Raw genomic sequence first — 71,415 nt, forward strand, 5'->3', positions numbered from 1 at the left:
ATTAATTTCTGCGTTGCCGTCCATGAGAAAGCGAATCTTTTTTTCACTTTCCATTTTCTTAGAAAGAGGGAATTGAGGAGATGAGAACAAGAATAAGAAAAAAAACTATATTATGTCATTTCAAGTACGGTTGTTGTTTTTGGGTTAGTATAGAGAGAGAGAGAGTGCAAATGGAGAAATATTAAAAGAGAGGGTGTGAAAGCAAATACGCTTGGGGGTTTTGATTGAAAAAGAAAAGCAAGCTTCGCACGCACAACCATGCACTGATAACGAAAACTGCTTGATTTGGAGGAGGGTGTGATCCACCTCGGGATCAGTACTGACCCAGTTTTTGGGAACACATATCGAATTAAGGTGAATGAGGGAAACAGACTGACCCCAGAGTGTCTGGAAATTTGCGACTATTTGAAATGAAACGTGAATCTTCTTATCAGCCCAACCTTATCAATTTTCGTATCAATGACGCATTTACTATAGTGGATTGAAATGATGGGCATTTCGAAACAATAAATATATCCGTAGAATGAAATTTTCGAGAAATAAGAAAAAGAAGAAGAAGAAGAAGAAGTTGAACAACGGAATCAGTAAGCGAAATGAAACGAATCGGGTTAATGATCTCGCGTGGCGTGAATGAAAATGGATGAGAAAATGGAAAATGGTGTTAGAAAATTAATGCAGGGAATCTCAAAATATGTAGAATTGTATTTTTTTGGAAATGATAAAAAAGAATGAGAAAAATCATTTCTGTATTATTTTAGAAAAGACAGTCATAAAATGCCATTTACCGCGAATTGGCGTAGATGTTTGGCGCAAAAGCAGTAAATTCAGGTTTTTTTTCGCGGAACTGACCACCACCAACAATCTAACTCCTTCTCACAGCAACAATAACGGATTGGATTTAGCTGACGGGATTAGAAAACTGGTAAACTTGCGAATGAGGGGGATTCGTGTGAAATCTGATGGAGAGAGAGAAACTTTACATAAACATTTATATGTAGTTTCTAGGACTATTGAGATGCGCCATATAAGGAAGCATAAATAAATAGAATGAGCAGGGGGGTAGGAGCGCTAACCGTTTTATTAATCTCTACTTAAATGGAAGAGTCTTCGCTATCGCGGTGGGACTGTTATAGGGTGCTATTAGATAGAAGTTGCAAAGAAAAATGAAAAAAAGTAAAAATTGGAGAAGTTATTGGTTGGCTGGAAAGTTGTGAAAATTATATAATCTGATTAATTTTTTTCACTTCAGCTTGTATATTTTCCCATAGAAAACATTTAGGGAAAATTTTCCTATGACACATAAAAGTTTTTGGTTGACTCACTGATTACATTGCAAGGTAAGAATTGGGAGAAAACTTTTAATAAAATTTTTCAAGGTATATAACATGAGAAAATTGATTTTCTCGAGAGTTCGCTGAAATGCGCCCCTTGAAGAGTTGAACTAGTGGGCCCACCGTTGGAGATTCAAGAAAAATCTAAGAATTACAATATTCTCCAGTTTCAGAGGCTCATTTCTATCACTGATAAGAAACTTTGAGTTTTTATAATTCAATTTAAACATTGAGAGTTAACTGGCCCCCGGAAAAGAAACTAAACGCTTTCTGACTTTCAATTGGTCTGAATTCTAGTCTGCAAACGAAATTAGTAAAAATTGAAGGCTGAAAATGTGAAGGAAGACACAAAAAACTAAAATCTGTTAAACGGAATCTGTTGAAATTGAAGGCTGAAAAATGTGAAGGGGGACACGAAAATAGTTTTTTTTTTTAAATTTTGTTCGAATACGCCGTTAGAATGCATACCGTAACTCTGAAAAAAATCCGAAAAATGTCTTCCCAAAAGAAATTCAAAACTCTAAGAATGCAAAGGAATGAAATTAACTACTGAAGAATTTTAAGTAATTAAAAATTTCAAAAATGAGATTCTGAAAATAGCGGGAAAACCTCCTGAAAATTAATTGATATATACGGTAATGCTTCGATAGAAGCCCACCTCATACGTGCACGTTAAGCTCAATTATCTTAGTCTCTATAAGAGATATCAAAACATTCTTAACTGATAATTTTTATCATAAAATCAACAATATTTTATCAAGATTTTTGATAGGTTTTAAAGGAACCGATATAATTGAGCTCAAAGCGCACGTATTCTTCTGTTGAAGCATTTAACCAGTTAAGCCTTTAAGAAATTGTGGAAAAAATTCTGTGAAAATTTAAAAAATCTGAAGATATCAAATTTTATAATCCAAATTTATAATCCCTTTTCCGGCACGTAATAACAACAGATCTCTCAAAATCCATAGATCCAAAGAAATAAAACAAAAAACCTCCGAAAAAAAAACAGTTGTCCAGTCTCTTTTTCTTGCGGAGAAGAAGCAATTTGCATTCTAAATTGCAACACACACATCGAAAAAGTGTGAAGAACATAATACAATTGCCGTTGGAGAAGGGAGGAGGGTGCGATGACCAACTTACATATCATACATGTTGATCTCATCTCCTCCATATTCTCCTCATATGTGTCAGTTATACATATATAGATATCTTTATCGTCGTCCTGGTGAACGAATGAATGAATTTTCTTTTTCCTCTGACTGTTTTATTTTTGCCTCCAACGACGAGGTGAATGATCTATGGATGGTGGTAGGGTGATAAATTACAACCAAAAACCGTTAATGGGTGCGTGGAGAAGAAGAAGAAGACTGGATGTGATGACGTTCTAATGGGTGCTAAATGGGAAGTAGAGGCTTTTGATTGAAACAAAAAGGATATATGTAGAAAAATCTTACAGGGAAATGTTTTTGATACACATCATATTCAAAAATCTTGTGTACACTGAACACGGGGCAGGAATCCGGTTTCCGGCAAAATGTCAAAAAGAATAATAGACGCTTTGGAACCACTCAAAAATATGAAAATCTGCGGGCAAACCCCAAAAATGAATGTGAGAACAAGACTCTCCAAAAAGTGAATCCCAAAAAAAGTGAAGCATCCGTAACATCCAAATAGACACACAGAGTTAAACATGGACAGTGTCGTGCACAAGTGTTATTGTTTTCGAAATTTGCGAACCACACACACAAACTGCTCCCGGTGAGGAACACCAGAATAGGAGGGGAGGGGGAATCTCGGAATCTCGCACTTTATTTGAAAGTAGCATTCACGCGTGAACACCTCTTCGCCCCAGAAACTAAAAGTAGACAAATATGGAGTACGCACAAGTTGAGTATGGCGGGGATTTTCAAGAGGGTTCACACACTGTTTGAATCTCGGTTGAGTCTGAGTGGGCAGGGCAAACCTTGATTTTTGCAAAACAGTTACATTAAATCTCTCAAAAAGGTCAATTGGTTTTATGGAATAAATAGACAACGGCAATTGGCTAGACGAGTGGAACTTAATGGGAACAACTTCCGATTTTTAAAAAAATTGACAACCAAATCTTGAGACGAAACTTTAGAAAATTGCCGTGAAGTGAATTTTACAAAATCTTGAAGGCATTAGGACAATGAAAAAAAGATTTTAAAAAATCAATTTCGTTCAGATAAGTCTGTCAAACAGTACAAAATTTGTGAGTCTATTAAAGGTGTACCAACTGAACTATTGTAACGCAAGCTGGGGGTGGTAAAACGATGATATACAGTACCAAGACATATAAAAGCGTGTTTTTCAGTTAATTGGGACTATTTTCTGGAGTCCAGTGCTCGGCTGTCAATCGTCAGATCAGTTTGAATTTCTGTTTCAAACTTTGAAAACTTTGGAAAGTGTGAAGCAGCTCTCGATTATAAATTTTACAAAACATTCCAAAAGTGAGTGTCTTGTAGAAATCGGTAAAAATCTGGAAAACTAGGGATTTTTTATAAATTCTGTGAATGCAAAGTTTTTAATCCTGGTCATTTTACACTCTCCAAAGTTTTCAAAGTAATCCGACACTTGATAACCAAGCTCCATACTTTTGGAAATGGTGGGATCGACTGAAAATCAATAGCAAAATACGTTGTATTTTTCCTATTGAGCGTTACTATATAAGAAGCCACGCGCTTCAAACGAGAACGTCAAAATGTAGTCCGTGACTCTAAAAACTTGAAAAATGAGTCGAAATTTGTCAAAATTGCCATTAGGGGAATTTTACGGAATACAGAGTGTTTCGAATCCAAAAAATAGAGAAAACAGCCTATAAAACCTTCAAAACCAACAGAGAAACATTTCCAAGAAAAAAATCCAGCCATACGACAGAACAAAAGAAATTCAGGACTATTACACCTACAGCTGACAGGAAGGGTTCTCTGTCTGACCCCAGCGAAGCAGAAACAGGAAGGAACAGAAATATAGAAGGGCTTCAATAGGATAATTAGTGAAGGTGGCAGGTGTTGGGTGCAATATTCATCTGCAACAGATGGACCACCCTACTCTTTATGCATTCTGAGGAACATCAAAACATTGTAAACTTGCTCCCCTCTCCAGAGTTGTTCGTAACCTAACACGTGGAATATTTGGGGAAATATAGAAGACATAAATTTCACAAAGAATACCGATCCAAAAACGGAAAACATCTGCGCGAGGTGACACGCGGACCACCTGCCGTCGATTCATGAAAGGGGACACTCGCTTTTTTCGGAAATTACCGGCGCTAATGGTCACGGAGCAGATGACTAATTTCCTTCGAGATGAGTCGTAAACGGTGATCTTTGCATGGGGATCAGAAAATGTGGACACAATTAAACTTTTTTGTATGAGATTATGTATTGTGTTTGTGGCTAAAATACCAAAAAAAAAAATAGTCAGAAAAACCAATTAATTACTTCTGGAAACGCAATTTTTACAGTTTCCAAGATGTTTTTGTGAAACTTCTAGCCAGATGACCCCTTTGGATTTTCCAGATTTGAAATTTAACTAGCTTCTTCGTTCCATCTTTTAGTTCACTTGTGTTTTGAACTCTTCACTCACGCTTCCTAAATTTTGCTGACAGTTTTATGCTCTTCGTGTTAGTTCAGTCTTTTTTTGTGTCTTGTCCTTCATCGCCATAGCACCTGTTGCTGGGGAAATTTTATACATTCGTAGAAAGCGAAATTTGAGTTTTCTCCTTCCTCTCATTTTTTCTTCTTGTTTAGTGCAAAATCGAAAATTTTCTCCATTTTTTCTTCGTTTTATTCTTTGCTGAAAAACAAAAATATCATTACAAGCAACAAAAAAAAACTATATTGCATCCCCGGTGGTTTCAAACCACCGTGTTCCGCTTTATTGCTTTTGAATCTGTTTGAATCGACAATTTTTCTTTGATACAAGTTTCGTTTCAAGGAAACACACATTGCGGCTTCTGCAAAATTCTGCTGGAACTGTATGATCCAAAAACAGTGTTTTTCAAAAAATCCACCGTATTTGCAATATAACATAATATCTCCTTTAGACCGAATTCTTTCTACGTGCACTTTGAGTTCATATATCTCGGCTCCTTCGAAAGTTAACAAGAAGTTTTCAACTGATAAATTATTTATCATAAAGTTCTCAATATTTCATCAGTTGATATAATTTTCATATCTCTCATAGGAATCGAGATTTTTCAGCTTAAATTGCACGTATAGGGTGAGTTCCATTTGAGCAAATACTGTATTCTGATCAGATTTAGGAGGAATTACAGTAACCTTGTTGAAGTTACAAATTTTCGGTAACTTTTTTATCATAGTTTCCGAAAAATTCAAAGCCCAAAATTTTTTAATGAATTTAGGTTATGGAAAATGATTATGCCCAACTTCGAGCAAATTCCAGAAAATCGAAACACATCTTTTTTCGAATTCTTGTTCGTTTTTCTCTATTAATACACTTACAGTATACTTTTTCCCCAGTACCCAATAACCCACAGTACCCAATAACCCTAAAACGACCAAAAACGATCTTGTTTTGTCCGGGTAACACTAAACTTCAAAAAAGGCCAGAAAACTCATTCACTTAGAGATCAAAACCTGTTCAGAACCAAAGGTGATCAGTTTGAACTTTTGCAAAACTAGAAATCACCTATCCCATCTTTTATTCTTATCATCAGATTCTTAAAAACAACATTTTCGGTTTTTTTGTTCGGGGGTACACAGTACAAATTTTGTTTTGTCTACTATGAATCTATCAAGCGGCTTTTTAAGTGACGAATTCCTATCATTTGGAAACCGTTTTGTTTGTTTCTTGAGGGCGAATAATCGAATTCCCAGACCCACCCCCACTGATCTTGTGCCAGCTTGTACGATCCTCTGTACTAAGCTTTTTCGATTTTTGTGTGGGTGGGCTTTGATATAAAAGCCAAACGCTGCCCATTGATAAGAGCATTTCACGAATTGTTTCATTGTCATTTTCATGATTTTTTTCTCGTTCTTGGATTTTTGCTAGAACTATTTTCTAGAATAAATTAGTGCAAAAAGTGATCCGGCGCTTTTTCTGCTATTTTTCTAATTAGGCACGCACTCTCATTTTCAAAGATATTCATGAACCCCTGAGAATATCCCGATTAGCTCTTTAATCGGAAGTGTTATTGTGTTGATCTTAATGAATCTGACAACCACTTTTGTTTTAAAATACATCATGTCTTGTGACTCAATTCGGTGTATACAAGATTACTTTGTTTTTTCTCACTCTATTGTTTTTCTTTTTTTAATTTTCTCAGATGTTTTTGTAGACAGATTTTCGTACGATTTTGTACTATCTCTCAGTGATCTTTATTTTAGAAAATTGGGTTAAGTATATCAGATTATTCTATTTTTGGTGATTTGAGCTGGAAGCCAAAATTGTAGTTCCTGAGACAAAAAAACCATTTTTAAACTGATAAAAATCGGATTTCGTCTGAAAACAAAACAAATGATTGCTGTTTGATCATCACTGAAAAACAATTTTCTGCTGGTGGTCAGAAAATAACAGAAAAAAACAACAGGAACACTAGAAAGGACAATGAGAAGGCTATCACACCCCCGTTGTGCTTGTTTTTGTGGCGCAGAACCAAAATCATATCAAATTTCCATCTCATTAATAGCAACATGAATGATGACTCTGACTGCTCTGAGGCTCCAGTTTCCTCTATTTTTTTGAGAGTGATAGTAGTCGTTTGTCTTCAGAGTGTGTTATGATTTGATTTGTTTTTTCTTGTTTAGAAGATAATAACAACTTCTTCTTGAGAATCAGAAACATATAGCAAAATGTTCCATGTATGGAGTCTTATTGTAGTGTTCCTATAATAAACCGATTTCGAAGATCAAACATTGTAATGAACAACCACCAATTTTTAAGGAAGGAAAGTTTTTAACACCTTTGTGGGTAGACAATCAAACAATGTCCTTTTTTATGGACACCATTGCATTTTTCTTCCTTAGAATGTTTACATTCTTTTTTGGTTTCCTTGAGCCATGCCCTCCCACTTTTTCTTCCTCTCACAGACAATCATGATCATTTTGACAGAAAATGTTTGATTTGAACTTTTTGAAGCACTTCCAGCGTTTCAGAAGTTGAGGGAATTGTCTTTGAGCATTGATGTACTACAATAAAATAGCGTTTTTGATACTGAAACTAATATACCGTGAACACACTCTTTTAGATCGCCATCCAAACCGTCAACTTTGAGCCAATGTATCTCATTTCCAATCAAAGATATCAAAAAGTTGTCAACTGACAAATATATTATCATAATATCAGCAACATTTTATCAGTTGGTGACTTTTTGATATTTTCTACAGAAAAAGAGATATGTGAGCTTAAACTTAACGGTTCGCGTGGCGTTTTATTAGAGTGTTTACGGTAACTTGGCTAAAACTGGAGAGCGGATTCTAAAATTTTCAAAAGTTTCTTGATAATCTATTTTTAACCTATCCTAAAATTTTCATCAACAATCTGAGTTTAAAAGTTATTCAGACTCTTTTGTTAATCGCTATCTCTATAGATTATGGCTTTTGTAAAAAAAAGAAGGAAGAAAAAAGATGAAACTTGGATGTGGTGTTGGTACAACTTGTTTTTTGTGGTTATGTGATCATTTCAGTTGAAAAAAGCAACAAAAAACCGAAACCCAAACAAAGCACAAGTGCGAAAATGACTCTTCGGGTCCCCCCTCTTCCCCGACAAGAAAGAACAACAATGTCTCATTTTTCTCCATTCTCCATTCTAAATCGGGTAGAAACCTCTCTCATAACTTTTGTATTCTTCTGATCTTCTCAATTTTTTTTGCATTTCATGGACATCTCACATGGGCCCACGATGTCTGATATTAACTCCCCTTTCACTCCTGTTTTTCCTCACTTAATACGACTTGACATCAACGCTCGTGATAATTTTTTCCCATATCATCTTGTTATTTTTTCAGGAAGCCAATGCTCAAGTTTTTCCAGAAGAACCGCCGCCGGAACAGCGAGCCGGCGGCACATGTACCACCGAGATTTACAGTAAGTTTAAGGTTTATTTTTAAAATAGTAATTTTTTGGAAATTAAGAAATTTATGGCAAAAAATCTATTTTCACTTGTTTTTCTAAAAAAAATATTTCTGATAAAAAGAAATTCTAGTTATTACTTTGCATAACTATGTATAAACAAAGGTTATTTTTGTAATAATCTAATTTTGTCTTTAAAAAACCTAATCAAAAGTTCAACAAACTGTTTGCCACCCATACAGACAAAAAAAGAAAAAAACCTGACAGATGGGTGTTGTCAGTTATGTTTTCGTGAGTCAGAAGTCAACAGAAGGACAACTGAGGTGTTGAAAAACAAGATGTTCTAGAAATTGACTATTTCGGTTGGTCGGTATTCCCCATACTATTATTTCTGCAGAATAGGTGACTGGTTTTGGGAGAGAGGTGGTCTTTGAGATCCATAATTTTTGGAAATTTGCTACAAAAAAGGGATTCGGGCACGGTTGACTAATTTCTGGGTTATTCGTTGTCTGCAAATTTTTTGGAGTTTTTGAGGTATTTTAATTTATTGAGCAAAAATAATTTTATTTTTTGAATATTTTCATTTTCAAGGTATATTGCGTTTTTGAGGTATTTCAATCGAAGTTGATTTATTTTATTTCCGATAATAGAAGCCCACTTGAACTTTCATTTTTGAGCTTAATTATCTCGATTTTTGCGAGAGCTATCAAAAATTTTCTCACTGATAAATTATTTATCATGATATCACCAATAATTTATTAATTGACAATTTTTTGATATCTTTCACAGGAATTGAGATAATTGTGCTCAAAATTTTCATTGCTCAAATTGTAATCCACTCAAACTGTCAATTTTAGACTCAATTATCTTGATTCCTGTGAATGCCATCAAAAATTTGTCAACTTATGAATTATTTATCATAATATCAGCTATTTTTTATCCGTTTACAAAGTTTTGATATATTTCACAAAAATTGACATAATTTAGCACTAAGCTTCTAATAAACAAATTACGCTATACCTCCTTTTCTTCACAAGCAAACATTATGAAGCCAAAACTCAAAAATATGTTTTCAACTTTTATTTGAAACTTTATCTACTCACGAGAATATTTATGTATAATTCATCATATTTTTTGAAACTCGTGTGCAATTCAGCTGATATTGATTTCCGGGGATAAATATGTATTATGTCCATCGAAAAGTTATTTTAAGATTTTCAAATCAAAATTCCCCAATCCGGAAAATCCGTTAAAAACTTTCCCCAATCGGATTACTCTAATCCTTTTTTATTTTCATCTAATAGTTTTTTTTTCTATTTTTGCTTCTTGTTTTTTATGAGAGCCCTCTGAAAAGTCAAGCTCGATTTTTGATCCGCCTACCGTAGCCCATCTGTCCCATAAAACCTTCCAGGCAATTTTCGAAAAACACCTTTCTCATCTCACTGCCATCAATTCTCATTTGCCACATGTCTGGTGTAACAATTCGTGAAAGTTTTGGAGGCGGAGTCCGAAGAGCAAGAAGAGCAGATACTCTCGGCAAAAAAAAGACCACGTGTTGTTGAAAGAAAAACACACATACACACATAGGAACTGAAACGAACGCAACACATAGCAGCAGTAACAGCAGTCCCCCCATACAAATAGTTGTTTGTGTGGCGGTCGGTCGGTCGGTTGGCCGTGGAGGGCAGTTGATGGGTTCCGTCTTTTTTCTTGCAGTACTCTTCTTGCAATCTCTTCCATTCTGTTATTGTATTTTTCGCCAGGAGGTCTGCTGACTACTTTTCCTTGAATCATTTTTTTTTGATTTTTTTTCCAAACCTGTTCTTTTTGAAAAGAGAAAGAAAACTAATTTTCAAAGTTAGGGGTTTGAAAACAGTTTGAGAATCATCCCTTAGGATTCGAAAAATTCCCTTCCACTTTTTACTACTTTGTTGATTCCATGGAAGCTGTCGTCATAGGAAGAAGCACGATGTCATGGTTCTCCCGCCAGTTCTCCCGGCAGACTCCTCTTTTTTTGGAATAGACAATTGGATTCAAAAGTGCCAGTGCCAGTATATATTTATCTTTTCTCCCAAGGCACGCGCTCATTTTCTCTTTTCTCAATTTTTGGGGCTCACATCCAGTCTGAAAAAAATTATAGACGCTTGTATTCTGGGAACAATGAAGGTTAACTAAATTGCGTGTTTTTTTTCTCAAAAGCGAACATTATGACTTTCGACAGCTGGTCACCACCACCAACGGCAAACAAACGATGTTTCATTTTTGATCAGTAGATGCTTATCATTTGTTCCTCAAAATACGAAGTGTCATCCTATTTTTGGCGTATGGACAAATTTACTTTTTTTCCTGGAAAAGGCCGATAGCGTAGGTGTTCTGTAGAAAATTTCTAAATTTCTAGAATACGTTTTTAGACCAATTACTGGCAGTATTGTTAATGGCAGTAGAGATTACGGTAGATCAAAAAACGAATTGTTTTTAGGTATTACACCAAATAGAATAAATCCGTCTGAGAAGAGTAATCCATTCGGGGAGAAATATGAAAATTCACGTTTTGAAAATTTTCACGTAATGTTGGAAATTTGACATCTGCTCTGTTCCTCAGCAATTTAGACATGCACTTAGTGCCGGTCAACAAGATATTCGAATACATAATTTTCAGTTGATTTTCGGTTATTCTGACCATTTTTAGAGATTTGGAGCTCGGCTGTCAAGTTGAAACAGACCTAAAGCTCAAACTTTGCATTCACAGAATTATTCAAAAATCCCTAGTTTTTAAGCTATCTGCCGGTTTCTGAAAGACACCTGTGTTCTAATGTTTTCAGTACCAAAACGGGCCAAAGCGAGGCTGTTTTCAGAAATCGGCAATTAATTAAAAAGCTAGGAATTTTCAAAAAGTTTGTGAGTTCTAAAGTTTCGATCTAAATCTGTTTCAGACCCTCGAAAATTTTCAAAGTGATTGGAAACTTGACAGCCAAGTTTCGGAACCCTGAAAATAGTAAAAATAGCCGGAAGCCAACAAAAAAATATGTTTTGAATATCTTATTAACCGGGACTGTGTTTCGTGGACCTTCCAGAATAAAAAAATAGTTAGAACGCCGATCTACAGTAATCTCAGCTTCCCGATTTCATTTTGATTAATTGTTCTACCGTAATCCTAAAAGAAATGCGTACTTTTATTATTCTTCCTTGTCCCAACTAATAACCACTTCTTGAGAAACCAGCTGAATTCGATTCCTCCCACTGATTATATTTCCCCAATCAGACCCTGGAGCTCTCTATTCTCTCGTGTTTTGATCTAAAATTCTCCCCCCCCCCTTTCTCTTGTCTCCGCCCCAAACGATCTTTGCCACTACAACCCAGCCAACATACCTCTTCCATCCATCTATCTATTTTTTGTTCGTTCTTCTGTTGTTATCATTTTCAGTCTTTCCAACCCCATCAGGATTCTTTTTTTCGCTCTCAACTTCCATTTCTCCGCCCTCAACGTGTATTAATTGCAATCAGGACGAGAGAAAGATAGTGGTTGATAACAAAAAAAAACGCGTACAATAACAAAAACGACATCTGATCGGTTATTATTCGGTTGCCCTCTTTTGGAGGACACCCCCACCTTTTTCTACTCCTCCCCAATGTTTCGGTCGGTCTTATTTTTAACAGTCTTCATTAACATTTTTCCATCTTATTCAGGCTGCGATGGGTTGGGAAAGTATTAGAGAGAAACTGTATTATTTAATTTTTTGACGTTTCAAACTTTGTCCTTTTCACATTTTGATCTAGAGACAAACGGCGCTAGAAACAATGACGCCATTCCAAAAACAAAAATAGTGGTTTGTCAAAAAACCGGACAAACACAATTGCTAAATGATTATATAAAAACGTTCCAGACGGGATTTGTAACACTTTGTGTTTTCTGCGATACTTTGGAAAAATCCGAAATAGAAGATCTTATCCTTTGGTCCTTTAGGAAGCATTATATTTCAATTGAATTAATCAGTAAGTACCCATCGTGTGTGTACTTTGAACCCTTAACGGAACCAATCCACGATGTTTTTCACATTTGTCGCACTTCTGAAAGCTTGTTTCCGGGGGTCCAAATTTGAGTCACGCGCTGGGATTTTCCTTCTTTTTTTCGTTTTTTTTTATTTGCTAGGCGTTCACAGATTACTTATTCTGATTGACTCGTCATACGGTCTTCTCTTTCCGAATCTTTGAATTTCTTCTATTTTAGAATTTTCCCTTCTATCAAATACATCGCGTTGGTCATAATAAGAGCTTTTTTTTTCATTTTTTCTCACATATCTAAAAAAGGAAAACAGGAGAGACGGGAAAGCACACGGACCAAATATCTGCTCTCTCGTTCTTCTATTTTTAGAATATTCCCCAATGCTTGTAAACAACGTGCTGCTTCTTTTTTTTTCTTTGCGTGTTATTGTGACCAGGAAAGTGCAAATTTTTTCTTTTTTTTTCTAGCGTCGTCTGGGCAGAGCTTGTTTTCTTTGACTATATTTTCTCTTTGAAAAAAAAACTGAGTGATTCAAAAATGTGACTTTTTTCATATAAAGGTCTTAAAATAGAGATTTTATTGGCTTCTTTCTATTTTCATACTTCCAGCTTCCATATACAAAAAAGTTTCAGTTCGACTCCAGTAATCGGCAACGAACCATGTTGGAAACGACACCAGTCACCGTGTACGGCAACTCGATGGATCATGGGTAGGTGCTAATCTAGATGTAGAACACGTTGTCGAATTTTTTCCTTTGCCCTCCGGCGGATTTTCACCTCTCGCGCCGGGATTAGTGAATGCTGTTGGTGCCCCGCACTTTCCGTTTTTCTGAAAAAATCAATTTTCTTTTTTTAACACTCTCTAGAAGGGTTTCCATTCCAGCACTTCCGGGCAGTTTCAGGGCTCACTTTGTTTATAGTCCATCAGAAAAAGAGGAAAAATTTTTTGACGCTGCTCTCACAACTAGATATTATGATCTTCCTTCTCTCTCCCTCCTCTTTCAGCATAATTGCTCTTTCTAGATACGAGTCGGGGCCCAGCATCGACCACTCGCGTCGGAGTTCATTCGGCATTCGCGAGATTTCACTTCCGTCGCGTCGTCGCTACACCATGCAGTCACGACTTCAAGTTCAGCGTGGGGCGAATGGCGACACTGGAAACCGGAAGACGTCGTATCAGTATGGAATGAACGCGCCGGGAGGAGCCGGAGGACAGAACGCGATGGAAACTGATGACGATGGTTTGAAACCAATGCCAATGACTCGTAGACGTATGAGTGTCCCGGAGAATGTATTCAGAAGAGCGGTAAGAATTTTGAAATCCGTTTATATGTACGATACCGGTCAATGACATATTGAGAAAATGATTTTTTCAGTGGATTTTCGGCCATTTTGACTATTTTTATCGAGTTTTTTCCAGCTATTTGCCGATTTCTGAATGACACCACTTTTTGCCTGTTTTTGTACTGAAGACGTGAAAAAAACAGGTGTCTTTCAGAAATAACCGAATAGCTGAAAACTAGGGATTTGCGAAAAGTTCTGTGAAGGCGAATTTACTAATCTAGGTTTCTTTTACTCCATCTGAAAGTTTCGAGGTGATTACTAGACAGCCGAGCTTTAACTTGGCAGACGAGCTCAAGGCTCTGGATGGTTAACATGGCCAAAAATCCACAGAAAAACATATTTTTGTATATCTGATTGATCTCTACCTCAAATGAAATTTCCAGGATTTCGCTATTATGCGTCCATGCAGAATTTTCAACACAGAAGGCGGCTATGAAGTGCTCTCGGCATTTGGTAAGATTGCCAGTTGGCTTTTGTTTATAAAATAAATTATTCTTATTGAGATCGGCATGCGGATCCATACCACAAATTCATGAAGTCAATCACATGCTACGACTTGCAGCCAACTCACAGCTCGCTGGTTGTTTTCGACGGGAAAACAAAGGTATTCATTTGCAGGGAAAACACATTCTTTTCCTTTTTTCTGGAATTTTTCTGGAATGAAATTCTAGAATTTTGTCTTCCAGGTCAAAGCCGCAGTTCACGCTCTCTCTCAACACGGACATATTGCTGCCGTGGTGACCAATAGCGACAAGTATCAAGCGGAGTGTGTCTTCAATATGGGAGATTGTCTCACAGCGATACTTATGGTAGCCGCAGGAAATCGCGAGGTTGCATCCATGACGCTGGTTGATTTCTTGAAGGATATCGGGTCTGGAAATATTATCTGCAGCGGAGTTCAAAATAGGTGAACTTTTTCTCTTTTTTCGCTTCTCTGAGCCGATTTTCGGGAGGTTTCCGGTACCCAGTTTGACCTCTTCACTGTTTTCGGGTGCATGTTTATCTAAAAAAAAAAGAATAATTGAGTGGTGTTTACGTTTATATGTTTCTGCTGGCTGCTGGCTGTCAAATGATGTAAGGAAAAAAAATGAGGGTATCGATAAAAACACATTACACTCAAAAAAAATGTGGTAAACAAGTGAAGAATCATAGGAGAATACGGTTCTTTGTTTGTAGGACGACGCAACAACGCATTTTTATTGAGTTTATTATGAAACAAAGTGAGAGAAAAAAACGAAGAGGAAACCAGAGATCAGATAAACAACCAGAACCCGGGGGGGGGGGGCGTTTTGTGTTTTTTCATGCTACTGGAGACCCATCAGTTGTAATTGAACCGGAAAAAAAGAAAAAAAAAGAATGAAAATAGGGGCTCTAATAAAAACAATTTGTTCTGCAGCGTCTGGGAGGCTGCCAATATCATCTCACACAACAAAATTAGCTTCATCCCAATTTTCGATACGGTAGGAGAGTCCGAATAATAAGACAAGTGGACCTCAATTTTCAGATTGTTCCAAAACCAGGTACTCCATTGTTCTTCTTGACCACTCGAATGATTTTGCAGGAGACTGTTCTCAAATTGGTAACAATAATAACACAAATTACAGTACCCTAAAAAACAATTTTTAGAGCGACTTTGGGGATGCCATCCTTCTTCACGTGCGTCAGGCCACATTGGACCAGAAGAAAATTGGCACGTGGAATAGCGACGTCTTGAAGGTTTGTCGAAAAAAAAATAGTGTTGAGAGAGAAAAAAAAAATCCGGATTGTGGCCGACCAAGAACCACCCTAACCCTTCTGGTTCAAACAATATCAAAAATTGACCGACGATCTTTTTTTTTCGTGCCTCAATAACAAGTCGGGCAGACTGCCTCTCGACCTTCAATAGTATTTCTAGCATGCCGAGTTTTGCAAAGGTCACATGAATCCTTCAGAGTCGAGTTGCCCTGTTTGTTATTATTTGTTTCTACTGGAGAGAGGAGTTATCATATTGGAGTGAGAGAGCGGAAGGTCTGGGAGGTGGTCTTGAGTTTTTTTTTAGTAGTTTTGCAAATGTTCTACTGGCTTGGTCTTGGGAGGTTCTGCAAACGCGGACAAAAATATATATATGAACAAGGGTCAATAACAAGTTAAAGGGGTTGTTGAGACTAAAAAACAGTTTTTCGAAAGATAACACGTATAAAAACTAGAAGGGCTGCAAAGAATGATTTTAGGGATGTTTATGAGAAGCCCAAAATTTATTGATGTGGATAGTTGGGCTAACCTTTGGCCGGGTGCTTGAAATTGAGTTTTCCCGATCTCAAAATTTTTGTAGACGCCAGCTATACAGTACCAGGCAATAAAAACACAGAAACAAGTTTTTCATTTAATTTTGACCATAGTCAGGAGTATGGAGCACGGCTTTCAAGTTGTCAAACATTCAGAAAATTTTGGAAAACTTCGCATTCCCGGACTTTCTCGAAAATTCCTAGTTTTTCAGCTATTTGCCGATTTCTGAAAAGAACCCCTTTTTGGCTCTTATTTGTGCTGAAAACGTGAAAAAAGGAAGTGTCTTTCAGAAATCGGCAAACAGCTTAAAAACGGGAATTAAAAAAAAATTATGTGAATACAAAGTTTTCATTCTAGGTCTGTTTTGCATTTTCCAAACTTTTCAAAGTGATCGGATAATCGACAGCCGAGCTCCAGACTCTTGAAACTGGCCAAAATCCACTGGGAAACAGCTTTTTGTACATCATATTGACCGGTATTGTACATCCCATCGTTCGGCCGCCTCAGCTTACGCCGTCGTAGTTTAGCTGGTATTGGCGCGTCACCTCTAGCATTGGGTCCAGAAGTTCAACCTTACTTGCGGACGGGCCCAAAGCGGGCGGTGGNCCTGNCATANNTNNTTTTANGATTGATNTTTTTTGNCCCACTAAATTAGATATGCTACAACTCGACGAGCGCTACAAAATGAAACTATTTGGAACACTATATCATGTTTGTGAACAAAGTTACAAACCAAACGGGCCGAAAAAAACCGGCCCGGCACGGCCCGCATTTGCAATTTTTTGGCTTGTAACTTTGTTCACAAATATGATACAATGTCTCAAATACTATCATTTTGTAGCGTATCTAATTTAGTTGGTCAAAAATATCAATCCTAAAAGAAACTATGACAGGGCCCGCCACGGCCTGCTTTGGACCGGCCGCAAGTATGAGTTCAACTGCTTAAAAAATGTATTTGAACGGAATTTCAAGACAAAAACCAAATTTCTAAACGAATTAGATTTTCAAAAACCAAAGAATAATTTCAGATCGGCTTGAACACAACCATCGAAGATTGCATCAAGCTGATGGCCGAGAAGAAGATGTCCACCGTTCCAGTCGTCAACGACTTCAATCAAATCGTCAATATGCTCGCCAGAAAGGACATCATTCTCGAGATCATGAGCCACCAGGGCGGAAACTTCCACGAGATGCTCAAAGAGCCCGTCAAAGTGCTGCGCTCACTTCAGAATAGATTAGTTTATGGACGCACGAATTTCACGGTGTTCGAGACGGTCGCCAAGCTTATGACTTCCGATAAGTGCTGTTTGGTGAGTCCGGAAGCGTTTTTTTGAATAACGTCGTTTTCTATTTTTAGCCGATCATCGATGAGTCAAAGCGAATTCTGGCGGTGGTCTCTTGCAGAGATATTTTGAGCTACATTCAAACTGCAGAGAGAACACCAACCGAGGATCGCTCATCATCAAGCAACTCGAGCACATCTAGCATGCCAAAAACTGCAAAGTAGTTTGTGAATATTCACAGGACATATCTTAAGAATCGTCTCGAACCAAAAAACCAAAACAAACAATTTTCACTTTTCTCTTCTCGCCTCATCCATTTCCGTCTCTCGCCATTCCGTGAAATTCTGGAATCCATGTTTCTGATTTTTGCTTTAACCTGAAGCGATCTTTTTTCTTTATGCTCCCTCGACATTGCTTTTTTCCAGGTTCTCTCCTACCAAAAAAACTTAAAAATATAGTTTTGAAAAAACTAAAAAAAAGGGTTTCGCTGTGTAGTTTTTATTTTAAATAATTTATTAGTTTGTACATAGCTTGGTTTTTGTGAATATTTCTATGTTTCTGTCCCAATCCCGTGATTTTTCCCCCAATTTCGCTCCGGTTTCTCTTTCCTAGTGTTAGCGTAAAAACAAGATTGTAGAATTTTGATCCATTTTTTTCTCTGGAAACTTCTCCCCATTGTTTTCTCCGACACACACTTGTATGAATGGTTTTTATGTAAATACAAAATAAGATGGATAAAATATAATTAACTGGAATCACAAAAGAAAATTGTCATCAATACATTTGGGGAAGGATTTGGGGAGGGGTACATAAAGTGGTTTGTGAACAAGATGGGGTGAAAGAAAATACTTTGGGAGAAATGCGAATAACAATTTTTTTCAGATGAAGAGGGGAATAATAATAATAAGAATTGAATCGGAAAAAAAATTTCAAGAGGGGAAGGGTGGAAAGAAAAAAAATCGAAAAATGAGCAAAAGGAACCAGCATTTCAAACAAAAAGATGGAAAATTTTTTTGGGATTTATTTTTGGGAGGAAACAAGAAACACGTTTTCATATCGGGTTAAAAAAAATCAAAATCTCATAATGCAACTTCTCGATGCTTAGAAGGTTGATTGGTCTGATTGGATATCAAAAGTGATATATACGAAGTAAGCAAGTCATCCATTTTGTAGCCCTGAAAATTTGAAAAATGATTTTTGAAAATTTTTTTATGAAAGTGTCGTACCACAGTAGTATCCAGAAGCAGCTTCTTTCCTTCATTACCCTTCAACATATTACCAACTGTCATGTTGAAGTAAGTATTTCCACTTGTCCAGTTGCAAATGACATTGAACGGATACTGTAATAAACAATGTGTGGATCTAAAACTCTAAATCCTCTCACCTGAACCAAAAGATTCTTAGACTCCAGGTGATAAATGTTCACTCCAGTTTGATTGATGGCAAGCAAAAGTCTGTCCGGAAGACTCAAGTCAGAATATTGAGACACTGGGAAGAAGGCTGATCCAAACGTTGGCCAGCGACAAATGTATTTCAAAAACTCGATTTTCGCTTGGTCCGGTTTCAAATGCTCCACTCTGGCGTATGCGTTGGAAATCGTTTTCCTCCACTCACTAGCCGAGCACATTTTTAGTGAGTCCTTAGGAACGATGTCATCCAGTAGCTGTGGAATTTGAGCCAGTGGAGCATTTTTGCCTTCTTTGGTCATTGCTCGGAGAATCAAAGCAGCTAGCTCGATGACATCATTCTTGGTGGTCTTGTGGTATCCTAGCAGGTACTTCTGAGATTCTTGGTGGTAATGGAAAATGATATCTGCTTGTGAATCGGCTCCGGGGACAAAGTTAAACCAGAGTTTCCTCATGAAGTACACCTGATAATTGATAGGTATCATTGTGGAGTCCTTCTGCATCGCATGGTTTGTGTGAACCCAGTCGGACAGCGAGCGAACGTAATCAAAGAAGAACTCGGTTTCAGGCACAGCCAGTACTTTGTCCTTAATCTTGACAAATAGACTGAACCCGTCTGACGATTTGAGACCGAGTCGATAGCCGATCTTGTGACAGAAGTCGCGGGCTCGTGTCGCAGAGTCCACCTCGATTGCCTCGTCTGTTTTGTCTGGGAAGAATACCTCAAAAACAGGAAGATAAAGTGAGTTAAGAAGAAAGTTGAACTGACCTTGTGGAAAATTTGAGTTGTTTTGTGCTGGATAGCTTCTACCTCAACAAGATGTGGGGGATATTTTCTACTTCCGCCCCTGAAAAAATAAACTATGCTTTAAAAACATATTAAAAAACGGAAAACGTACTTGGCAAGTTTTTGCATCCTATTCTGACAATCCAATGCGATTGGATGGGGTCTAGACTTGAGGAAGTGACTGATCTCTTTCGCCAGAGCAGCACTCGGAGCAAAAAGTCCAGTGGCCATCCATAAAAGCTCCCATCCTTTCTCCTCGGACATAATTGAAGGATTAAGGGTTAGCTGTTTCACAAGTTGACAATACAATTCATCTCTGAGTGCTTCCATAGAAATGGGGAGTTTGAAGATATGGTCAGTGAGGTGAGTTCCAAGGCGACTTCGTTTCGAAGGCTCATCTCCCATATACTTCATGATGGCTGCGAAAATTTCAACTGCCCCACGACAAGCATCATCTCTGTAAGTTAAAAGGATTTTTATAAAGCACTGTTTGATAAAATGTACAAAACCGTATTTTTAGTTGATTTTAGAGCATTTTGTTCATTTTGAAAAGTCTGGAGTCACGTTGAAACTTTTGGAAGGCGAGAAACAGACCTAGATGGGAAACTTTGTATTTACATGATTTTGTGAAATTTCTTAGTTTTCCAGATGTTTTCTGGTTTCTGAAAGACACTTGTTCTTGCACGTCTTTCAAAAAACGCCAAATAGATGAAAGACTAGGAATTTCAGAAAGTTCTGTAAATGCGGTTTTTAACCTATGGCTCCAATATTTTCAAAATGATTGAAAACGAGACAGCCGAGAGCTACAGACACCTGAAAATGGTTGAAATTACCAAAAATCAGCGAAAAATAAACTTTTTTGTATATCTCATTGAATGTTACTGTGACTGTAAACCGGTATTACCTTCCATTGAGTTTCTTCAAAAGTGGATGCTCAATATGATCTCTCGAGAATCTCCAGCTCTCAATCTGCGACTCCTTCTTTCTCAAGGTCATCAACGAAATTTGAGATCCAACTCGTTTCACCTGTGAGCTGAAAATTTACTTTCATACGTTTCCAGAGCCCTCCTTTTAAATTTACTTGAAATTATCTTCTGCGAAATTCTCCAGAGTGTATGGTTCCGCGTTATAGTCAATTACAGTAACCTGTTTGTTGTTATTGAATAAATCCAGACTCATGTCCATATCCTTTGGGAATATTTGCTGAAAAATAGACAGAATAGAATTCTATTATTATGTTCGCGGTTACCAATGTGTTCTTTGATGGCTTCACCAGAGTTGGCAGCACGTACACGTTTTCCGCACGAATTAAGCCAAACAGACACGTTCGCGAGTTTTCTCCTTTCACGACGCTCTCGGTGAGCAGCGTGTTTCCGGTGAATTCGTTCACGAGAATTAGAAGATCCCCTTTCTCAAAATCGAGGAAGTTATTCTTCTCTGAAAATGAAAAGTTCCTTCAAATTTGCAGTTCTAAGAAAACTCTACCATCTCCTTTCTGTGCTTTGATGGCCACCAAATATCTACTTCTCTTCTTTAATCCTTCCAAGAATAGAACTATCAGGTTTGTTATATCATCTGCATTTGGAGACTGGAAGGTGTACTCGTCGCCAACAACAGAGCGGATAGTGCAGGTGTCCGTGGTACTTCGTTTTCCTCTGAAAAGCAAATTCTTGTGGAAAGCCTATATCTTCATAATAGTAACTCACTTTCCATAATAAGCAGTTGAAATTTCTGGGAAACTGAACTCGAGCATTACGTGCTCCCGATCATCAACGACATAGACACCAGTCCAGTTCACGGCAATGATGACTTCATTTTTCGGCAATGGAGGTCCAGCGAACTTCAGAGCTTCATAGAATCGAGAGAACAACAGAGGCCACTTGGTTTTAGCAATGGATACGACGTCTTCCTTGACTTCGATTTGAGAGGGAAGGCGGCCAGTGAACTTCTGTAAAAAGAATGGTTGAATGAGAAACAGGAGAACTTAGAAATTGAATTAAAGTTACGGTGAATAAGACATACAAAAAATTGCTTATCATTTGATTTTTGACCATTTTAAGGAGTCGGCACTTGAGTTCAAAACAAGTGGTCAGAAATCATGCCCCAGTAAAACGTGAGATTTCAGAAAAAAATTCGCTGCTGAATTAATAGGCTGAGGATCAAACTTTGAAACGGCGGGAGAAAAAATCACTCGTTGCAACTCATTGATTAAAAATAAATAGGTCAAATCCACGTCAAATTTGAAATTATTCAAAAATTTCTTCTGGCCTAAAAGTTATTTTGGGCGCGTTTTTTGGCCCGTTGTCTTGGACCCAAGTGAGTCGGATGTCATGTTTCCAATCATTTTGAAAGTTTTGAAGAGTGTGAAACAGATCGAGATGGAGAAATTTGGATTCACCGATTTTTCTGAAAGATCCTAATTTCTCAGCTATCTGTCGATTTCTGACGTGGACCGTTTTTGGCCAGTTTTTGTACTGGAAACGTGAGAAAAGCCGGAGTCTTTCAGAATTCGTCATATAGCTGAGTAAGAATTTTCGAAAATTCCGTGAATGCAAAGTTTTAAAGTCAGAACTGTCTCACACTCTCTGATATTTTCAAGGTGATCCGAAACTTGAGAATCTAGCTTCAGGTTCCTGAAAGTGGTCAAAATGACCGGAAGTCATCTGAAAAGTATATTAGGCTTATTGTAAAGTACAGTATGTATCAGATTTTTGGGAGATTTTGAAAATTAAAAAAAAATTAAGGACTGTACCTTTCTATATTGATGCATAATAGTTTGAGTCCATTTCTCTAGCGCCATATCTTTTCCAGCCATTTCAAAGTCTGGAAGATACGATGCAAGGTTGTTCTCCAACTTGTTCACATCCATGGTGCCCTCATCAATATAGTACTGCTGAGCGCAAATCGCTGCGAGCTCTTCATCCTTATCACATCTGTACTCTCCATACTTGATTCCACGGATCACTTGTTGGTAGATCAAATTGGTGCTCACTGCGTCGTCTCTGAAGGGGCACAGTTATTATATTGGCGTAGCTCAATTTTTTTTTGTATCTTACTTTGGATCGTGCCATGGACTGAAAATTTCCTTTCTGAAGAACAATCTCCATGGAGCATTCCTTTCTTGTCTTCCTTGCTCCTTAGCATACTGTTCACATTGAGAGATGGCATCCATGACGTGATCAGTGCCACTTCCGAGGGAGGATACCTAGTAGAAAAATGCTGATGGAATTTTTCTAGGGGACCTTACCTTATCAAATAGAGCAATGTACAAACTGAAGCCAAACGAATTCGTGAGACCAACTTTTTCTGCCAGTTGCTTGCACAGTTCGGAAGCTGTTGTCGCAGAATCGGCACACAACGTTTTGACACTTCCATCCATAAAAGTCACCGCCAAAACCACAGGCTTTTGAGACTTGTTGGCTTGCAACTCGACATAACTCGGTGGCTGGTGTCTTGTTCCATTGACTTGGGTTCTTCTTAGCCGGTCCTCAATGTAGGTTGAGTAGCCGGTTCCAGCTGGTCCTCGTTCACGTATGAAACAGAAGAGGTATTTGATGAATCGCTCGCTGGGAGCGAAACATCCAACACAGAGAGATAGGAGGATCCATCCACGAGCAGCGGAGAGTTTTGATGGGTTGTTGCTAAGCTGTTTGCACAGTTGACAATAAATTTCGTCTCTGAAAAAAACAAATTTTGAAAAATAGTTGTCATGTATCTGTAACTACCTCAAGTCTTCCCTCAGAATACCCAATCCAATAATATAATGCAATTTATCCAAGCTGGTCATTGGTTTGTTCTCCAGCATGGCATTGAATCCGGAATATGCGCTGTCGGAGGAAATGGATGATGTATCGGAGCCGCCAATCTTTCCTTTCCGCTTCAAAGTCATACTTATCAACTTTTTGCCCATTCCTTTTTTGAGCGTTTTGTTTCCTCCGTACTCGCTGGATAAGAGAGCTTCCTCAACGTCGCGAGTGCTGAACTTCTTGCCAAGTGTTGCATAAAGACGGCTCATCACCGGAGTCTTATCCTGAAAATCAAGAATTTTCGAAGAAACATACCTATGAACTCACATAAATCTCTGACCCATTTGTTGAGCCTGGTTTCACATCTGAAAGATCTCCCATGAATCGAAGAATCGTTGTCCATGATGCCAATGCTGCAAGCTGTGCACTTGGCTCCGTATGAGTGAGCAATGCAGTTTTAATTGGTTTCTTGATATGCGTAGCTGTTGCTTGCGCTTGGAAAAAGGTCGCTGCATACTTTCCAAATTGGAATTTGCTCAAGTCCTCATCAATAAAAGAGTCCACACGTGGAATGTTGGTAGGTGGCATGACAGGGGATGGCTGAACATTTTTGCTTTGGTTTTTCAAATTTTCACACTTTTCGCTTACATGGAGCCTGGAATAAGATCCTCTTCTGCTACTATCCGTGCTGTCGTTCTCGTTTCCAGAGTCTTTTCCATCAGATGGCAAGAAGTCGAACAAATGGGAGACCTGAAAGGTTTTCAGGTTTTTGAGGTTTTAGGAATCCCATCCCGAAATGAAAATTGTAAGAATAGAGGCTAATAACCACCATAGACACCGACAATAACAACATCAAAAAATACCTTCGAGTTTCTTCCATCCAGTAATTCGGACTAAAATTTCAAAGTGAGCAATTATTAAATAAGAAAACTCTGATAGAATGTCCCAAACTGTCAACGTTGAACCTATATATCTCATTTCGTGTGAAAGATATCACATAGTGGTCAATCCACAGACAAAAAGTTAATTGTAATAGCAAAAATATTTTGTTGGCTGATTGCTTTTGATATCTTACACAGAAACCGAGATAAAAGGCTTGTAATTGAACATGAGGGAGGTCATTCGATCAGAGCCCATATTCATGAACATTTTCCTTTCACAAATAAACTGAATTATTTTCGAAAAAAAAAGTGAGCGTGAAAATGTACTGAAATTCATTCAAACGATGTTGCAGGGTCAGAAAATGGCTTTTGAACTGAATTTTCTTGAATACTACCGAATGAAAAATTTTCATTTTTGGTCACAGTACTTAAAACTCCTAGCTCTATCCATTCATGTCATTTTGTCAGAAAACATAGTTTTTGAGTTGAAGACCAGCATCTGTTAGGTTTAAATTTAGATAATAATGCACTTTATATACTACTCTATTAGCCTACAACCTTTTTAGAATCAAGAAATCCATAAAATTGACTGTTAACATAACACGAAATTTGTATACCTATTTCATGAAAATATAAAGATTTTACAAAAAGAAAACGATTTTTCTTCAATTTTCACGTCTTTCCAGTTGATTTGTGAGAGGAAAATGGTTTTCAAGGAAATGTTCATGAATACGGCTTCAGAGCTTTTAAAGTAAATGATAATTTTTGTCAGACTCACCAATTCCTCCTCATGAGAGTCCGAAATGACTGATGCCGTAGATGACACCTCGGTGAGTGGTGCTTTCTCTCCACGTCTTCTCATCTCACCAACCTGACGACGGAGAAGCGTTCCACGGCAAACAGCCTGAAATTATTAGTATTCAAGTATTTATAAAACAAGACCTGAAAAAGAAAACTCACTTGAAATTGTATAATTGTCTTTCGCAACGACTGATAGTGCGATACCAACTGTCTGGAGCGAAGCACAGCCTGAAGACGTGAGAATCCAGAAATAATCTGTCGATATCTCTTCCGTTGGTCATATCCTCTCCAGGCAGTTTGAATAGTAACTGCTGCTTGTCTCTGCTTCTCGAAGTCCTTCCTTACCAGCCATCTTCTCACATTCTTCTGGATTATCACTGCCTTATCCTTCAAAATTCGATAATATTCTTGCTCGAGAACCAAATCATGTTTGTCTTTCAAGAACACTTTGGTCTTTCCCAACTGATAATCCGCATTGGGACCAAGGACTTTGTGGCAGATCTTCTTGGCTGCATCATGGAGGTCAATTCTATTCGCGGGTCCACGAATGGAAGAAACAAGGACTCGGTAACGGAACACGAATGGATAGTAGTCGTGACGGATTGGATATCCACTTCTTCTGATTTTAATCGTCTCCATCATTCCGGAATATCTTAATTGTCTTAATACAAGATCTCTGTCCATTACAAGAGCTCTCTTCAACTCATTCGGTTTGATACATCTAATGAAGAATGGATGGGTCTGGGTGAGTTGAGTCATCAGCTGCTCCAGCGATCTACGGAATTGATTTCCAACCGTAACTTTCTTTCTGAAATACAGGCCCTAGATTTTAAAGTTTTCAAAAAATTACCTCGAACTTGTATCATACTCCAAATCATCAAACAATCTTGCCAAGAACGGCATCTTCGAAGATGAAATCAACGCTGATAGATCTCCAGAAAACGAGTCTCGATTTTTCTCAAGGAATCCACGAGTATTATAAAACACGCTTCCGGCAAAGTGAGTCACTCCGAAAGCCCTCTGAAGTTCGGATTTGGGTTGTAGATAGAGCTCATTTCGGCCATGGGTAGAGTGAAGTTTGAGCAACATTGTTTTATCGGTTCCTTTTGGGAAAATACTCTCCTCATCAATTAACGACAAGATGTTCATTGGTCGTTGTGCAATTAGATCAACTGTAGCTTGATTGTCCACGAATTTAATATGACGCCAATTTATATTTTCCTGAAAAACCGATCCATTTTAGTTGATTTTAATATTTAGAATTCTAATATCACCTCGTCATACTCTTTCTGCTCCATTTTGAAGACATGTTGAACGAAAAACTGTTGCAGGGTCTCATTGGCGAAATTGATGCAGAGCTGCTCAAAACTATTGCTCTCAAAATTCTCGAATCCAAAAATGTCTAGAATCCCAATAGACGTGCGTATGGATTGTGAAGGCCTGAAATCAATTTTTGGTTCTAATGCCAGATCTGTTCTTCCACTTTCTCACTTGTAAATAGCATCGTTCACTCTTCGAACGATGTGAATGAACAGCTTTCCGTAAATTGCTTTTGCAAGGGCATCTCTCGCATCAATCGCTTGTTGACCATTCAATCTGGAGATGACACGTTCCTCACGAGTGACTAGACTTTTTGTGGTGATCGCGTCGAGAAGATTCTGCTCGTGAAGGTTTAGAAGTTTAGCGATTCTGACTAGAGTTGATGGATCAGCTACATCTACAGATTCCATGTTGTCTGTGGTATTCTGGCGGAATCTAATGTTTCCAATGTGAAGTAGTGCAGCTAAAAGCTTGAAGATACTCCCGATTTCTTGTTCATTGATCATCAAAACCCTCATTGCAGATCTGATCTCTGCCAAGTCAGCAGCATCATCTCTTCCTTCAGCTGTTAAAGTTTTTCCCTAAAAATAAGAAATTCAAAAAATTCTTATATAATTTTACGAGGTACCTGAATCAGATAATAGTAGTCTGCAGCGGTACCCAACTCTAGTTCCATCTTCTCTTCTTTTGAAAGCCCTGCCAGTAAACAGTAGAAAATGTGATAGTTTCTCTCATTTTCAGACTGTGTAACGATTCTGGACTTCTCCAGAAGGTACTGCTCGATTTTGGCTCCTGGAATTTTTATTTTTCAACTTTCATTCCGACATTTTTCATCCCCAAACCTTCTATAGAACCACTCTCATTGAAATGTACATCAATGTACTTTCCAAACCGGGACGAGTTATCATTGCGGATTGTCTTCGCATTACCAAACGCTTCGAGAACTGGATTCGCTTCGAGGACTTGCTGTTCGATCCAACTATGCTGTCCACTAATTGTTGCCAAAAACTGGAGGACGAGTTTTGTGGATTCGGTCTTTCCGGCGCCAGATTCACCACTGTAAAAGATGATAATGATATGATGAGAAATAAGAAACGACTTTTACAGAAATCTCTCCTTAAATTTCATAAAAAGAGTACAAAATTAGAGATATAGGTAATTGAAAATTTCTGTAAAAAACCCTGAAAAACGAGATAAGCGTTTTTAAACTCCTATTTTAGTGTTGATATTTGCATTTTTGGCTGTTTGTTGGTTACAGACGACAGACCGTATTTGCTCTGATAGAAGCTTTCCCCACACATGCACTTTGAGTTCAATTATATCTGTCCTTTTAAGATATATTTAAAAAATCAGTAAACAGATAATTTTGGTGATATTATGATAAATAATTTATCAATTTAAGTGTTTTTATATATTTCAAAAGAACCGAGATAATGGAACTTAAAGTTAAATATTAGAGAGTTCTTCTTATATATAGGTTTTAGGGTAAGCGGTTATAAAGGGACGCAACTTTTATTTTAATCTTGATTTTTGCATTTTTTGCATTTTGTTGTTAAAGGAGGCGAGACATCAAAAATTTCGGGGGACAGTTCGGGGGACGAAATCGCGCCGCGCTTATGTAGACCATCGGTCGTCAGGCGCCTTCGCGCCCCCGTAGCTCAGCCGGTAGCGGCGCTGTACCCCGGAGCTGCCTGTCATGAGTTCAACCCCTCATGGGGGTTCTCTATGCAAAATATCAGGAAAACTTTTTTTTGGTGTCTGGCCTCCTTTAAAATCGGCAGAACTTGATAGGTTTTTTATGTTCGATATAATCAGAGTTTTTTAAAAAATTTAAAATGTTCTGGAATACGTTTTCAGGAATTAAAAATTGAAAATTTTCCACTGGACTAATCAGATCATAACATCTATTACTGTGGATTTGCAAACATTCACCTAATGATAACTGATTGATTCTTCTTTTCTCTTCTCATATTCGTATATGCATTATCAGCGATGGCAAAAATATGTGGTGGTAGCTCGCCGATCCTTTTCCTCTTGTACATTCTGATCTCATCTGCTGTATAGATTGCAATATCCATGTATGGATTTACAGCTATCAGAATTGATCCGGTGTATGCCTAAAATTTTTCAATCTAAACCCCTTTTCTCTTTTCCAGCCACTCACATAAATCAGTTTTTCTCTATATCTGATAAACAAATTCCTCAAAATTGCACTCTCATGAAAATCGCCTAATTGACACATATCTTCCACACCCTGAACTGACGTCGGATGCATCAAGCGCACCCTTCGATCCGCCGACAACCATTGTTCCTGGAAAAATTGTACTTTTGTTCCGTTTTGAAAATTGTAACACGGGGATAAATCGGAACTTATCAGAACCCCTCGGTGATAACAACATTAACGCGATTCACTCTCCCGCAGTGAAGCGAAAGTAAGAAACGGATTGAGGTCAAGACGACCGGTATCAGTGGAGACATTCCCAAGATTCATGTAACATACATTTCCAAGATCATCAATCACTTTCAGCCGTCCATGGTCCTGGTCGATGACTCGGGCTCCGATCGGGATCGATCCCTCGGCTTTGCCAGGTTCTATCCAAATGAAATCACCCTGCAAAAAAACATGTTACGTAATATTCACAGCTGAATCAATATTGGTTACCTTGCTTACTAATACCATTGTATTCACAGGTGCACACTCATGGAGAATCGGAGAAGTGATTTCTGGAAATGAGAACTGTTTGAGTTTTTTTTTCTGCTTGTGAAAATGAAAAGAAAAATACGGGAGATGAAACATTGAAATTACCAGAAAAGCTTAAAAAAATCAGAAGTCATTAGAGGGAGTGAGACTGTCTAAGAAAATTTCATAATTGAAATTAACGACGCATCATTTGATCTACAAAAAAAAATTTTTGATCTACCATTAATGTTTTGGGTGGAGCAGGTCTGAAGCACTATCGAAATATTAATTGAAAAAAAAAGAAAATTAGATTCAAATGTATTACTGTACTGACCCAATTTCACTCGATTATATAAGAGATTTTAAAATTGATTGACTGGTAAATTTTTTTCATCTTAACACTGATATTTTATTAGTTAATCAAATATGTATATTTCTCATATTAAACTAAAACATTGAGCTCAAGATTTCAGAGAAGGATTTCAGGTTTTTAAGAATAAATTTAGTGAATACTTGAAATGCAACAAATAGTTCTAAAAATGAATTTTTGAAGTTCAACAATGTTGGGATTTGAAAATTTTTTTTCTCAACTTATCAAAAAAATCTGAATTTTCTGAAAAAACATTTAATGTAAAGAGAACCAAATTGAGAAGGTTAAATGCGTTCCGAATCTAACCTCACAATTCTTCCTTTAAAATCAGATAAGAACAGTCTCAAATATGAAGGTAATGTGAACATATGGTAGACGCCGTGTGAATGAGAATTCAGCTAACATGACCTTCCGATCTACATGTTCATACATGCGAGTCAAAAGTCAAAACAAGGAGGCATGGAGCTTTTGGAACACAAATAAAATAAACATAGGTTCAATAAGCCGAAAGTACACGACGAATAAAGACGCACTGGAGAAGATTGTGTTCGGTTTTGCGGTTTTCTCTCGTCTCTTACACCATCATCATTATTTGTTGACCATTTGTATATGGGGGTCCAAGTGATGAGTTCGTTCCCCGGAGGAGAGCGAACGACAGAAGACAATAAAATAAAAGAGAAACCACTGTGATATTTGACCGCACGGTTAATCCGAAATGCGCGGGGCTGGACTATCTCTCCGTCATCTTCCGTCTACTGTTTCTTAACCGCCGCTCCAGCCGCAATTGTCTTCACATTAACTAGCCAATACTATCGTCACAAATGAATGAGGTCATCTTCGCGAATTGAAATAAATAAAATTCAAATTAGTTGTATACGTTATCAGTGGTAGAGAAGGGATTTTTATTTAGAAATTTGTTTCTGATGACAAAAATCGATGTTTAACGCTCATTTTGAAAATTTACTACGCTGATAACCTGCGAAATACTGTAATAGCATCAATAGAAATTGCCAGTAGCATTTTAAGCTCACAGTGAAAATAAGAAGAGCTAGATTTGAAAAAATGAACAAAGAACTGTAGAGAAAGCGGTATAAACAACAAATATTTGCATTTCTTATGTAGATGGTCAGTCAAAATCGAGGTCATTCAAAGAAACGAGATAAGCCACACACGCTAACAACTAGTATATATTCCCGCTCCTCGCAATATGAACACTTCTTGTTTCGGATGCAAATTACAATCCTAGGCAGCTAGCAGCATTCCAGCAGCAGCAGCTATCAAGAATGATGATGCTTGATGATGGAATAGGTTTTGTTTGATGGATAATAGAAGGAAGAAGTGAATGAAAAAGAAAGTGATCTGATGAGAAAGTGAAAAAAATGCATTGAGAGGGAGTGGAAGATCTTGGAAGTAGGCAATTGAAATCAATGGGGATGATGTCGCTTATGACACTTAATGAATCAGTTTGTAACTTTAAGTATGGGCAATGAACGGGGTAGCAACTAGCTGTAATATTTTGTAGGACAATCGGAGATCCCTGAAAAATTTCAAGAATTGTTTCAAAAAAATATTTGAGAAATTCAGAAAAAAATTCGATGAAAAACACCAGTTGGAACTCAATTCTCGAATTGCATAAAATTCGATTTAATCTCGAAAAAATTTTAAAGTTTCGGTTTTTCAGATTTTAGCCCCTTTTATACGCTCCACATAAATAGGTTCAAAAGACGCTGATTCTCAAATCTTCAGTTTTTTATCAGCCAGCCAAAACGGACGAAAATAAAGTTCTTCAGGATTTCTTTAAAAATTGTTTAAAAGATTTACAAAATGTTTTAAATTAAAGATAAATAGAGGAGCTGAAAATACTTCAAAAAGTTGAAAATTCGATTCAAAATTTTTTAAAAGTCATTTTTCTTTGAAGTACTGTAAATGCACAATTCGAATCCTAGCAAATATTTAAGCTTATTTATCGTGAAACGTCTAATAGAAAGCCTCACCAACGCTGTTACAGTTGGCCACTTTTTAATATCTTTTTCAAAAGTAATGATAATAGAGCAAGAAAGTCATTTATAGAGTTTTCCATTAGAGAGATTTATAGCGCTTTCACTCAAAATCACATTCACGAATTTTGTGAGCATGAAACAGTTCTCAATGATACAGTTCTCGATGATGTATTGTGAAACAACCCAAAAATGAGAAAACTGATCTCAGAACTGAAGTTCAAAAAATATTATGAGAAATGCTCACGAAACGTATTGCACCAAAAAACCCTATGACAATTTACCCGCATTCCAAGGTCTAGACAAATGCTAAATGTATGACATAACGATCCCACCAGAAAAAAAATGTGTTATCTCCACTTGAGTTCTAGGACGAACAAGAAAAAAGTGAAAACATTGATGAAGAGTAGGAGGAAGAGACAAATATTGCTTACGGAAAGAAGATGAAGCCAGCGAAAACAGTTGTTTAGCGCCATAAGTGGACACTACGGAGGGCCAAAAGACAACGGGTTGGAAACGAAGAGCTAGCCGATCCATTGTTTCGACACCGGTGCGCGGCTTTTGTGCACTCGGTTGAGGATTTTTGACAAAAAGCAACAAGATGATCGATCATGAAGTGGAATGAAGGAGAGAAAGTGGGGGTGGAAGAAGAAGTGAATGTAGTTGTTGTGGCTTCCATATAGGCTGTAGTCGTGGAAAAGTAATTGGATAGGTAATCGGATATGGGTATTTATTATTATTGTTTGCCGATTTAGAAGACGAGTGCAAAGTGAATTTCTTGGAAGAAACGGGTAGGTATGAGAATGAAATTTCGGTCTAGAACAAAAATTTGGATTAAAAATGGAAAAAGAAAATCAAGAGTTGGCTTTCTGAGAGACTGAAATAATAAAACTGATACAGTTCTAGTAAAAAAATCAGCTTTGAAAAACCATGAAAAATTTCGTCAGAAATCGAACGTATTGCGCGCGAGCACGGAGTGCAAAACGATCGAAAACGGAAGCCGGTCAATTTTCGGCAATATACAGACATCATGTGGTGATCGTCTGCGCGTCCACATTTTGGTTGCTCACTCAGTGAGCTCTCTTTTTCCGGAGGACAGCTTGGAAAACCGCGCAAAGAGTGAAAAACCAAGACGACACTGTGCTGAGGAGGAGAAAAAAAGTCGGCAAAGAAAATGAATGACAAAAATAGCTTCGGGTGACGAAAGGGGTATTTGTTTGGCGATTTTTGTCATTTTCGGACCAATCAAAACTTTCACAGACACAATACTGATCTTTCTGAACCTTGAAAAATTCGAAATTTTAGGATTTTTACTGAATTCAACATTTCCAAAAGTTACTCAATGCAATAATTCAAAAATTACTGAATGCAATAATTCAAAAGAAATTCAGAAATTCAGAAATTCAGAAATTCAGAAATTCAGAAATTCAGAAATTCAGAAATTCAGGAATTCAGAAATTCAGAAATTCAGAAACTCAGAAATTCAGAAATTCAGAAATTCAGAAATTCAGAAATTCAGAAATTCAGAAATTCAGAAATTCAGAAATTCAGAAATTGACCGCATTGAGATTCCCTAAAAAAATTTTTTTCCGACAAAAAACTTAAAACTCCTGACTCTGAAACTAATGCCTCCGAAAATATGTGACTTTTTTTCAAAAAGTGCTGTCACATTCAGTGAGTACACATACAAAAAAAGAAAGACGTGAAAACGCCCCAATGCCGGCTTCTTTCTTATCACTTCTTCCATTTTTTCAAGTTTTCACCCCAAAATTTTTTTTTCGCTTTCAACTCGAATGCAAATACATATGTATCATAAAATAGATAAAAATTCGTTTATTCTAGAATAAATAATTATGGCAAGATTGATTAATGCATAAATTTCAAAAAGAAGGGATCTCAGTTAAAGATTTTTTAAAGAATAAGGCTTTGTATATGCGGAGTGTGTGTGTCTCCTGGAATATGTTATACTGTGGAGAGATGGACGGGAAGGTAGCCAAGTTGGTGTTTTGAGAACGGAATGAAGATTTTGGGGTTAGGAAAAGAAAGGGGATCTAAGATTTGATGAGAGTTGAATTGGAGAATGGACGAATTCTAGAGTAATAGTCAATGAGGAAGGGTTGAGTGTCATCTTCGTTCAAGAATCCCTTGGTGTTGCAGTCTGGGCACAAAAATTTGGCTGGGAATTGGTATTTTGGGAATTTGGGATCCTCGGTTTCTCTTCCATGAAGTCTAGCGTTCACTTTGTTGTGGGCTTTCCAGAGGTACAAGTAGACGTCTTCCGGGTGGCGGACCTGAAGAAAAAATGTTGTGCAAAAAAATCTGAACAATATTTACATTAGCTTCAATTTTGAAAGTGTCAGTGGTCATTTTCAAGAAATGATCTCTGCAATGATTACACCCAAAGAACGATCCGACCCAGTCGCGGATAGATTGAAGTGGTGGGAGTGGAAGGGTCACATCTGGAAATTTTCTTTGTACAATGTATCTTTTTCCAAAATTACCGTTAGTTTTGTTCTGCCAATTTTTGAATGCAGAAACTGTCAATGCATGGAAAGTGGTCCACAGTCCACATGTGTATCCTCGATATTGGGTAGAAGAACCAGCACAGTGATCCCAGTTGGTGTTCAATGGGAATGGATGTCCCGCCTCCTCCTCAGCAGCCAGGAATTCTTTTTGCCAATCTTCTACACTGATTGGTGCATCTAGTCCCTTCTCGGCAATGTAGTCACGAAGCCGAGAGAAGACGCGAACGGCACGGCTAGATCTATCAAGGTGCATAACAGTCGAGTTATCGGTGGCACCCTCTACAGTAGTCGTTGGGAAGTTATCAGCCAAGAGAGATGTAAACTCATAGAGAGCTGAGAGATTGGCAGCTTGAAGGGGGGCTCCAGTTCTAGCGGATTCTCGGAATAGAGCATAACGCATTGCCTTGAGCATGTCAACTTCGGAAACGTAATAATTTGGTTTGCACCTGAAAATTCACCAGTTTTAAAAGTTACAGTTTGAAATTCCTTCTTACAATTCTGGATTATTATTACAATCAATCGTCTTATTTTTCCTGCTACTAAAGTGAATGGTTTGAAGATGATTGTCACTTGGTTTTCCGAGGAATTGGTCAATTTCACGGAGCAACAAACGGCGGAGCCTGAAGTTTTTCAATTTCAGCAGCACGATGAATTCAATACTTACTCGGCAATCAAAACCGGTTTACGCTCCCCACGCTTGAAAATCGCCAGTGATGGGAAATCGGTGATTTTCAGAGCCTCTGCAAGAGGATGGCTTTTAAGGCATCTACGAGCAACCAGACGGTCCCGGTTGCCACTCAAGTCGAGGAGTAACTGAAAATTAAAAATGAAAAGTAATTTTTCTGATTTAAATCCGTACTTGAGCACCAGTAAGACTAGCTTGGTTGGTTTCGAAAATTATGGCAATATGATTGGCGGATGATGAAGACTCGTTCCAAAGTTCTCCGTATGTGACAACGCTGAAAATTTGAACTTTATTTCAAAAATCTGAAATTCTGGGATTTTGAGATTCTCTGAACTCGGAGAATTCGAAATTTTGAAAATTGCAGGTTTTAGCTTCAAAGTTTTCCATAAATTTGAAAATATTTGTAGAATTTGAAACGTTGAGATTATGATATCACAAAACTTAAGGTTCTGATATTCTAAATTTTCTGAATTTTAAAATCTGAAGAATCGGTCATTCTGAATTCCTCAATTGTGAAAACTGTGAAATGGTGAATTCTAAAAATCTGAGATAGTCAGTTTTAATTTCTTAGAACTTTTGAAATAAACCTGATAATTCAAAACTGATACAGTATTCTACGCGCCACTCACTCTTTCAAGAAATCAAACGTTGGCCATTCCTTATACCGATTCAGTGCATAATCATCCATCACAGCTTTTGTCAACTGTCCTCTCATCTCAGAAACCGTCGAGTACGGCTTGATTTGAGATCCCTCGGTGGAGTTGATCGAGTCACGTGGAAAATACTGAATTTTTGTATGATTGTGCCTTTGAACTAGGTATCAAATTACCTTAATCAATGGGAAGAATCGGACACCATTCGAACGGCACACGTGCTCATTAACCGGATCTGCACAGTTGATAGCAGCGATTTTCACAATGCTCTGCCAGCCGTCCACATCTTTGGCGAGATTTTTGTAAGTTGGGGCGAAAGCTCGACAATGACCGCACCAATCCGAATAGAACTAAAAGGAATAAAGGTTTTGTTCAATTTTTAAAGATTTACATACCTCCACCAGATATCCTGCATCACCGGCTTGCGGTCCAAAGATAGTATCATTGAAAGTAATTTCATCAAGTTGTAGAACACTATCTTCTGGAGAATACAAAGTTGGATTTGCACCTTTCGGATGATATCCATATGTGGCTATATCCGCCCACGCCGACGTTGTTAGAAGGAGTAGCAGGAACATCTGAAAATAACATCAAAAGCCGAAAAAATGAAGTGAAATAAAATGAGAGGAGGATGAAGATATTTGACACAAGAGGTCGGAGTTCAAAATAGATAGACAGAACAAAACAAAATTGCTGAAAATCCAAGTCAAAACAAAGAACAAGTGGTGCGATCTGATTGTTGATCTACAAGAAGAGAGAATTTGAGCTCTACCAGTTTTACGTCACAATTTATACCAAGCTACAAAAGAAAAACGTCTGATTTGAATATATTTGAATTTAGCCGGGGCGTCGTTTTTTTCTCGCTTTCTCTCTCCAGCAGCCAGAAAGCACACTTTGTTAACAAACATGGTTGGACAACTGGAACAGTGCAAACAAAAACACACAAGTGGATAAGCGAGAAGTGATGAAGGGGGGAGGTGGAGGATGAAAGTGAACTGTGAAAATGAAATGGAGAAAAAAGTGAAACGGATTAGTGAATATCTATAAAGGAACTATATCTATAGAGGAACTAGTCAGAAGAAGAGAAGAAAATGATAAAGGGGAAGAATATAAAAAGAAGAAGATTAAAGAGACTAAAGAAGTTTCACTTGAACATCAATGGAATCAAAAATGATAGAACACTATAAACATTTATAGAAATAATAAAGACAAGGATTTTTCGGGAGTAAAACTTTTTAAAAATAGATGTTTCCAATTTTTAGAAACTTTCGTAGCTACTCTAATAGAATGACTCCTTCACTTTCAATTTTGAGCCAATTTATCTCATTTTCCATGAAAGGTATCAACGAGTGGTCGACTGACAAAATATTTCAAACTTTGTGATCCACATTTAGAAAATGAGATACAGTACCAGTCAATAAGATGAAAAAAAAATTGTTTTTCATTTTTTGGTTATTTTCACCATTTTCAGGAGTCTGGAGCTCAGCTATCAAGTTTCCGGTTTGAGAATGTTGGAGAATGTGGAACAGAAATAGATTGAAAACTTTGCATTTACCGAATTTTTAAAAAAATTCTTGGTTTTTCAGATATTTGCCAGTTTTTGTAAGACACCCATTTTGACCTGTTTCTGTAATGAAAACTCAAAAAACCAGGTGACTGTCAGAAAACGGTAAGTTGCTGTAAAAGAGAAAATACCTCATTGACTGGTACGGTATATAGGAAACTGAGTTTTACAAATTTTCATAGTTTGCAATTTTGACCTAGCTCCAGTAGGTTTTGAGCCATGGGCCTTCAAATTGAAACACTTTTACTTCACTTTACTAGCGCTAGTTTTGTTTAAAGGCGCATATCTCAAAAATCACAGTAGCTAGGAAAAATAAGTAAAAACAAAATTATAGAAAATTACATTTGTCATATTTTCATATTTCAAAAGTTTATGACAGTGGTTTCTCCGATACGCGCCTCTCCAGAAAGATCATAGGAATAGAAATATTTTGTGAGAGAAAATCTTTTTAATTTAAAAATTTTGAAAAACCAAGTAATTGAGATTTACTTCAGATTAAATAACCTTTTTCAACTATAACTTTTCATATTTCAAATTTTAAGGAAAACTATTATTAGTGAGTAACCTAAATTGATTCACTTTCAGAATAACCGCTGATAGTAGACAAAAACGAAAAAAATGAGAAGTCACCAAAGAGGGTATTGATATAGAAGATCGTCGTTGAACTTTACAACGGTAGGTTCATCTTCGTCATCTGACAGAAAAACCCTGCATCTTAACACAATAGATAAGGGTCATAGAACGATCAAAACTTGGAAAATGATACAAAAATCAAACCTTAGAAAATACGCCAAAATAGAAAGCCTAAATGATGAATCTGTAAAAAGAAGTACCCACAGAAAATTGTGGAAAGGGTATAGAAAAAGGGCAGCATTTGACAGAAAGGAAAAACCCAAAAAAAACTTGCGACTTTCCATATCCCATAACAATTTGTATGCATTTTCGATATTTTCGGGAATAGAAGAAGGAAATAGAGAGGAGGAGAGTAGTCTCGGGATGTCGAATCGGTCAAGAACCGGAATTGATTATTTTGCCGTAATGGAAATCGAATTGGCAAACAAATTAATTGGAGCTCAGAGAAGAGAAAAAGAAAAACGATGGCATTAAAAAAAAAAGAGCAAAAAGAGAAGCAGGAAACCATTGGGTTTAGAAAAAAGAGAGAAAGGAGAGTTGGTTCTATGCTTTTTTGTTGATTGCAAACATCAACAATTCATATGGAGAGAAAAGGATACTAGAATATATAAACAAATTTGCCGCGGGCACATTACTCTGAAGAAAAAGAAGGGGTGACCTTAGAGTCCTGAGCACACGAACTTTTCCAGGCACGCTCTGACACGAAAACTCAAAAATCAAGGCGCATCCCTTTTTTTGGAGAAAAGAAAAAACAGAGAGGGAGATGATGAAGAAAAAAGTAGAAGTCCAAAGACAGCATTTTCGAGTACTGACAAGAGAAGAGGGGAGAAGAAGAAAGCATTTGAAGTGGGTGTGAACTTTTTCTAGGGTGTGATGACATTCTTTTGTGTTTTAGAGAATGCGATTCTTCCTGAAACGTTGAAGATTTTGTTAGGTATGGGTTACAGCGTTTCTTTTGTTGTTTTGACTTTTTCAGAACAAAAGTACAAAAGACACCGAACAACAGTTTCAAGTAAAAAAATAAGAAATGGGAATAAGAAGGGGAGTTAGGTACTGCTACCATTTGAACTAATCTTTAATATATACTTTTGTATTTTTGAACAATATTAAAACTGTTTTCGAACACAAGCATCAAAATTACCGAAAACCTGTGATAGAAGGGCCCTATAACTTCCAACTTTGAGCCAATTCACCTCGGTTCCTGTTGAATGTATGAAAAAGTTGTTAACTGATAAATTGTTAACCACAATATCACAAATATTTCATTAGTTTCTCCAAATTTTAAAACTACAAAAAACTTTTTTTAAATCTTCAGAACCCTCTATTTTTTTTAGTTTTAAAAATTTACAATGGGTCATACTTGTAATCCGGGCCTTTCCCGAGCCTTCGCGGGCCTTGCCATTGTTTCTTTCAAAATCATTATTCTTAGACCAACTAAATTAAATATGATAGTGCTTGACGAGTACTACCAAATGATACTATTCAAAGAACTGTAGCTTGTTTGCGAACAAAGTTACAGACGAAAAAGAGCGAAAAAAGCAGGCCCGGCCCGGCCCGGCTCAGCACGTCTGAAAAAAGTCACTTCATGGCCTGTAACTTTGTTCGCAGGCAAGATACAGTATTCCGCATAGCATCTTTTTGTAGTACTCGTCGAGCTCTATCATATCCAATTTAGTTGGTCTGAAAATTTTGATTCTAAAAGAAACTATAGCAGGGCCCACGAAGGCAGATTCATCGTTGCTCTTTCGAATGAATTTCAGAACTTTTTCGAAATTGAAATTTTTCCAGAATTTTTCAATTTTTTTGATACTAGAAAAAAAAACTTTTGTCAGATGACAACTTTTTGATATTTTTCACAGAAATGGAGCGTAATTAGCTTGACGTTTACGAGTACTTTTCAAAACTTGGGTGACACATTTAATTTTAGAAAATCACAGAAAAGTTCAAATTAGTCTTTTTCTTGGTAGAAGCTCTAAACTTTGAAAAGCCGGAAAAGGTAATGAATTTGAAATGAGTGGTCAAATAAAATTTTATTTCAATATGAATGTGCCTTTTAAAAGTGCAACCTTCAGAAAAGAACACAAAAGAAAACAGAGTCAAGTTGTGGAAAAATTTTTGGATGAAACACAACATTTTTGGGAACAAATAGTGCAAATATGGGAGATGCCGAACGGGTTAACGATGTCTCTCTTGACTTGCGCACGCTTCTTCATTCTTTTCGATTGATACCATTGCCCCCAAAACACAAACAGAACAAAATATCGAGGGGGGGGGGGGTCAACTCTTTGCAGGGTCAGCCGGCCTGAACATTCAGATTTGTTTGGTGTGAGACACAAAGTTCGCGTCATCCAGCAATCCAAAAATAGGCAGTTCTTTGCATACCGACCGACCTGAAGACTCACAGACAGTAAATACAAATGCACAAAAAGGTGACCACCGGAAGTCCATAAAGGTCACATTTGGGTTGAAAAAGAAATCACAAATCAGGTGAATCAGAAAATCCGCACTGCAGAACAAGACACAGATAAGCTGCTTCCCAATAAAAATATGTCAAACTTGGTCAAGGTTGAAAACAATGACGTATTTCATGTTTTTACGCGAAACCGTATGTGTGGCGACCCCCGCCGTCGTTGTCGGCCCGATTCATTACATATAATTGATCTAATTCTTTTTTTTTCAAAGATTGTCGCGCCTGTGTCATTATCTGTATTGTGTTGATTTATAAGAAGAGATTTGCTGATACATATATATATATATATATATATATATATATATATATATATATATTCCATATCAAGAAGTTTTGCAAATGGATTATGACAAAACTGGTAAGTGGAGGGAGAAAGAAGAAGATTATAGTTGTTATATCCATGAAAACATTGACTGTCTTTGTTTTTGTCGGTTTTTGGCCAGTTTTTGTATTACAACTAGTCTTAAAAAATGCAAAAATTCGCATAAATTCGATTTTTCAAACTAGTATCATGGGTGATTACATTTTGAAAATATATTATTAGTTGAATTACGGTACACTCCAATAGAACACCACCGGAATCGTCAAATTTGAGCCCATGTAAAAGATATCAAAAAGTGATCATCCAATAAAATGTTGCTGAAAACATGATGAAAATTTTATTAATTAACAACTTTTTGATATCTTTCAAAAGAAGTGACACATATAGGGTTAAAGTGGACGGTCCGGGTGGCGTTCTAGTAAAGTGTTTAATGTAGCCAAAATGTTCTTAATAAAACTACAAAATACTGTATTTTTAATGACTTTCCATCGTCAATCTCAATTTTAGAAAATGATAACAATTGTTGACTTCGAAAATTAAAGGAAAAATTCATTTAGGATTTTTTTCTTTGAACCTTCAATTGAAGTCACCGTGGACACTCTAATAGAATGGCATCCCAACTTTAAATTTTAAGCTGATTTATCTAGGTTTCTATTAGATATATCAAAAATTGGTCAACTGACGAAATATTTTTCAAATTATGAAAAACATTTTATCAGTTGACAATTTTTTGATTCATTTTTCGAGAAATGAGATAAATTGGATCGAAGTTGACAGTTTGGTGGAGTTCATTCTCGAGTTCTAAAAATGTATTTTTTAACAAATCAATGTTTTAAAACGATTCGGAGTAAAACATTTTGATGGAAAAGTAAAAAAAATTGGGAAAACATTCATTTCAAAAAAAGGAACTTTGAAAAACACCAAAAATCACATAATTCGAAAAACAAATTTTTTGATTCACTTTTTATATTCACTCCCTCTGCAAAAATCCCATTCACTTTCCAAATCCTCCTACCACATTTTCTCTCCATTGTCATTAAAATCAGATCCTCTTTTCCAAACTTTTTTTCTCGAGTTTCCGATGAATTTGCAACAAATTGCCTTCTTTTACCTTGGGCGCAACGGAGGCGGATGTGTCTCTGAAGAAACATTAAGATAGAATCTTAATGATGTTCGTCATGTTTTGCCTCCTCCTGCACTTTGACGCCTACTTCCGAAAATCTCCATTCTCCAAAACAGTATGCAAATTTAACGAACAGTGTCCGAAAAGTAGGGTCAGGCGGGTAGGGAGGGTAGATGAGATATAGTTGTGTTAGGTAGAAAGAGAGAGAGGGGGAGAGAGAGAGAGAGAGAGAGAGAGAGAGAGAGAGAGAGAGAGAGAAGAGATAAAGGAGAGAAAGAGAGAAAGGAGATGTTTATATTGTATACGGTGTTTATCTCGCACATTCTTCTCGTTCTTCGCCATCCATCGTCGTCGCAAATTTGGGGGTTGGTTGGTCTCAGAGATTAGAAAAACAATTTCAATTATCTTTGGCTACTTATTTGGTTGGCCTTCTTGAGATACAAAGAATCCTGTTGGAAAATTGTGAGTTTTTCTATTTTTCATTTTTTTTTTTGAGAACTCCTAAATTTGGAGAAAAGTATAATACTATCAGGCACAAACAAACATGTGATTCACCAAACCGGAATGCATTTTTTTCCCTATCACCAATCATCATTTTTTGATTTTGTCTGTATGCTCCATTCTAGTTAATGTCTTGTTCTGTCGTTAAGAACTTTGCTCAGCGCAAACATTTGTAAGACAGGATAAAAAAATTCACGTCAAAAAGCAAAGTTTAGGCTTAGCTCCTCCACCAAAACACAACATTTTCACTGTTCCTACAACGGCGGCATTGTTCCACTCTCGTTCTTCTTTTAATTAGTTTCTCGTTGATTGTTTTTATTCATATAACATGTGAATACCACTCTGCGCCGCATTTCCTCCAAATTATTTCGTCAATGCATCTCGCTTTAGGGCCAAAAGTGTTGCCCAGCGTTGGAGAACCCTTCCGTACTGTACTGCTATTCATCTCTCCCTGTCTGTGTCTGCGTCTCTAATCTAAATACTCTCTTGCACAGTTTTGCCTCCTATGTCCTACGCTCCTTCTTGTTCAATTCGGTTCGGTTCTCTCATCACGTCTCAGAACGCCGAGTTGGTTGACACCGGCACACAGACAACACAGACACACACACAGGCCAGAGACACACTCACAATACGCACAGTGAATTACGTCGTTGGCTAGTAACACATGTTGCTGTTTTGACTCTCCGGAATCACTCCACTATTTTTGTGCCCCACCCGCCGCGGCCGACCAACTTTCTTATCCTGACGTTGAGCTTCTCGATCCTCCGGAGCGCATCTCCTGGAGGCACCAAGAGCAAAAGATACTTTTTGTTACATTTCTTCCTCGAGTTCTTGGGGAGGAGAGACTCACAGGCGAAAACTTATTATAATGTTTGCCTATTAGTCACACATTCTTGTCTTCCTCTCTCTTTCTGCCAAAATGGCAACATCAGTGTCCTGAAACTCGTATCATGGTCACCATTTTATGTCTTCATTTAGGTCACAAGAATCGTTAAGAAAAAAAGGAGGAAAAAAAGCGCCGACACCACCACCTGTTTTATTACTTTTTCGGCCACTTTCAGATGAAGTTTAGATTCAAAAGATTGTTCTTTCTTCTTTTCCGGTTTCTTTTTTTTTTTTGGCGCAATATGCATATATGACCTCACTCTTAAGATTCCAATCTAATATGCATATATCCCTATATCCTCAGTTTCATACCAACCAACGGTTTCATTTCTTTTCAGTATGCTATTCACCCGGAGGAAACCAATGACATCAGTTGAAGGAACACAAGGCAAATACGTCAAACGAGAGAGCCCACCAAACGTTCCATCGTTAGCAGGTACTGAAATTATTGAGAGATCGATTCCTAAATTTTATTATTTTTCAGCTACTACTGTAAGCAGAACAAAACGAAACCCAATCGCGTCATCGACGCTTATTCTGAACAACGTATCAGCTCCACCATCAAGTACACCACCTTCAGAAGCCGAGATGTATCATTCTGGAAATCCCAGTATTGAAGAAACCGATGATCTAGACGATTTGGAGCATCAAGAAGACTCCTTCGATATCAATGATCTGAAGGAGATGGAATTCGAGAGGTTACATTCGAGATCTACAGCCAGGTGAGGTTTTGAGGCTTGAATCAGCAATGAATCATAAAAAAAACAAAACTCGAAATTTCAAAAAAACATTGTTTCTAAAACTGGAACTGTACAGTTTCAAAAAGTGATAAGAGAGGTAATAGTACAATTTTCTAACTAAATGCTTCTGATAATTACAGACGCCAGCAAGGCTACTGTAGTGATAACAAATCAGTTCCAATCAAACTCACATTACTGTGTTTCAGTGAAAATGATGTCTACACAGAACCATCGGATGAGCCGTCCACCTCATTCGGAGTACGAAATAATAATGTTCTCTCGTCGAGAAGTTTCAACAGGTAACATAACGTTTACATTTATTCCCGATTTGTAGTTCTAGTTTTGCTTCTGGGGGAAACAATACAGTTCCAAAGTCCATCGAAATACTTTTCGGAATTTTTTTTGTGAAACTCGTGATGGCAGAAACCCCAATCTGAAACGGAGAGAAACGAATTTTCCCCGAAAAACTTTCTGATACATATATCCCTCAAAAACACTCAGTGTTGTTACTTTTATTTAAAGAAGAAGAAAGCACACGAGCCATGGAGGACGCCAGTGTCGCCGCCTTGACTTTAGATTGCCGTGTCGTGCCGTTTAATCGGTTTTCGATGAAACGACGGTGATAACTCAATGATATTTATGATAATGAACGCGTTTTTCAGAGGAGCACTTCGATACGTGCCAAGAAAGTCGCTGACCGCGTCGCACTCGATTGGGAATGTGGAACAAGGCATGCGAGAGCTCAGTGTCGGGTGAGTCTTTTGTAATTTGAGTCGATTATGTTAGAAGCATGTGAACGTGCACTAGTCAGATAGCTAATAGACGGTAAACTCGCGTTTCAAAAATAAATATGCCTTCAAAATTTTTAGCGAGAAGGGACTAACATCCTCCCAACCTCCAAGGTTCCAATCTCTTCAAACGCTTCCCAGCGAACAGTTAATGACAATCCAGCAGTATCGCTCGTCATGTGGTAAGCTTTTCCTCATATATATTTTTTAATTCTCGAAAATTTTCATTCAGATTGCTCAAGTGACCACCTGCCGCTCCCAGAAAACTGGGCTGTCGAGTATACTACTGAAAACCAGCCATACTACGTGGACCATACCAATCGGCGAACTCATTGGGTTCACCCACTGGTCCATGAGAGTCTGAAGCCAGGATGGAAGAAGATTTTTGATCCACAGAAGGGAGTGTTCTATTACAAGTGAGTGTTTTTCTTCAAATCATTTCCTTAGACTTCAACATTTTCCAGCGAAGAGATGAAGAGAACCCAATATGAGCATCCTGGAATTTCCAATCCAATCTTCCGAACCGAATCTGTAAATGTCGCTAGCCGTTCTCAAGTGGATCTTAATGCGAACCTTCACATCATCGAAGAGAAAGAACTTCCACCCTGGCTACTGATGTACGCTCAATCAGACTCCTCTCTGGACCACCTGCTGGAGGTATTCCGTCGCAAAAGATGACAAGAGATATAAAAACAATAATAAAAAATGCATTGCAGTGGGATCTGTTCAATTTCGAGCAGCTGACGGAGTACGAGCATTTGATGATGAAGCTTTACAAACAGGAAGTGTTCGATATTGTCAAAAAGTGAGGAGCGATGGGGAATACAAACGCAAAATGTTATTTTCAGATACGAAAAAAAGCGAAATGTTTTGAATCGAGAAATTCATCGACGAGACGTCTCGAGACCACCACCACCAAGAATCGACGAAAATTAGGTGGCAGCTTAATTGTATATTCTTCTTGCCTTTGTTTTCTTTCGACAAGTTGTGTGCAATAGATTTTTAGGGTCTATATTTCTCGCTCAGTTTCATCTGCTCAGATTTGTTCAGATTCTGAAACTTCATTTTTGTATATTTGGATACATTTTCATGGCTAGCACATTATTTGAATAAAAAATTCGGAACATATTCGCTCCATTAATGATTTAAAACGATGACTAACTTCTTGAACAAAACATAAAACCAGTGATAGAATCGACTTCTAATTGTAAACTTTGAGCCAGTTTATCTTGGATCCTGTCTAACAAGAGAACGTTTTTAAAAGGTCCTTGGAGAATCGTTTTTCAAGATGTTCTTAAGTGCAAAACTCATTTTTAAGCATTTCTCTATCTGTTGACATAGTTTTTAAACAAATTCACAATTTTTTTTTTTGAAATTTTTGGAAAAAAATCACAATGTCACTTTTTTTAAAAAATCACTTTTTTGAAAGGAATTTTTTGAAAAAATGTTTGAAAAGTTCTAAAAAATGTCCCTCTTTTATCGGCCATCAAGTTTTTGTTACCTTGCATAGAAGCCAAGAAAAATAAACTCAAGCTTGGGAGTGAGATTTTACGGTAAGTGGATTGTTAGTGCCAAGTTTTTGAAAAAGCAAGTTCTCGTGTTTCCTCTAATAGAAGCCAATGGGCTTCTATTTTTTAATGAGTTATTTTTAAAAGTTCAGAAATTTGAGAATTCGGAAGTTATGAATTCTGAAATTCAATTTTTTTGAAAATTCGAAATTTTCCTTCTGCAATCCTAAATTCCAAAATTCCAAAATTATGAAATTCTGAGATTCCCGGATCTCAAATTTCAAAATCCAGGATATCTTAAATTCCCGAAAAATTTTAAAATTCTAAAATTCTGAAATTCCGGAGTTTTGAAATCAGTAAATTCGGAAATCGAACAATTGTCGAGTTTTAAAATCACAGTTTCGAAAATTCTGAAATTTTGAATTACCGTATTTTTTTTAGTAGAAGCCCATAGGCTTCTATTACAGGAAATACGGTAAAAGTTTCATGAATTGATTGATGGGAATATATCCCTAACATGATAATGTCAATGAAACAAAGGGCTATAAGTGTGCAAAAGTATAAAAAAGTGAAAAATAAAGGAAAACTTAAAAACTATTCATATTAACGAGAAATATATTTAATAGCAGAAATTCTGAAAATTTTAATTTTTCGATGTACTATACTTGTACAAAAATTTCATGAGCCTAGTTGATAGAAATGGCCTTTGGGAAATACCTTGGAACAATAAAATGGTCGACCCTTTAATACAAATGTTATGTTATCAAGTAAGTTGTTTATTATAGACTCCCACCAACATGATCTGTCAGATAGGTTCGCTTTACAACCGATCGACTAGCAAGTCAATATACTTATATTTCAGAAGGCTTTCAAACTGAACGAACCCCTACCGCATATATAAAACTACATATTTTGGCAGAAAAAAATAGTAACTCTTTTCTAGAATACAAAATTAAACTAAATGTTTCCTAATTGCTCATTCAAGTGTCCATTTTAATTTGTAAAAAGTCCTATAAAAAGACAAAAGGCCGTCTTTTTTTCACGGAGCTTAACCTCCTCCATTGACATGTGACATTTACAATTGTTCAACTTTTCATATATATTCCGAGTTTTCATTAGCGCACATTTTTCGCCTCTCACGATCATTGCCTCCCTCCAATGGCTAACCTTCATTCTTCTTCGAAATATCATTGTTGGCCGGAGCCTCGTCCTCAAGCATGAAGTGCCACATCCCCCGAACCTTCTCAAACATTTTCTTCCTTTTTTCTTGTTCTGGAAAACCCGAATCCTTTCCAAGTAGGCCGAGAAGGACTCGGTCGGTTTATCACGCACACTCGATTTTAACCTAATCAAGCTAATTTTGACCGCGTTGAAGAGCCGATGAGGGCATGAGGAAAAGGCAGAAACTTGGAGCAGTCTGCGTAGTTTTTTCTTTTTTTTTCGAGCATTTTTTTACAATATGAATGATTCATCTGAGAACTAGAGAAGGTGAACTTTGAGAAACTCGATAACGAATAAATTCAGAAAAGATAGCCCAGGTGAAAATGTTTTCAGACATGAAATTTAAAAATCTCTGGATTAAAAATATTGATCTTGTTGGTCCATGGTCGTCTATGTATACACGAAGTATCTTCATGGAGAACTATTAATATTCTAGAAGGTGATCAGACACAAAATCTTTAGATTTATTTTTAGTGTTTGGTGACGATGCCACCACCACTGATTCCCTATTTCCCCTTTTTTTTTCAATTTGAAGTCTGATTCCCGTTTCTTAAGAATTATTCTTTGTTCTCAATCCCATTTCTTTCCCTCCAACGCCTTTTGTAATGAAGCTGGAAAACCTTTTTTCTGCTATTTTCATTCGGAAACCAATTATTTTCAGCCCTAATCCCAACACCACCACCCTTACACACCCCCTTTTCCATTTGTCCTTCATTTTTCCGATTTAGTTGTCGTGACCTCAGCTTGGAGCAATTTGTTTGCAAAAAAGGAAGCAAAAGGTAATGAGACACGATTTCTTAAACTTCGCTGCATCTATTACTGAAATTTTTATGGTTTTATTCAGTTTTGATGAACTTTTTTCGCCAAAAAACAACGAACACCCTAGGGTGGCGTGGATATCGGAAATATTCAATTTTCACCTGACGTCTATGCTTCTCCTTTTTTTCAGGTTGTTATTCCAAATGACGGTTTCTCTAGAAAAAATCCATTTTTGAGCCAGTTATGGTAAATAGTAGTTATAGAAAAAAAAACTAGAAAATCAAAATTTGTACCCACCTACTCGTGAAAAACGTGATTTTCTCAAAATATCCTTTTCTACTTTTTTTCTATTCTTAATCTTCTTTTTTTTCAATGCCTGTCTGGACTTTGATAATCAAGCCTCGGAATGTTTTGTCAGTTATTTCTGGAAAAATAAAGAAATCAACACTGAAAATTTTAAATTTTCGAATGCTTATAGCTTCACTGCTTGGAAAAACGGGTTTCTTAATATTTTGTTCGTGGATTACTGTAGTTTTTTCTTTAACTTTTGCGATTTTTGTTCTTTCAGGTCTAATTTGACTTTTTTGTAGCTCTGTTATAAATATTTTTTAGTCTTCAAAAAGCTAACAACCACTTACATCATAAACTTGCGTTTAACTTTGAGCTAATTTTACTCTGTTCCTCTAGAAAATATCAAAAAATGATCAACTAAAAAATATTGATGATAATATGAGAAACATTTTATCAGTTGAGCACTTTTTTATATCTTACACAGAAAACTAAATAAATGAGCTTAAAGTTGACGGTTATTGAGGCATTCTAATAGTATGACTCTTTACTTTTAATATTTAGCCCGAATATTTCGTATTCTGTGGAAGATATGAAAAAGTGGTCAACTGAAAAAAAACATTGTTGATAATATAATAAACATTTTATTAGTTGACCACATTTTGATATCTCCCACAGTAAATGAGATAAATAAGCTCAAATTCGACGGTTTTTTGGGAATTCTATTAAAGTTTTTACAGTATACAAGTTTTAAAAATTACTGTACTTTAAACTACCTTGAACTCTCTGATAGAACGTCCCGTACCCTACTTCTTTGAGCCCATCTATCTCAAATTCTGTGAGAGATATAAAAAGTGGAAAACCGACCAAATGTTTATCATAATATCAGCAATATTTTGTCAGTTGATCACTTTTCGATATCTTTCACAAGAAATGAGATAAATTGGATCAACGCTAAAAGTTGGGAGTGGCGTTCTATTAGAGTGTTTATGGTAAATATACATCATGTAAGAGCTAATTCTTTTAGTTTGCTATATAATATTCAATTTTTGTTTTTGATAGACAAACATTTTTTGAATTCACTCGACCCTATTCTGATCTGATACGCTTATTATTCACACCGCAAAAAACAATCTGATCATTCAAACCAAAAAAATGACAGTATAATACAATTTTTAACCTTTAATCTTTCTGCACTGTTTCCTAAATTTTTTAGTGATTTTTGAAACAAAACGTTTCTCCTTTGTTTTGTTGTGCACACATACGTTTCCAACTTTTGTTGTTTTTCCTTTTTTTTAAAGATGGTGTCACATAGTAGCACCCTTCAGAATGTATGATCATTTTGACAATGATTTCTGGATTTTTGAAAACACTGATGTATTCATAGGGGGAAGGCACGCAAAAAAGTGTTTCTTTTTTAGAGCATAAATGAATTCTGATAAGGTCAACGCGAAATTTAGGATTCCTTCCCTTTCCCAGAAAGAGGCATTCATTAGAATTCGGGTTTTAACATCGACGACGTCTTCTTCATCGTCCCCTCATTGTTCCAAAAAGCACAAAATGTATTTGTTTGTCCTGTCCCACGATGATTTTCGTTTTTCGATGTCTTCGTACATCTTTCTTCACTTTTCGAAAACATTCAATTCCAAAAATCCTCTATGATCGAGATGCAAAAACATGTTTCAGCTAATCTAGCTATTTCCCAACCACCTTCTCTGATCATTCCCAAAAACAAGAGATGGTCCAAGTTTCAGGAAGTGATCAAATAGGGAAACATATTCAACATTTCTCTCTCCGACACGTTTTCATATTGCTCGACCAACAGTTTACTAGCAATAGAAGAGATAGAGACACTTCCCCGTGTCCACCCACCCTCCTCTTGTCTACCTTTTTGAATGGAAAAATTCAATTTTAGTGGAATATATGGCAACAATATTCTGGTTTAGTCCTCTTTCTAGCCGCCAAACCTATTCTATTCTAGTTTTCATTCCAATCATGTTAGGTCAACATTCGGTCAATGCGTCAGTCATTTTTTATCTGTGTCCCCACCCCTCCAACACGTGCAGAAAAGTATCCTTTTACATGTACCCCCGAAACAAGGCTACCAGACCAAGTGTAATTCATTTGTCACATCCAGGAAGTTCGAATAGCTCTTCATTTTTATTTCATTCTGTCTCATTTCCCATTTCAATTGAATCAGAACGTCCGAAGAAGCGTGGGAATATTGGAGCTTCTCGTTTTTCGAAATAAGAATGGTCGACTAAAAATAAGAACATGAGATTTTTGAGTAGTAGTAGTGATCTTCTACTCTCTACTTCAAACAAGTTTGAATTGCCTCCTCCTCCTGTGGGGCGATCTTGTCAATCATTTTTTCAAGAATCGGAACGTTTTGAGTTTTTTTCCTGCCAACTTTTTTCTAGTTCTCTCCGCTGTTTTTTCATCCTGCATTTGTGTTTTTTTTCCTCTGAAATCCTTGGGTGTTTTTAGGTGTTGTTTCCGATTGTTACTTGGAAATGAGCGAGGGCCATTTTTTCCTGAACGCATGATAATTAGTTATTCGTGTACCACGAACAGGGGGTAGGGGAAGAAATTATTTCATCGTGTCCTTCTGATCAATTTAGGCTTCACGGACGATGGAATTTGTTTTATGGGAACATCCAACTTGTATTATATTCGTGAATTTCGATTAAAATTTTAAAACATAAGTATTGCTGAATAATTTGCAAAAAACTGTTTTTGATTTTCTGCCATTTTGACCATATTCAGAGTTCTCTATCTTATCTGTCAAGTTTCCGATCATTTTGAAAATTTCAGAAAATGTGACACAAACCTAGATTGAAAACTTCGAAGTCACGAAACTTTATGAATATTCCTAGTATTTCAGCTATATGTTCATTTCTGAAAGACACCCCTTCTCGGTTAATTTTTGGACTGAAAATCAGAAAAAAACAGGCATCTTTTAGAAATCGGCAAAAAGCTGAAAAACAATGATCCTTAGAAAATTCCAAAAATTTCTATAACTTCTAATCTAGGTCTGTTTCACACCTTTAAACTTTCAAAGTAATCGAAAACTTGACAGCCGGGATTCAGCCTCCCGAAAATGATCAAAATGACAGAAAATCAACTGAAAAGCCGAACTCCAGACTCCTGAAAATAATAAAAATGGCATAAAATCAACCGAAAATGTTTTTTATATCTTATTGGGCGGTACTGTACATTTTTATAAAAATCATTACTTTCTGGATCTCTGAAATGAGCCTTAATTGTTCTGGACACAATTTTTGTAAATGCTCGTTAACCCAAATTATTTTTTTTGCGTTCTAAAACACCTCGAACTTTTTTTTCTCGGAAAATGACGTTCCTCTATTTCAGCACTTTTTATTTTTCAAAAATCGAGATTTCCCAGAACCTCTAGTTCAAAAATCCAAACTTCTTTCTCTAGACACCAATTACCTCGATCATTTTTTTCGAAAGCAGACACCTCCTGTTTTTTTCCAGTGTTTTTTCATTGTGCATAGCGCTCAGCTCATTCCACTGAACAACCTATCAAAGTTCTAAAATTCTGGAATCCAGAAAAAAAGGAAATGAATAGGGTTTAACGGCATAAAATTCGTGCGTATAGTCAAATTGAATTCTAGAAATAACTTGGTGCACCACTGAATGATGCCAGGTCTCCTTCATTTAATTTTCAATGTACCCTCACTGAAAAACCTCTGAATAAAACGCTTCTTAGGGCGCCCAACGCCTTCCATATCTTCGCTTCCATTCTAATTAGTTGAGCAGTGCGTGTCTTGAACTTCTTCTTCTTCTTCTTCTTGAGCTATCTTCTCCAATATATCTTCTTCGATACACCCACTCCTTCTTTTTGGTCGACTTGGTTTTTTTCTAGAAATAAGTGCCATGTTTTTTTTGCAACACTCTAACCAAGTAGGTTGGAATATAGCGTAGTCGGACCAGCAGCCATCCCACGTGAAATCGCTAAGCAAGGACGAATATTTGAAGACGTTGTGACTTGAGTGGAGGACCCTAAGAAGCTGAACTCCTTCAGGTCACACTTGTTTCATCGCCGGACCGCCTAACCTACTTGAAATGCCTTTTTTATACATAGATGGGATTCTTTAAAAATGAAGAACGCCTTCTTTAAAAATGAAAAGGTCCCAGAGGGAAATCCTCAAACCGTTTAATATGCAAATACTTCCTTCTTGGAACTAACGATTGCAAATGTTTCTCCAAAAAAGAGATATATAAAAATTGGAACCTTCATATTTGTTCAGTTCTTTTTTCTGTTGTCCTACTGTAAATGTCTGAAAGAGTTAGTCCCTAGAACTACGAGAGATGAGCAAGAAATGCTTGGTATGCGCATTTCCGATGTCCCGCCCTTCTAATGAATATTCGTGCACAAATCTGCATACTATCCATGCCATCATCAGAATTCGCAACGGCTTCTAGTGGGGGACTGGCTTAAAACGAAGGCTTTATTATTGAAATTATGGTCCTTAAATATGATGATTCTAAAAATATACAGTACTGGCCAATAAGAATGCGTCGACACTGTTAACTCAACAGGTTTTTTGACTGTAACTTTCTTCAAAAAGAGCTAAAGTGTCAAACTTTTTTGTAAAATGTAGCAAATAACAATCGAAAAAACAATCTAAAACATTTTTACCCAGAAAACAGAAAACAACTTTTTTGGCGACAAAATTCACTTTTTGGAAAATTTCGGGTTTTTGGAAGTTTTTTTTCAAAAAATTTGGAAAAAATAGAAAACGATGATGAATAAATTTTTAAATCAAGATCAAAATCAATTTTTAACATTCATAATCGTCAGACTTTTGAAAACAAAAAAAAATCCAAAAATCCGAAATTTTCCAAAAAGTGAATTTTGTTGCCAAAAAAGTTGTTTTTCGTTTTCTGGGTAAACATGTTTTAGAATATTTTGTCGAGGGTTATTTGCTACATTTTACAGAAAAGTTTGACACTTTAGCTCTATTTTGAAGAAAGTTACAGTCCTGTCGACGCATTTAACCTGTCGACACATTCTTTTTGGCCAGTACTGTAATTTGGTTTTTTTCTGTTGAGGACTTGCATTTTTAGGTACCTTAACTTTTTAGGGATAAACATTTTCTCATGACCCGAGTTTTTATGGACCATAATTTTGTTAAAGACCTTTTTTTGAGAGAGCTGATTTTTTAAAGAAATCATGATTCTTCTAAACCTCATTTTTTTGTATCCAGAATTTTAATTCAAAGCTCCTTTGAAACGGAAATCTAATCATTCCTATCATTATTTTTTTTTTTCTTGTGACGAATATTTCTTGTGGCTTAGAAAATCCTTTGTTGCAACCCAGACGTTGGAAATAACACATGAAAAACGTTTTGAATGAGAATTAATTTTTCTGAGTCAGATTAAAGTAACTCTGTTGATGAATCGTTCCTTCCAATCTCCTTTTCAAGTTTTTGTAGTTTTTTCGAAATTCACATTTGACATAATTTTTATAAGATTATGTTTGTAGTTAAAATCACATTTTCCACTTTCTCCATCCCGTTTCCAAAGTCTTAGATCAACAATAATTGTACTTCGATCCTCGAAGAATCCGTATCATCGCCATAATTTTGTATCGTAAAAAAGAAGGAAGATGTCCTCATCCTTGTTGACACACACAGACCTACACACACACCCTCGGCAATTTTTTTTACATAATTCATTTTGCATTCATTGGCACTAGAAGAAGTTTGATGAGAAATGATTCACTTTCACCTTTACTAGATTAATGAGAATAATTTGGATAGGGGGAATGGCCGCACGCAAAGTCATTTTTAGCTCCTCCAAACGTACTAATCTATCTCCATAAGAGGAGCAAATAGTTCTGACAACATTCCTCGAATTCAAAACATGTGTTTCTCATATTTTTAGCTCTTAAAAACACTTGAGAACTTTTTTGGCCTGCCTAGACAGCTGAGATGCGCTAGAAAAGGTTTGACCGCTATAATATATTAAACGCCTATCCAAACGAGCGGTCTGACGGCACACGACCAGATTATCCGAAGTTTAAATCAAAACTTTCAGGGGGCGCAAAGGGGTTCATGCGTCGTTCGTCGACTATTCTTAACTTTGCACAGAGACAGAGGTTTTCTGTCTGACGTGTGAAAGTTAGAAATCCTTGTTTTCGCTCAGTTTCTGGGGTTCTGGAAGCATCGGGCTTTATTTTGGCACCTTATTTTGCTTTCGAAAACTTGATTTCTTTGATGCTGTTTAAATTGAAAAGCAGAAAATTTAGTTGTATTTTGCAAAGTTAAAAATTATTTAAAACCCTCAATTTCCGCAATGTATAATGTTAGTTCCACACATTTGAAACGGAAGCTAGAACAATTATTTTTTTTTCTGTCTGAAATTTTTTTAGAAAAATAATAGAATTCATTTTTCCTGTTTTTCTGCCGAAATTATGATATCTTAACTCAAATCAACCCGAACCTATTCTTCGACCTTTCCCTTTTTTCTCTTGACGTATCTTCCCGGAAATTGAACCAAATCAAGTTTTATTTCAGGCCATCACATCACTTTGGAGATATTTTACGTGTTTCAAAAATGTATCTCCTTCAAAAAGCGTATATGATAATGGTTTTCACTGTACCGATAGCTGGGGTCATCCTAAACACATATGTCTTACGGAAGCTGATACGACTTGCAAGGTGAGTTGACTTTATTGATCATGTGGCTGCTGATTTTAATCTGTTTGTCGACGATCTTTGATTTCCATCATGTTTTTGCTTCTTCAGGAAAAGCGTTGTTCGCTTCGAAACCACGTCGGGATTACCGCTGGCTGCCATGTCGGTAAGTTTTGTTTTTTTTTTTCTGAACGAGTAAAACACGAAAACAAATATTCTGAGAATAGGTCCTCCAACTTGGAGCAAAGTTTAGTGGTGAGCAATGTGTGTAATTAGTGGTTGCTGAGAATTGAATCAAATGAATGAAGGAAGTGTGAGACAGAGGCGATGTGGTGGTGTGTCGAACGTGGGAATCTGATGAATAGATGAAAAATCAGTATGAAGGAAAGCGCTGAAAATAAATGTGAAGACTAAGGAAAGTGAAGATAGAAGAATTGTAAAACAGGCAATAGGCGAGAGACTAAAAAATGAATATGGATCGGGAAATTGAAAGAATATTACAAAAAAAAAAAATAACATTTGAAGCATGTAACGCGGTATTCGCTTCAATCGGAGCCCACCTTTTTCGTACACTTTGAACTCAATTATCTCGGTTCCATTAAGAGATATCGAAAATTTGTCAACTGATTAAATCTTGGTGAATTTATGATAAATGTTTTATCAGTTGAAACCAATCTAATATCGTTCACAAAAATCGAGATGATTGAGCTCACAGTGCACGTATAAGATAAGATTCTAATAGAGCTGATACCATATCTTTTTTATAGAAAATTGTCGAAATTCTTAACTTCACAAATTCAATTTTTCAATTCTAGATCGGAGATTCCATCACACTATGCGCTCTTCTTATGCAAGCAATTTTCCACATCACACCAAAAGGAGAAGTTCCAACCGTGGTCCTAAGCACAACTTGCAAGGTAACCTTTTTTATATACGGCTCTCCTAACTTGGCGAATTTCAGTTTGGCATCTACCTAATTCACTCAACATCAGCATTTTCTGTTTGGTGTTGGTTCTTTTTGTCTGTTCTCCGATACGTTGCAGTTTTCCATCCATTCAAATATCGAACTATTTGGAGGCAGCCAAGGAATGCATTGAAGTGAGAACATGAGCAATATTTTCACTAAAAAAAACTTTTTTTTCAGAATTTTGGCTGGAGCAGTAAGCGTGTTTCAAATCTACACACTCGCTATTGTAACTTATCGGGATAAGGAGAAAATGTGTGGAGAATATGATGTGTTCCACGAAAGTGCTTGGAAACATATTCATTTGGTAGATATCTTTTTGTTCTACGCGGTGCCTTCGTTATTACGGATAACTTTGGACTTCTTGGTCCTTATTCATTGTTACTCTCCATTCTCAATGGATGGCTTAGATCGGGTTACTGTAGATCGAAGATATGCCATCAGTGGAACAACAACCAAACGATTTTCCACACCCGGTGAAACGGAGAGCTTGGATAACAAAGCTCATGTGGCTCTAGCTATTTCTATCACTGCTAACACTTCGGTGGGTCCCAAAATCTTTTAAAATATAATTTAATTTTTCCAAATTACAGAGTGTGAAACGCGTCCATTACGGTAATCCAAAAAAGAAGACGGCAATGGTGATGCGTTCGATTTTGATCTCCGTGCTCAATCTTTTCCTAAACCTTCCCTCCCACATCCTTCGTGCCTGGGCTTCATATGACGAACGAAGTTTGGAGCATGAATTCGTGCAAGTCCTAGAACGTAAGTTGTGTGTGTTGTGCTCTTCCGGATTTTCCCCCAAAAAAGTGAGAATAAGGAAAAAAGGAAACCCAAAAAAAGAAGAAGGAAAAATGTTCATCTTTTTTCTGGGAAAACTCAATTTTGAAACTTCTCCTCTTCCTTTCTTTAGATAATCCTTTTTTTTGGGGCTTTTTGACAAGAAAAAATACGTTGGGTCAAAATCACACACACAGAAAACGTTATTGATGATGATACGATGATCCGATTTAACCCCTCATGTACTTTTTTTTCCAGCGATCGCTCAAATGATGTATTTCTCTCAATTCGCTTGCAACGCGTTCTACTTGGCTACATCGATCTATGAAACTAGCGGATCGCCCAGAAACACAGTGATTTCCAGCAGCAATCGCCATGTTTCTAGATGTATTTCCGAGGAGGAAGCTTAAGAAAGCTAATTTTTGGTTTTTTGTTTTTTTTTGTAGTTCAGAATCATTGCACTAGGTACTGATATACGGATTTTTTTACCATTTATTTCTTGTTTTCCTTTCCAACTTCTACTTGTATTTTCCACTGCATTTCTCTTGGTTGTATTTGATGACATTTTTTCTTCCGATCTCCTATCCCCCAAAAAGACGTTCCTTTGAAATTTGATAACGTGTAAAAACATAAATGGTCTATATGCGAATAAATTATGAAAAAAGTGACAAGTGTGTTTGGCCATTTCGTACAAGTTATGCATCATTCTGTAGACATAGTCATCCATCATTAGATTTCAGACGTGCAGTTCGGGATAATGTCTGATGAATAAGCAAGTGTAGTCATCGAGATGAGCTCATTTGTCACATAGATCTGGAACAAGTATGGAAATGGATTTTTAACTCAATAATAAATGAGTGGAACCTTGGAACCTACAAAAATCGAAAAATAAAACATGACTTCATAAATCTTGAATATGGAGAAATCGCTAGTCAAGTTTTGTAGTTCGAGAATATTCTAATTTTCCTATTTTTCAAAACTTCCCAGATAATTCATGTTTCCGGCTTCCCAACAATTCAATTTTCGGCGATTATTCCATCACCGTATTTTTCCTAACTGTAGCCCATGCTTATTTTTCAACCCTATTCTCAGGAATTTACCAAAATTTGAAGTCACCGGAACATTTTCAAAAAAGAAAGAAAATGTCTGCAGCATCCGAATAGATGGAGTGTACTGTAAGAACGGCACTAAATTAGCTTCACGAATTTCTGTTACAGTGTGCGGTTTTATGTTTTTAAGGACATCGAAGTGTGAACTACTATTGAAGGTGGGCTTCAATTAGAAATGGGATACTGTTAGAGAAAATACGGAAAAATTTTTGAATGGACTTTTCTCCCTTCTGTTTTCTGTTTTCCTCGACAGAGCAATGACTTACAGGATTAAAAAAGAGATTTTGACGACTGTGTCAGAAACAAAAAAATTTTGACTATAAAATCTTATAAAATCAATGTGTTACAAATTAAACAAATGAGTTAGAAATTATGTTCGTCTAGGAACAGGAAAAAAGATAAATTAACATGACTTAAATTAGTTTTAAAAGAGATTTCAAACTTGATTTAACTTATAGTGTTCCAATTTTCGGAAGCCCTCGCTGAAGGAGGACCTGTCCTCCTAAAAATGAAGAGAGTATTGTAAAAAAGTTCGATAAAGTTGGAAAACAGCTCGATTAGAAATCAAAAAGACGGAAGATCTGAAAGAAAAAGTGATATGGATGAGGGCTAGTGAAAAATCAGGTTTTGATTATTTTACAGAGTTAAAATACGAAACGGATGAACCGAGCGACGTAAATTTTGTTTTGAAAATTTTCGGGTTGGAATAAGAAAGTTTGACTTCAGGAAAACAGTGAGACAGAAAATGTGTTCAAAGTTCTGAAAAAAGGTTCTGATGAAATTAATTTTTATATTTCTGTATTGATTTTTTTTTGTGTGTGAACTATGAAGATTCTCAGTTCAGAGAAGCTGCAACATTCACTTCTACCACAAATTTCGGAACGAATTTTTTTTAATTATTTGATGATGATTTTCGCGAAAAATCATTATTTTGAAGTCTCTAGTAGTTGAAAAAATGTTCCGCATTCAGCTTTCCAGTATCTTTTTCAAATTACTGTCTTTCTTCTTTTTTCGTTTTTCGTCTTCTTTTTTCGTTTTTCCTCTTTTTTTGCTGCTAAAAACACACCAAACCATACTTTGTCACTTGTCACCATAAGAGTCCAATCAGTTTATGTCATGAGAACAGAGCTCAATTAATCAGGACAAAGTTTTAATTTAAAATTCCATTTCTTCTCGACTAATATCATACTTTTCCAAGCTTTCAACTTTGTCTGCTTACTTTTTTCTCAAAATTGATTATAGTCCGTTAGAGTTTCCCATGAAAATCCCCACTCTTTCATTCCAACTTTCCAAGAAGTGACGATATTGTATGTGCTGCTTTTTCCACAGAATGCGCATTATTACCCCCAATCTTTTCCTCCATTCGTTTTTCCAATCAAATCCACTTTCTTGGAAATGCCTATTTTGCGTATCTCCCGCTCCATTTTTCTTAGCCTCAATTCAGGATTGTGTTATCGTAAAGTCAATTTGCAGGCAGTTACAAAAGCAATAAATGGTTTGGTTCATTGTGCCTTCTTCGTCTTTTTTTCATCACCACTTCTTTCCACCCCATTTCTTGAAGAAAATTGCTTCCCTTTAGCCGACTCTTTTTCTCTCCTTAACGGAAATTATTTTTCGGGTTCTTTTCCTTCGAATAGCTTTTCTAGAGTGAGATCCCACGAGCTGGAAGTAACTGGAAAATGAATGGCAGGGAAAAAAAGTTTGCTGAAATGTCTGAAAGTAGGATGTATTGGTAATGGGAACTGGAAAAAGAGAACAGAATGACGCGGTTATAGCTTTTTAGACCGTAGGAAAATATATGAATACAACTTTCATATGCTATTATATTTCGTTGTTCTGTGGTTTGTAGTAAGCGCTTCTTGGAGTGTGCTTTGAAATGACATGGAGAACCTTTACCTCCAAAATCGGATCGAATTACACTAGAAAAGTGCTCTTAAAAAAGATCTTTAATCAAAAAATGCCCTTGGATAGATTTTTGAAGTCACAATATTTTAGAAAGCACTCTCTTCATCCCCTAGATCTCCCTCGGGAGGAGTAGGCACTCCCGTCTTGAAAGCGAATGACGTATAGTGTTGCCAAGTGAGTTTGTCCATCTTTTTTATGAGGCATTGCTGAATAGATGAACCCAATAAAATTTGATACAGATCAAATATTCATAAAAGGGAGAATTTTTTGAAGTTTTGCACGAAACTTCTGAAACATTTTTGGGGGGGAGGATGGGAAAACGAAAAAGAAGTTTGAGTACACACTGGTGAATTATTCAAAATGTGCCACATTGGGCACGAAATTCGAGTGAATATTTCAGCACGGGCATCTTCTTTTACAAAATGGTGCACCTTTCTGGATGGGGTAGATCAAATTTGATAGAAACTGTAGAAAAATTCAAAAGATCAATTCAAAAAATTGCTTTAAAAAGTTGCAACAGACCAGGTTTTTTTATGACTTCCAAGACCCGGCCCGGTCCGTGTCCGCCCGGGTTTTTAGTAATTTTTTCAAAATGTCATTCAAAAACGTGTTCTAGGTCAGTTTAGAAAAAAAAGCGATATTATTGCCCAATAATATACATATTCACGAAAAGTGGGATGTCATAAGAAAGTTATTTTCAATTTTTGGAAATTTCAATTTTTACCAATGTGGAGAACTCAGGCTCTCAATATTTTTGTTTTATATTTTTTCAGAATCATTTTTAGCCAAATTTCCTCAACAAACCAGTTCCGTTTTCGACATCATTTTCATTCTAAAAATTTCATTCAGAAACTTCAAAACTTCTTAATTTATACACCATCATCGTCCTCATCAGAATATTCATGAATATTTGATTTCCATCGATGATCCTCGTGAAACTTGGAATTCGTAACTTGGTCTCCGTCCTTGTTCTTTTTTAGTGCTATAAAAAAGTACAAAGTTTGGTAAGCACACTCCAGCGAAACAAACTCAATCAGGCAATCTGGAGTTTGAACAAAAGGGTATTAAGAGTAGAATTCTCTTAGTGTGAGGACCTCATCTTCCACTTCTTACTAGGGAAAAAATGTTTTCAAGTCCAGTGTTCACTACTATAAGCCCCGTTTTTCCTTTTTTTTTTCCTATTGCCCAATGTCTCACTACGGACAGAGCCCTCCTTCGCGGCAAAGTGGGCGGAGCGCATTGGCGCGCCCCTTTGTGCGTCTTCGAGGCTCTCCTCCTACCGTCGCTGGGGCCTCACCAGAGCAACTCCGGTTTTAGTGAATCAGTCGACATATTTTCTTGGTCAGCATATTATTTGGAGGCGACTCGCACACAGATACACACAAAATGTCCTAAGTTTTCGCCAAAAATGATGCGCCTGCTACTCGCCATCTGCCTGCTAACGGTCTATACCCAAGGGAGTCAGATTCCTGTGCCTCCCATATTCTCTCCGTGCAACTTCCCATCTCCGATCACCGAGCCAAGTTTTGTAAGTACTCTTTTTTTCTTTATTTGGTGCTGAGTAAAAAAAACTATAGTCAAGAGTTGTAGGTAACAGAGAAATAGAGGTTCTTTTTTGTTTTGAAAATACGTGTCGAATTATTTATTCTCTTTGTTTTGGCTTCTGCCTCCTAGCTCGCGTTTTTCCTGTCTCACAAATCACTCAAGCGTTCTTGAACCCGCAATTAGAAACCCAATTATTTTTTTTCAAACTCTCCAGTGCCGGCTTCTTCGTCTTTTCTTCTCTTCCTTTCTATTTTCTTCCTCCAGAATCCCCAAAAAAAATTTTTTTTTCTTCTTAAGTATACTTTGTGCCCAAAACTTTTGAACGGCCATCTCAAAAAGTCAATGTCGGGAGTGGAGAAGAATAAGAAAGGAAAGCTTCGTGGAAAAATAGACGACGTCGACGACCGACGCCGTGCTTTTTTCTATTTGCATATTTAGCGTTTGGCTCATCTTTATGAAACCAATCAAGTGAAAGACAATCGGCGATGCTTTCTTTCTGTTTTTACTACGTCGCGGAAGCGAAAGTCGCACAGCTAGAGATTCTACAGATTTCATATTACGAATTTCTCTGGATTAAAAAAAATGGGAAAGGCAAATTTTTGCACTTCTTGGAGAGGGAGGAATCCCTACGAAATTTTGATTTGAAATTTAAACTAACTTGAACTGAGAAACCCTTCAAAAACCTCTAAAAACCTGGAATTCCAAAAAATGGATGTGTCAAAAGCATTAGTCATTCAAGGTCTCCTTTGGAAACCGCCACACATGAGGTGGGACCGCCGTAAACGCAATTTGTGCTCCTCTCCTCCCGAAAAAAACCCTAGTTTATTCTTTTTCCTTTTCCTGTCTATTGTATTGAAAATTCCTCGACAACAAAAAGAAATCTTTTTTTCCCCTCATATGCTTCCTTCCTCTTTTGGCAGGTTTCTTGAGGACCCTTGTAAAGTTTTTTACATAGAGAGAAAAAAGTTCAAAAATGTTCTTTTAAGATGAGAATCGGAAGGGGAGGAAAAGAGCAACGAGTTTTTTTGGAACCCATTTTTTCGGAACTTCCCATAGAGTAGATAAATCATGCTCATTTTTTCTAGATAAGCATACAAAAGAAAAAATAGAAAAATGCAATAAAAAAGTTTGGGTTATTGCACTTGATATATCTTTCCCTTGGTCTTTCTATTCTATGCTTCCTGAACATTATATATAAGTTGTAAACAAAAACAGTGAATGAATTCATTTCTTTGTCATATATGGGTAATGTTTCGCTTTTTTCTTCTCCTTCGGAAGGGATTCTGAGACAGAGAAAGAGACACGCAACTCCTCACAAAAAATGATATATATATATATGTATTCATTTGATGTCTCCCATCTTTCTGTTTCCTGCAACGGAAACGAGCCCTCCAGAACCAGAAAAAAACCAGGACCACCAAATCAACACAGAGGGGTCCGCCACGAGACAAAGCAAACACGTGAAAGACTAAAAGAAGGAGAGATATGCATGGGAAAAGTCACTATGGTGGTAGTGTACTACCCGAAATTTTATATGCATATGAAATAGTGAAGACGGGACCGAGTTAATGGGATGGGGAGAGGCAAAAAACAAGGGAAAAGGAGGAAGAACTAATTGGAAACATGATGAGTCGTGAATAAAAATAGAAAAAAGGAAGAGAGAACAACACGAGTAGCTAGTCATGAGTCATATTTCTGAGAAATGTGTGAGGTGAAACAAGAAAACTATTAGGGTGACACTTTGAACTTAAACGGGTGTTACCTTGGCTTGATTATCTCAATTTCTATGAGAGATATCAAAAATCTGTAAGCAAATAACATTTTGATGATAACATTAACAAATTTACAGTGGACAGTTTTTTGATATCTTTTTAAGAAACTGAGACGACGGTTAGAATAGGCTCCGGTTAGAGCAAATACGGTAGACCAAATAAAAGCAACCTACAGAAAAACAGAATTATGGTGGTTACTATAGTTTTACTGTAATAGACTTCAGAAAATAAACTGTTACAATAATATTAATTGAGGTACCGTACTACAGTCAAAATTGTAGATGTCATAAAATTTATGGGAACTATATGTTAAATTGATGTGGATAGCGTAATAAGTGTAATAAAAAAGGATTAACACAGCCAATTTTTAGATAATTCACCTTGATTTCTGGCACTTTAATAAAATGTCATCCAATTTTTAATCTTTCAGCTCATATATCTCATTTTCTGTAATAGATATCAAAAAGTGGTCAACTAACAAAAACATTGTGATACACATTTTATTCATTGACCATTTTTCGATCTTTCACAGAAAATGAGATATATGTATAGGCTTAAAATTGACGTTATGGTGGCACTCTTTTGAAGTGCTTACGGAATATTGATACCTGTATTAGAAGGGCCCACTGGGAAAGTTCCCAGTGTGGGGTCCTTCTAATACAGTTTTTGTTTCAAAATTCATTTTTCTAGCACCGATCCGTCTGTTACACCATCCCACGACTCCCCTTTGTTTGTGACCTCCATCATCAACTAGCCTACACAAATGTCCATGGAATCGAGAAGGCGTATAATAAGTAATTCCACTTTCAATGTCTCACCCTTCAAAACCTAATTTTCCAGATATCGCTCTTTGTTCACCAATGGCAACGCGTCGACGCTAGCCGTGATAATCAGTAAGTCTCTCTCCCACACCTGGACAATACCTCCCAGCCAACCAAAACCCAATTTTCTAGCTAAACAACTTGAGCAGCCGGCTTCTGCAAATGATGTCATGAAGAAATCCGAGTACGCGTGCATTTTCGATAATGAATGCGACCAGATTGATGGGGACATGATTACTGGCATTGTCGGAAACGTGCGAAAGTTCTTGAAGGTATGGGCTGGTGAAGAAAAAAATGTAGCATGGGGGAAAACAAATTGGTCCAATATGTGTGCCAAAGTGGAACAGGAAGAGGAACTCGGTTATTACGAAACCATTTGAGAATCTTTTTTGTCAAAAGAGGGCGATTATTGTATGCATGACGTGTGCTAGGAAAGATCTGAGGGTGCTAAAGGTTTGGGGAGGGATATGAAAAATATAATATTTGAAAGTTTTGCCTGCATATGTATTTTCGACTCAACTCAACGTTAAAACCAAAATGATCAAGAATAATTAACGGTTCTTGAAAAAGAAAGTTTCCAAAAATCGTCAAGCTTTTACAATGCATGGTATTTATGATCACAAACATTTTTGGACAGTTTCAACATGCTTTTCGCACTTTTCGTTCAAAATCTTTTGATTTTTTAAGAAAACAGTTATCAAATTTGTGTTTTTACCCTCAGTTACCTATAAAAGTCATTCTTTCCCGTCTCAAACGGCCGTTTTAGACGTTTTTCCTTTAGACTGCTCCCCTTTACGCTGCGTCTCCTCCAGTCGCCGTATCTCTCGAGGACCACGTTATACATAGTGGGCGGCGTAACCCGGGAAATGTCGGCCGCTTGCTAGGGGGACTCTATATAATCGTCGTCGTTTCTCACCGTTTTCGGGGCCTGGCTGGCTGTCGCGGATAGCCAGGGTAGGCGGCGTATAGATCGGCCTGTGAGCCGAGACGCCAAGTTTGAGAATAATGTCCAAAAAAAAAAGAAAAGCCGCAAGGCAAATTACTTTTTGAAATTTTGAAGACTCATATAATTTTCAAATTCAAATAGAATTGTAATATTCAATGAGATTACCTGAAAAAAACATTTCATATTTTGGCATTTTCGAATGAAAAATCGTCGATTTTGAGTTGTGAATAAGTATTCCAGAATTATTTTGTTGCTTCGAAAACTGGAGATCCGAAAATGGCTCAATCAAAATTAAACTGAGAGTTGTGAAATTTTTAACCGATTAACTCGCTTTTGTCAATACAAAAGTCAAACTTTAGCTGTGTTTCACTTTGAAGTTGACTACTTTGGAAAGTATGATGTCGAATTTTCTCCGGTGTGCATATTTTGAGTTTTCAGGTTTATTCCTGGAAAGTCTACGAACGATGGTTTGGCGCTTCTGAATCCTGCTCGAAGACCAACCTTTTAGCGGTAACTTTAACTCTTTCAACCCCTTTCAAAAATTCCAATTTTCAGCTCGTTGTTATCGATGGAGTCGTCAACGACGCCAGAAAAATCCCATACGTCAGACTTCACACAGGTACAAATCTAGGCAGAAAACCAGAACACAAATATCTCTGCTCACCTCAAATATTCCAGGTTCTCCACGTCTTCGAGTCCTACTGCCAAATATACAAAGCGAGGTGAACAATGCGTTGGTGCAAGGTTCGGCGCATAAATTAGGAATTCAAAAACTGCAAGTTGGTGTTTCAGGTTGGCCACTAGCAAAAGTGATTGAAGATTTGGTGGATGATGTGGGGTACGCACTGAAGGAGTACTACGAATTGAACGGAGAGCAGAGAGATCATTCAGTGCCATTGTAAGACTTCAACAATCATTCATTCAATTTTAAAATAGTCACTTAATTTTCTCAATTTCTAGATGGGCCAGAAACCTATTTCTGATCTGCTTGGCACTTGTTGTAACAGCACTTCTTGTTGAGTGGTATGTGGTGAGAAGGAAGATTGGAGTGCAGAAGAGTGGATCCATCAAGATTGCATCCGGAAAGAGCAAAACACATCTGATGTTCTAAATCCTCGATATCTGAAAAAAAAAAACTGTATATAGCTCATTTTTATGATGTCAATAATCCGTTTAGTATGTCTCGGGTGCTGCAGTAAGCTTCTAAGAAGCCTATTGAACAGGTTGAATGTTTAAAGTATTGCAATTTTAGTAATAAAAATATGTTTTCAACTGTTTTGTTTATATTATTCCTTTGTGATGCTTCCAGACTTCTCTTTCCAAAGTTTATAAATATAAAACATATTGGGTTTCATTGATGATGATTGCTGCACAAAAGAGGAGTAAATCAAAGGAATCATTGAGCACACACTGCTAATTCTTATGGCGGGTAATAACGTCGTGTATCTCTTGGCCACGAGACCATCAGAACGTTATCATTCATTCTCATCTACTTTGCGTCGTCTCTCCACCTCTTTAAATGCTCCGAGACAGACACCACCAGGCAGCAGATTGTGATAAAAACAGGCCACCACCGCCGCCGCTCCAAACTTTCTATCACTCGTTCAATGTACTTTTCTAGACTTTTTTTTTTTTTATTGCAAACTGATATTCACGATAAGCGCTATCCTTCCGTTGTATTCAAGCTTGGTTGTCGAGTACACGTGCTCGGATAACGCTCATCGAGTCTGATCGGTTATGTTGGTAAAGTTTCTTTAAGAATAAGAGTTGACTTCAAGGAGATTTTTGCTTTCATAAGTGAAATCTTTTCTTGTTAAAACCCCAATGCTTATTTCAGGTATTTAGGAATTCTGCTTTCAGCAGGGATCTTATCAATGACTGTTCAAAAGGTCATCACAAGATTTCGGAGCGGTTTATTCAAGAAAAAATTAAAATGCATCCTTCGAGTGTATGAAAAGTTCATTTCAGTTTTATTCGGCATTTGGGTATCACTGTCAACCAAAAGGTCAAATCTATAGATGTCATTATTCCACCCATATTAATTACCGCATTTGCTCAGAAAGAAGCCCACCCTGTACGTGCAGCTCGATAATCTTGGTTCTCATTAGGGGTATAGAAAACTTGTCAACTGGTAAAATATCTATTGTATTATCACCAATATTTGATCAGTTGACAAATTTTTTGATATCTTTTGAAGATACCAATACAATTACCGTAAAAACTCTATTAGATAGCCACCCCTAATTGAATGGTAGCCTCTAATATAGTGCCATTAGTGCACCTCCGAACAATAGAGTGCCAGCCCCCAATATAATGCCACTGCGGATTTGATATCACTGTGGTAAAAGTTGAAGAAAAACACAAAAAATCATTTTCTGGTTTTGTAGCTTTTTCAAGCTTAAAAGAGGTACTGTATTTGTAAAAAATGTGTGAGGATAATATCAAATTCAGAAAATTTCTAAAAAATAAGTAGAAAAATCAAAGAAACCTCGGAAGTCATTTTATGAAAGAATTAAAAATCGAGCACTTTTGAGATAAGTTTCAGTATAAATTAGCTCCGAACAATAAAGTGCTAGCCTCTAATTGAATGTCACCCCCTAATACAGTGTCACCCCAGACCACCTTCGAACAATAGAGTGCCATGGCTATCTAATAGAGTTTTTACGGTAAGCTCAAAGTGCACGGGTGGGGGTGGGCTTCTATTAGAACACTAAAAAATAAAAATCACGGTGGAAACTGCAATATTACTGTAATCTGCCCTTGACAAAAATATTTTTACAATTAAGTTACTGTATGTACCGTATTCCTGATATGACTTACAGTACTGGCCATAAAGAATGCGACAACTTGTTTTTTGAAGATAACTTTTTGAAAACTCAACTTTTCAATCCGAATTTTTGGTAAGATTTTTTCAGCACTATCAAAAACTTTTAGGCTAAGTTGGTTTTAATATTCTGCTACAATTTTTTTGAAAATTAATTTTTTTCGAAAATTCATGAAAATGACATTTTTGGAGATCTATACAAAGAAGCTCAAGAAACACCGGAGGTCAAAAACAAAATAAAGGTAACATAAAAAGTGATTTAATATTTCGTTGGGTATCCTTTCGCATCGATAACAGCCTTGCATCTACGTGGCATCGACTCCAGGAGCGTCTGAACCACCGTCATCGGGATACTCTTCCAAGCAGCTTCGAGTTGGGCAAACTTTTGATTGGCATTGGATGCTCTGACTCCTTTGAGGCGGCGTTCCAGCTCCTCCCACATATGCTCGATGGGATTCAAGTCTGGAGATTGACTTGGCCATTCTAGGAGGTTCACACGGTGACGTCTGAACCAATTGGCGACATGACCCGAAGTATGCTCGGGTCATTATCCTGTTGGAACACCCACGATCGGCCCAAATTTGCTCTTGCCCATGGTCTCATTGTGTTCTCCAAGATGTCTTCGTACACATATCGATCCATGGTTCCAACGGTTCTCTTCAATGGTCCCATAGAAGTGTCGGAGAAGCATCCCCAAACCATCACAGATCCACCTCCATGTTTCACAGTTGGACATTGGTACTGTGGAGCATACCTGGAGCCAATGGGACGTCGAATCCACTGAATACCATCAGTTCCGAACATATTGAACTTCGATTCATCGCTCCAGATGTGATTTGCCCACTCACGGGGGCCCCAGGACAAGTGCTGTTTAGCCCATTCAACGCGAGCTTTTCGGTTTTTCAAACTGACGAGTGGTTTTTTGACTGGTCTTCGTCCGTGCAGTCCAGCAACTTGCAAACGTCTTCTAATAGTTCTTCTCGATGGTACCGGTTCATTTGGAGACGTCACAGAAAGTTGAATATCCGTAGATGTGCGTCTAGGATCTTCTCGGCATGCGCGCAAAATGTTCCGATCCATATTTCTGGAAGTGGTTCGGGGTCTTCCTGGAGATTGGCGATGAACAACGCCATTCTAAATTGTTAAATTTAGTTGAGAAAGCTGATTGAAACCTCACATCATCTCGATTTTTCTTCAGAATACGGTAATTTTGGCTGGAAGAACAACTAAACTGAGTTGCAAGTATCTTTGGATGCGCGCCGAGTTCATGACCACGCACAATGCTTTTTCGCTCGTCCACAGAGAAGGATTTTTTCCCGAATGGTCTAACCATATCTGAAAAACAATAAAACAATAACTAAAACTAATTCCAATTAGTTGTCTTTCAACTTTATTTAAAAAAACCAAAAATCATGAAAAATATGCAAAATGAAAAAAAAAAAGAAAACAATTGAAAAAAAATTTTGTTTGCAAGATGATGCAATTTCCAAGTACGCAAGTTTTCGTAACTTTCCAATGTGTCTACAGTAAAAAATTCGAGTTGAAAAGTTGAGTTTTCAAAAAGTTATCGTCAAAAAACAAGTTGTCGCATTCTTTATGGCCAGTACTGTATGTGAGTTGACAGTTGAAACCATAAATTTTATGGGAGGCAGGTGATGTAGCGTCACATCTGTAATAAAAAGAGATTGACGCTGTCAATTTTAGCATACTGTATCTCTGTTCCTGGCAAAATGAACCAACATACAATTATTATGAAGTTACGATGAATTTGGTCAGTGGACCATTTTTTGATACCGTATTTGCTCGAAAAGTAGCCTGCTCTATACGTGAACTTTTAGCTTAAGTATTTCGGATTCTATGAGAGATATGAAAAATCTATCAACTGATATAATATTGGTGATACTATGATAAAGAATAGTTCAGGTTGACAATTTTCCGATACTTCTCAAAACAAAGTAGATAATTTAGTTTAGAGTACACGTATAGAGTGGACTTCAATCAAGACAAAAACGAATCCATTCATCTCATTTCCTTCAAAAAGCATCAAAAAAATTCAACTCAAAAATTGTTATCGCAGTATCACTTTAATTCATCAGTTAGCAGATTTGTTTATATATCTTAAAGGAGCCGAGATAATTGAGCTCAAAGTGAACATGTAAGGGGTACTATATGTCAAATTTAAGACTACCGCTTCTCGATTAAGGCATTCTAAGATGAGTTGATGACGGCAGCCTAGACGACTTGAGGTTTTCGGAACCCTGAAATCATTCCTGAAACAACTGCCTGATACGGTGGTTTAACCAAAATCTCCCTAGTCTCCTTCCAGAATGACGATACGGTATCTGACTTGTCTCTTCAAAATAATTTTATATTCATTTTCTTAAAAGTTTATCTAGAACACTCTGAAAGGTATAAATTCGCTTATCACTATCAACCAAAAAGTACAGCATCAGTTTTAACGGCTCAGTTGATCCCGTTTCATTGTGGTGTATGATCTAGTTTTATCAACGAAAAAAATTACATACTCATAGAGCCACACAACTTTTTATATGCTCCAATGATCAGCCGTGACTCTGCCCATAGAGCTTCAATTGCTATAAATCTAGTTTTTCAAGAAAAATTTTCATTTTTAAAAATTTAATCTTAAATTGGAAAATCTGATTTTTTCCCCAGAATCGCTAGGAGCCAGGGAAATATTCTCTTTAAAGATTCCAGTGCTAATTTCAAGCGGTGAGAACCCCTTTTTGACACACATAGCTGTCCAAATCGACTTTATTCTGCAACTTATACAATTTGAAAAGCTTGGTACAATTTTAGAAAAATTAATATGTTTCGGAAAGGAAAAAAATCTCAAATTTCAGCAATTTGAAGCGTGCAACTTGATTCAGACTCCTTCTGTTGTTTTTTAATGTGTTTTTACAGTATACTGACCAGACGGAAAATATGAAAACATTCTAGCTTGATATTTCTCAGCGCGAGTGTATTTGTTTATCAGAATTCACACTTCTGGTCTTTTTCATAGCGTGTTTCTTAGAAAATGTTGTGTAAACATTCAAATCTTGTTGACCTGCTCTGTGAGTGTCACTGACGAATTTTATAAGCATTGCCACCTTCAGACTTGGTTTTGAAATCAGCCAAGTTATCTTCTTTTTTTCGTTGTTCATTCTCTCCAAACCTTATAGCACCCAGGGATAATCGCCTACGGTCTTCGTCTCCTTCACCGATCCATCAACTAGTCGTTTTCCTCTCTATCTCTTCTACCGCCCACATCTCTTAGCCCAAGGACGGTAAGATACGCATAAGTACACACACACACGAAGAAGACGCACAGCCATCTGGACCAGTACTGGGAGTAGAAGTGACACATGCACCATTTGCCTCCTCTCTCTGTCCTTACAACCTTCACTCTCTCGCTCTCTCTCTCTGTCTTCTTTTGCCCCCCCCCCCCCCGTCCTCATAACAAACGCCCCCCCCCCCGTACGCACCAAGTCCGCATGTTGTCCCAGTCGTTCGGCCAAAAGAGCGTCCCCCCATTCGTTCCCATTCAATCGATTTTGCACTCTCTTCCTCTCTAGCTCCAGCCCCACAACAGTTTTTGTTACACAGACAGTGAATGTTGTATTTACTCGGCGTCTCTGTTATCAAACCTTTTTTTTACTTCTTACCATTTTTCTGTTTTACCAAACCTTGCCATTACTCTAGACCTTGACCAGTGTGATTTACGGCAGTTTCATTGGAGGTTTCTAATTTTTTTCGTTTTATCACAAAAACAGTAGAGAGAGAGTTAGAAAGACATTTAGCTGTTTGTTATTTTCAACTTTTTGATTTTTTTTGTGTTTTCAGACCTTCTTGACCTAAAAACACAGAAAAATCTAGAACATTAGCCACATAAAACTTCCTTCCTAGACCTTCCCAGAAAAAGAGGGTTGTAAAACCCAGGAACTTCGGCATAGAGTAATTTCCATGACCTTCCCAAAAGAAAAAAAGTTGTCCCACCTGTATTTGAAGTCAATAGAGTCGTAAAACAATATCAAACAACTATCCAGCCCTCTCTGTAGCTCTCAATTATGATTTTTCTATATTCGAGCTAGCTACAATTCTCAGCTTAGCCATAGTCTTCTTATTCTCCCTACGAAACTCCAACGAAGAAG

At 37.0% G+C, this 71,415-nt stretch overlaps 8 protein-coding genes across 8 annotated transcripts; 4 read left to right on the forward strand and 4 right to left on the reverse strand.

The window, feature by feature from the left end:
• Positions 1-6,140: 6,140 nt before the first annotated feature.
• Positions 6,141-6,559, reverse strand: CBG27512 (the record flags this gene model as incomplete). Its single annotated transcript, XM_045239086.1, has 2 exons — positions 6,141-6,377; positions 6,542-6,559. The coding sequence occupies 2 exons, from the start codon at positions 6,557-6,559 to the stop codon at positions 6,141-6,143; spliced, it is 255 nt and encodes an 84-aa protein (XP_045098079.1).
• Positions 6,560-8,302: 1,743 nt separating this feature from the next.
• CBG27513 lies at positions 8,303-8,383 on the reverse strand (the record flags this gene model as incomplete). The annotated part of the gene is made up of 1 exon (XM_045239087.1): positions 8,303-8,383. One exon carries the CDS (start codon positions 8,381-8,383, stop codon positions 8,303-8,305), a length of 81 nt encoding a protein of 26 aa, XP_045098080.1.
• Positions 8,384-13,048: 4,665 nt separating this feature from the next.
• Positions 13,049-17,504, forward strand: Cbr-aakg-4 (the record flags this gene model as incomplete). The annotated part of the gene is made up of 10 exons (XM_002643842.2): positions 13,049-13,098; positions 13,412-13,694; positions 14,116-14,185; positions 14,236-14,336; positions 14,419-14,639; positions 15,129-15,192; positions 15,237-15,311; positions 15,359-15,448; positions 17,026-17,307; positions 17,355-17,504. 10 exons carry the CDS (start codon positions 13,049-13,051, stop codon positions 17,502-17,504), a joined length of 1,386 nt encoding a protein of 461 aa, XP_002643888.2.
• An 855-nt stretch (positions 17,505-18,359) lies between these two features.
• On the reverse strand, positions 18,360-28,901 carry Cbr-hum-6 (the record flags this gene model as incomplete). Its single annotated transcript, XM_002643843.1, has 27 exons — positions 18,360-18,455; positions 18,507-18,620; positions 18,665-19,408; positions 19,456-19,534; positions 19,586-19,930; positions 20,378-20,506; positions 20,555-20,676; positions 20,723-20,910; positions 20,959-21,128; positions 21,180-21,421; positions 22,226-22,475; positions 22,530-22,678; positions 22,721-23,150; positions 23,199-23,503; positions 23,547-23,819; positions 23,868-23,969; positions 24,879-25,004; positions 25,061-25,709; positions 25,752-26,122; positions 26,176-26,341; positions 26,393-26,802; positions 26,850-27,013; positions 27,064-27,278; positions 28,154-28,338; positions 28,386-28,532; positions 28,722-28,832; positions 28,884-28,901. The coding sequence occupies 27 exons, from the start codon at positions 28,899-28,901 to the stop codon at positions 18,360-18,362; spliced, it is 6,300 nt and encodes a 2,099-aa protein (XP_002643889.1).
• Positions 28,902-33,319: 4,418 nt separating this feature from the next.
• On the reverse strand, positions 33,320-35,709 carry CBG02142 (the record flags this gene model as incomplete). The annotated part of the gene is made up of 8 exons (XM_045239088.1): positions 33,320-33,559; positions 33,594-34,239; positions 34,288-34,413; positions 34,458-34,606; positions 34,653-34,752; positions 35,108-35,262; positions 35,308-35,481; positions 35,527-35,709. The coding sequence occupies 8 exons, from the start codon at positions 35,707-35,709 to the stop codon at positions 33,320-33,322; spliced, it is 1,773 nt and encodes a 590-aa protein (XP_045092038.1).
• Positions 35,710-42,968: 7,259 nt separating this feature from the next.
• Cbr-sav-1 lies at positions 42,969-45,093 on the forward strand (the record flags this gene model as incomplete). Its single annotated transcript, XM_002643845.1, has 9 exons — positions 42,969-43,065; positions 43,114-43,351; positions 43,576-43,668; positions 44,032-44,121; positions 44,239-44,339; positions 44,390-44,573; positions 44,622-44,814; positions 44,874-44,962; positions 45,006-45,093. The coding sequence occupies 9 exons, from the start codon at positions 42,969-42,971 to the stop codon at positions 45,091-45,093; spliced, it is 1,173 nt and encodes a 390-aa protein (XP_002643891.1).
• Positions 45,094-54,518: 9,425 nt separating this feature from the next.
• On the forward strand, positions 54,519-56,752 carry CBG02145 (the record flags this gene model as incomplete). Its single annotated transcript, XM_002643846.1, has 7 exons — positions 54,519-54,622; positions 54,710-54,764; positions 55,414-55,515; positions 55,560-55,696; positions 55,743-56,106; positions 56,156-56,327; positions 56,601-56,752. The coding sequence occupies 7 exons, from the start codon at positions 54,519-54,521 to the stop codon at positions 56,750-56,752; spliced, it is 1,086 nt and encodes a 361-aa protein (XP_002643892.1).
• A 4,012-nt stretch (positions 56,753-60,764) lies between these two features.
• On the forward strand, positions 60,765-65,551 carry CBG02146 (the record flags this gene model as incomplete). The annotated part of the gene is made up of 8 exons (XM_045239089.1): positions 60,765-60,884; positions 63,364-63,467; positions 63,514-63,566; positions 63,627-63,766; positions 64,996-65,059; positions 65,119-65,184; positions 65,233-65,338; positions 65,401-65,551. 8 exons carry the CDS (start codon positions 60,765-60,767, stop codon positions 65,549-65,551), a joined length of 804 nt encoding a protein of 267 aa, XP_045092039.1.
• Between the last annotated feature and the right edge of the window lie 5,864 nt (positions 65,552-71,415).

Source organism: Caenorhabditis briggsae, assembly GCF_000004555.2.
Source record: "Caenorhabditis briggsae complete genome, chrX, whole genome shotgun sequence".
Lineage (NCBI taxonomy): Eukaryota > Metazoa > Nematoda > Chromadorea > Rhabditida > Rhabditidae > Caenorhabditis > Caenorhabditis briggsae.